General features: G+C 35.9%; 2 protein-coding genes across 7 annotated transcripts; one reads left to right on the top strand and one right to left on the bottom strand.

Moving 5' to 3' along the window:
- The first annotated feature begins 4,860 nt into the window (after nt 1–4,860).
- LOC122012416 (cation-chloride cotransporter 1-like) lies at nt 4,861–36,525 on the top strand. Of its 4 annotated transcripts, none has more exons than XM_042568934.1 (14): nt 4,861–5,135; nt 5,788–5,936; nt 7,041–7,190; nt 7,387–7,468; nt 9,477–9,568; nt 14,405–14,519; nt 16,696–16,796; nt 18,617–18,678; nt 20,134–20,385; nt 20,528–20,642; nt 21,808–22,002; nt 24,567–24,967; nt 25,254–25,415; nt 35,253–36,525. In XM_042568934.1, the coding sequence occupies exons 2-14, from the start codon at nt 5,794–5,796 to the stop codon at nt 36,341–36,343; spliced, it is 2,961 nt and encodes a 986-aa protein (XP_042424868.1). In that variant the 5' UTR covers nt 4,861–5,135; nt 5,788–5,793; the 3' UTR covers nt 36,344–36,525. The 4 variants fall into 4 exon arrangements, with proteins under 4 accessions (XP_042424868.1, XP_042424867.1, XP_042424869.1 ...); XM_042568933.1 differs by having other exon boundaries at nt 5,758–5,936; XM_042568935.1 differs by lacking the exon at nt 25,254–25,415 and having other exon boundaries at nt 5,758–5,936.
- Nucleotides 36,526–37,544: 1,019 nt separating this feature from the next.
- Nucleotides 37,545–42,142, bottom strand: LOC122012414 (RNA-binding protein 24-B-like). 3 transcript variants are annotated; one of them, XM_042568930.1, is made up of 8 exons: nt 41,613–42,142; nt 41,362–41,488; nt 41,015–41,144; nt 39,889–39,925; nt 39,553–39,793; nt 39,069–39,189; nt 38,893–38,993; nt 37,545–37,956 (listed from the first exon to the last, which is right to left on the bottom strand). In XM_042568930.1, exons 1-6 carry the CDS (start codon nt 41,850–41,852, stop codon nt 39,095–39,097), a joined length of 870 nt encoding a protein of 289 aa, XP_042424864.1. In that variant the 5' UTR covers nt 41,853–42,142; the 3' UTR covers nt 37,545–37,956; nt 38,893–38,993; nt 39,069–39,094. The 3 variants fall into 3 exon arrangements, with proteins under 3 accessions (XP_042424864.1, XP_042424865.1, XP_042424866.1); XM_042568931.1 differs by having other exon boundaries at nt 38,893–38,983; XM_042568932.1 differs by having other exon boundaries at nt 38,893–38,977.
- Between the last annotated feature and the right edge of the window lie 14,136 nt (nt 42,143–56,278).

Raw genomic sequence — 56,278 nt, 5'->3', positions numbered from 1 at the left:
AAAAAAGAGAAAAGAGAGTGTGATGGGAGAGATTGAGGAGAGAGAAAGTGTGATGAGGAAAAAAAAGGAAGAGAGTGCGATGGAAGAGATTGAGGAGAGAGAAAGTATGATGAGAGAGAAAGTGTAATGAGAAAAAAAGATGAAAGAGAGTGTGATAGGAGAGATTAAGGAGAGAGAAAGTGTGTGATAAAATGATAAGAGAGAAACTATGAGAGAGAAAATATAATGAGAGAGAATAAGGAGAGATAAGTGATATGAAAGAAAAAATAAATAAATATATTTTGATATTTGATATTAATGGAGAAAATTTTAGTTTTAAGTCAAGGGTATTTTTGGAATAAGGGAATATTTTGATTGATGAAAATAGGGTAATGGCTCATTGAAGGGGAGGTACATGGGAATGAGTTATTACCCAATTTCAAGGATTCATTCCCTTATTTGTATTCCTATTCCTATAATCCAAACATTAACAATGGAAATCAATGATTCTCATTCCCATTCCCCACTTCTATTACCCTAAACCAAACGCCCCCTAAAAAAATTTATGTCGAAGGAGACATATATACTGTCTTTTTGTACAGCTGAAAATTTAAGTACTCATTTTGGTGGAATGAAAGCATCTATGGGTTTTTAATGTCTTTGTGTGGGCTGTTGTTTAAATCATCAGGTTGTTTTACAATTACCTTTCTTTTGTTAAAGGGTAGTATTGTCCCGGATTTAAATTCACGGCGTAATAAGGTTATTATTGTCCAAAAAAAAAGAATTTATGATGACATCAGTATTTTAGTGTGTATTTCCAGCGTCAAAGGGTTATAATGTTACAATGTTACCGGTCAAGGGGCTTTTTTGTTACTTTTGAAACCACGAGGGTCGTTTCGTACTTTAGTCAAACCTCAGGGGGTAAAATGTAATTCACCCTATAACTTATTTACAACTCATGTTAATAATTATTTATCTATATTTGAAAATAAATAAATACTTCTTAAATAAAAATTAATAGTGGAACGTTAAGAAGGAATGCAATTATTCATCATCTTTAACTTCATTTCAAAATAATTACGAATGTCGAAATTAAATGTATTAAAAATTTGTATATAAATATGAAGAATGAACGAAAAGGAGAAAAAAAAAAGGAAAGAAGATTATAATCAACTTCTCTAAACTAAAATATGTGAAATTGTGAATTGTCGTGGGATAATAAAAAAATAAACAAAATATATAAAATGAAGATTGTTATAAAATTTTATTAATTAATTTGATTTTCAACCAGTTGTATTAATATTTTATTAATTAATTCGATTTTGAATCTATTGCATTAATTAATTAATATTTTATTAAAATGAAGATTGCATTATCTCAAAGCTCCAGCATCTTGTTGGATTTTTTTTTAATCTTTTGGTGCTTTGTCTTTTTAGTGCACATTTTTAAAATTAAATTTTAGATTGAGCAATTATTTAAATAAAATCTGATTTAGACGTTTCTTAATCACTCAACGTTAGTAATTGTTCGATATGCTATTTTAACTTTTAAGCTGTGAAAACGGCACGACTAAATCGGGCACGATCTGCCTTAAAATTTAAAATTATATAAAAAGTTGAAAATATTTAAATAAAAAACAGTTTTTTTATAAAAATAATAGCTTTAGTTTTTTTCCTATTTTAAATGAGGCCAACATGTGGACTGTACTGGAACTAGATCCTGGCAATTGATATTAATATTACAAGTCACAAACACAAATAAAGATAATAAAGGAGAATTTTCAACTAATAAATTTGTTAATGAGAATAATATAAAATAAATAATTACTAGTAGTAAATATGACATTTAATAAAAAATATTACTTTTTAATATAATTTATTTTATAACGTTAGTGCAAGGATAAGAACGCATGCCCATGTCAGTTTTAATTTTAATAGTCTCAATTCAAATTTAATTCAAAAGAATTGAATACGGATATCTGATTTATATAATCAAGCACAATGTTCCATGTACAGCGCTCTTTTGATATTAATAAAGTGGTCTAGATTCTTCTAATAATTATTTACTATGCTTAAATGTTTTTTAAAATTATTTTTAAATAAATAAAACCTATATTTGAAAGAGAATAAATACTGAAATTACAATATGATACCAAAATTGGTGAGATACAAAAATCTCACTACAAACAATTATACGTTGTAAGTTAAGGGGACGTTTGATTCTTTCCTAGGAATAGAAATCGGAATGAAAATCATTGTATTGTGGAATGGAAATGGATATGAGTATGGATATCACTCTTAAAAGCAATGTTTGGTTACTTGCATATTTTCTATCGGAATAAATCAAAATTTCCTTTTTTACCCTTAAAGGAAAATAAGATAAAAAATTAGATGTGAGAGAAAGATGAATGTGAAAGAAAAATATGATGAAAGAGAATGATGAGAGAGAATGAAGAGAGAGAAAGTGTGATGAGAGAAAATGAGAGTGTAATAGGAGAGAGCATGATGAAAGAAGATGAGAGAAAAAATATGATGAGAGAGAGAAAATGTAATGAGAAAAAAATAAGGAGAGAGTGTGTGATGAGAGAGAAGGAGAGAGAAAGTATGATGAGGAAAAAAAACAGTAAATGTGATGGGAGAGATTGAGGAGAGAGAAAGTATGATGAAAGATAAAATGTGTTGAGGAAAAAAAGGAGGGAGTGTGACAAGAGACATTGAGGACAAAGAAAGTGTAATGAGAGCGAAAAGTGTGATGAGAAAAAAAGAGAAAAGATAGTGTGATGGAAAAGATTGAGGAGAAATAAAGTATGATGAGAAAAAAAGAAGGCAGAGAGTGCGATGGAAGAGATTGAGGAGAGAGAAAGTATGACGAGAGAGAAAGCGTAATGAGAAAAAAAGAGGAAAGAGAGTGTGATAGGAGAGATTAAAGAAAGAGAAAGTGTGTGATAAAATGATGAGAGAGAAAATATGATGAGAGAGAACAAGGAGAGAGAAGTGATATGAAAGAAAAAATAAATAAATATATTTTGATATTTGATATTAAGGGAGAAAATTTTAATTTTAGGTCAAGGGTATTTGTGGAATAAGGGATTATTTTGATTGATGAAAATAGGATAATGACTCATTGAATGAGAGGTATATGGGAATGAGTTATTACCCAATTTCAAGGATTCATTTTCTTATTTGTATTCCTATTCCTATAATCCAAATATTAACAATGATAATCAATAATTCTCATTCCCCACTCTTATTTCCTTAAACTAAATGCCTCCTAAATTCATTTGTTAGTTGAGTAATGTCTTTCTAAGTGCTTCTTGCTATTGATTTCTTGGTGCCGCTTGGCTGGTCAGGCATTGTATATGTTTTTTGTTTTATATAATTTAAATATTTAATTCTTTAAACTGATTAATTTTAACGAAAGATTTTACTATTATTAACCTAAATTGAGAAGCACAAACAGCTCATAATTTCATAGTGTTCCAGGATAGTTTTCTACTAGAGGAAATTCATTTTAATTTCACAATGCACGGGAATCAACCTATTAAGACCTAATTAATTACAAAAGTACCGTAGCCTATAGACCCGAGCACTAGCTTTGCATTTTTAGAATTTAAGCATCATATTAAAATCTTCATCCAAAATCTAAAATTTAAAATAAAAAAACTACTTTATTAAATTTATATATTTAATTTTCATTACACAATACATCAATTTTCTTATAATTTATGATATATTTATTTATTTATTTATTTTTCCCTTTCCTTTCTATTTTATATTCTTAGACGGAGAGCGAATTTTTTTTTATTACTAAAAATAAGAAAGAGACATATTATTTAATGTTTAGGAAATCGAATGCATTCCTTAAATTTATAAAATTACTATTCATAAAATATATATTTAGGAAATGAGTAAGATGACTGATGTAGATATTTTTTTATATAAATATAAAATTAAAAATAAAAATTTAGGTTAGAATAATTAATATGAATACTCCTATAAGATAGATTCAAATGACAAGAGATATTTACTGTATAATATTTGTATTAGATATTTCAATTTTAGGTTACCAGTTGTGCTTTAGTTTAATTGATTTGTCCCCTCAAAAAAAAAAAAAATCTTAACTACTAGATAACTTCTGTAAAATTTAAGATAACTATTATATAACTAACTAAATTTGATAAATACAAATTTTCATCTTAAATTTCCTTAAAAATTGATACATAAATATATTTTTAAATGATCAAATTATCAGCAATTTTAACTAAAATTATTATATAATTATTTTCTCCTTGAATCTTAATTTCAATAAACATATACACAGCAAAAAAATATTAAATTCCATTTAAATAACTCAATTATATTTATATAAAAATTTATATCACGTACTATTTAACTTAAGAATCTAAATTTTTTAATAAATAATATTGATGAAACCTAAAATTAAATTATATTAATATTTTTTTCATACTAAAATTAATTTTAAAACTTATTAATAAATCTTTTTTATATATAAAAATTATGCATTGTCATTCTTTTGATTCCATATCTTATGATTAATAAGATCGTGAGTGAAACTTTAATATATATCTTGATCCGACAATAATTAAAAATATAATTTTCTTGACCTTTTGATTAAGATAAAATGTAATATGTATTTTGTTAATTTAATATCTGATATTTACGTATATTTATATATTATATAATATTGTATACCGTGATGACTAGTATATCTATTTCTTAAATGTATATATTCAATAATTTTAATCAAAATTACTAGATAAATTTAATAATTTGATGAATTTATAGAAAAATGTGATTGGAGTTTTTTTTCTAATTTACCATTAATTATAATAATTATTCTGAGAATTTGGATTTTAGAAAACGGAAGGTCATTCCTCGTGCAAGGGAAGAAGAACGATGAATATTTATTTATTCACTTGGATTTTAATTTCCCTTCATTTTCGCCGCCGCCTTCAGCTTACGCGTCTCCGAGAACACGGAGGAGGGTTCGGTCCTTCATCGTCGCGGCCGCCGGTCAACCTACTTGTTTAACAGCCAAGGGTTGGTGGCGCTGCCAGATCTTACCCATGTCGAAGAAGTAGCCGCTGTTCGGGGGAATAGATCTGACCAGGAAACAAGGAGCTCCATTGATACCAGGTTCTTCAACTCCCTTCCTTTCTTCGACTTCCCCTCTCTACAAAAATTGGAAGGAAACTAGCTATGAGATGACTACGATTACTTTCCTTGATTAATTTGCGTCGCTGCTGATTCCAATATTAGATTTGTTTTTCTTTTAAATCTGTAATAAAAAACCCCCCAGTCTACTGTTTCTGAAATCCATAAATTCTCTCTCCAAAAGCTACGGCCTAAAGATCTGCTGTTCTTCCACCTGCGGGTTTTGGGCCGACTAGCTTCAACTACTCCTTCCGTCCGTCTGCGTTCCTCTTCCTTTCTTACTCGTTGGATTTTTTTAAGAATGAGATATGCGAGATAGACATATCTCATTTAAGTTGAAGAATCCGACTTAAGGTTAGTGAATGTGGAAGTAGAACATAATCTGTCTCTTGTCTTAGCATTTACTAGTTCCTTTGATCAACATGGCCACAAGCCCACAACAAACAATTATCTGTTTATAAGTGGGCTCCGCAATACAAGTCAATTGGTCTTAGTTTCCATTGACATGCTCTTTAGATCATGCTGTGTTTGGTAGGAAAAAAATTTGCAGTGTTTTGGTTGATAACTCGATCTGCTATCTGATGTTATTTTTGTGTTACTGGAGTTGCTGAACTGTCAAGTGTCAACCAAATAGACAACCATGGACAATGGTGAAATCGAGAGTGCAGATGAGGAAATGCCTTCTCATAGTGGTCAGAAGTACAGGCCAGTATTTGCCCACGAAAAATCAAGTATACAGATGACTTCCATGGAGTCTGGACCTTCTTCAGAGGTACAACTAAAGTGAGTCCACCTTGAATTTTCTGTCATTCTTCTAGTAGCTTGTGTTGTATGGGTATTGCTTGTCTTTGGCTTAATTTTGTTATGCGGTTTCCTTTATTTTTTTTCCCTGGAGAAGCTCATTATGTAAGCTTAATCTGTTTTTTTCCTCTTTATAATTAGTTTACATTGATACAGAATTAGTTCTATATGATACATGGCAAACAAGTACATTTTATTGACATTTGCATATAATCATCATGGATATAGTTGTAGTCAATATGAAATAAGAAATTAATGTTGCTGAAGAGGCATCCTAATTGACGTTTTAAAAATCCCTAGTAGCTAAAATATTTTAATGAATTATGCATTTATGTAACTTAGCAGAGTGATGAAACAACCACCCATTGTGAGTGTATGCACAGGTTTTTTGGGCTTTGATTTAGCAGGGATTGAATTTTGACTTCAGATCGTATACAAATGGTTACTCTTGTCTGATTGACCTTCTATTGGTCCTTTTGCTGCTGAAGGTGCTTGAGATTGATTCCTTTTACCAAGTTAGCTGAATTCCTTGAATAAGACGAGTCCTCATTGAACAAGCGAACCTAATAGGTGCACTTTACATATCCCATTAATGTTGTCAGATAGATATTCTTTGGTTATGCACTTAATCCTACCACATTTATGTTTGAATGAGCAATATATAATTGTCAAGTTCAATATTTGGTTGGCATGCATTCAGTAGGCAATTCTTTCCTTTATCATCTGTAATCCTCAATCCAATTTTGACATTTTCTGGCTGAGGAATATGTAATATGACACACCATTTATATATATACAGTTTGGGTACTAATTGATGACTTCATGGTCACTAAAGTGCTATTTTCATCTTTCTGACGTTTCTGTTTGTTATCTGAACTAGAGCATCGCTTGTCCTATATTTTGCTATGAATAAACTTGTCCTTCCATTATCCACACACCTCTCTTAGATTCTTTCAAGTTTTATGAAACTTGTTATACAATGAGTACCTTTTTTTTTTCTTTCCCTTCAATTTTACTGTTTCCTCCACCCTTTACTTCAATATTTTGCTAGTGGACACTGACATTCTTAGAGGTGCTTTGTTATAGAAAAATTCTGATTGCGTCACCGTCAGAGACTGTTTCCAATGTGATAGAAGGGACTTCTCATGGGCACGATGAGCCTAATGACACTCGGAGGGAATCTAAGTTGGAATTATTCGGTTTTGATTCTCTTGTTAATATACTGGGACTTAAAAGGTATGTGGAAGCATTACCATCTGTGGTTCTTTATCATTTGCTTTCAGTTTATTGTGTATAATTAGTGTCCAAAGATAATTCTAGTTCTTTCTCTTTAAATTTTCATAACAAGTTGTGAATTTTTTCAATGTTGGATAATCCATTAGGTAGATGCATATTTTTCTAGTTCATTTTTTAATTGATTAAGTCATTTCAGTATGACAGGGGAACAAGTTCCGACACCCTCAAGTCCGAGAAATGGTGGCGAGGATATATCCATCACCATTGGACTCCCAAAGGTATATTGGTTTGTGTTTTTGGTCACCCAGTGCAATTCCTTTTGTGTACTTGAAACTCGTTGTTGCTTTCCCTATAATTTTCTTCCTTAATCTAATTAATCGATGCCACTAGATATTGGAAAGAGAGATTTTTTTTTTTTGTAAACCATCATTTTATTTAATTTGTTAAGCTGGAACTCTTCTTCTTGTTGTTATCTGTTTTTCCTATTTTCCTTTTCTTTTGGTGCACGATCAGTTCATGTCATGGGATACTGATAAATACCACTCCTAGCACACAATTCTTGACTTTGAGTTAATCAAATTTAAAACGAATATTTGTGGATGAGGTTCACAAAAGAATCAATGATAGTTGAAATAGACAGGCCTAGACTCCCAATTAGAGTTTTAAGCCTGTTAGATATCTTAAATGTGTTATTCAAGATAAAGAAGATATTGATGTATGTATCATTAATAGGATAAAAATGTCTTATGATAAACAGCGAGTGATTGGAAATTGAAATTGGGAGTTGATTTGAAATCTTGTGTGATTGTCTATGTATCCTAGTCCCTAGGATAAAAAGATATTGTTATAAAAATGGGGTATGATCCATCACATTTTATTAGATGAGAGTGTTGGGATGTCAAGATAGAATACATATTAAAGAGAGATGAGAATGCTAAGATAGATGTCTGTCCTCTTTAGAAAATATTTATAAATATTAGTATCTATGGGAAATTAGTTGTAGCTCAAATAGGAAATGAAATAAGAGAAAATATTGGAGATGGTTTGAATATGTTCAAAGAAGGGCACTAGATTTTGCATTTAGATTTGGATCCTTTTCAAGTTAATATATTTTGTATTTTGATGAGAGTCATTTAGAGTTGAAGGTTTAGGGTGTAGGAGCCTAAAACAAACTCTGGTTAACGCAACAAGAAATTTAATTAATTTGAATATTATTTAGTTTAGTGGAAAGATGAGATTCATGTAGCCCACCTTAAATACTTTGGAATTACACAGCTTGATGATGATGATTCTATCAAAGCTTGACTGTTATTTATAGGGGTAAGTATCAAAGCTTGATTGTTGTTATAGTATCCCCTCGGATGGATCTAGTGGCTAGCGCATGAGGTGTTACCACAATGAGATCTTAGGTTCGAATCTCGGCAAAGTCGAGGTAAATACCTCCCTTATGTGTTAGTCATTATTCCAAAGGCTAGTAGCCGCCCGTGATTTACCTCCTCCGTGTTGGCCTTGGGATGGGTTGGCAGGGGCGCTGGGGGCGAGCGTATTCGCCTTTTTACCACAATTGATTATTGTTATAGTGGTCCAATATACAGTTGTCTTTTATTGTACACTAAGTCAATATCATCTGTAACATATCTGTTAGGAAATGAATTATTCGAATGTGTCCAATTTCCAAACCAACTAATTAACTGAAGTCATTTAACAATGTGCTCACTGTAAATATCTTTCTAGAGGATTATGAATTTGGCTATAAACAACAAAACTACAAAAGTGTTTTTTGATGAGTTGTGGAACAATGTATTCCTTGGAATCTGGACTACTTTTTGTGCCTCAGGACAATTTTCTTTTGTTGGAATCTTAATTTTGTTTCCTGGTGTAGCATTCCTATCTTGTTTTAATTAACCATCCTTGTAAACTGTCATATGATATTGCTTATTTGCTTACATGGAGTTCAACAGTAGAATAATAGCAACCTCAAATGTTTGGGACTATCATGGCTTGTTATTGTTGATTTGTTGTATCCTTGCTTGTTTAAGAAATGCCGCCATAGTTATGTAGATACTTGTATTCTGGATTCAGAAAGATTTTGTTCAAGCGGTAATTTTTTATTTATTCTCCATACACACTCATGGTATGTTTTTTTTTTTGCTGTTTCGCCCTTCTAGTTTTGGATTGCTGTCCTCTAGTCAATATCTTCTTATGCCACTTTGTATAGAGATCATTATAGATCTGAAATTACAAATTACTTATCCATGTGTGGAATTTAACAGTTTGTTTTTGCAGGTTGCTAGTCCCAAGCTAGGGACCATGATGGGTGTATTTGTACCTTGTCTTCAGAATATCTTAGGAATCATATACTATATCCGTTTTTCCTGGTAAGGACATTCAAATCTGACTCATTTCTTGGATGTTTTCTCATATCTGTACCATTACCTATTCTTTTATCTGGTAGATAAATGTCACCTTAATGACATAAATAGAGGGTTCTTTGCTTCTTCCATTAAATTTGTTGAAGTCACTTCAAAAATCATCTGTTATTCTACCTTGTTAATCCCACAACTGCAGATTCACTCGTAATAGCTGCATAAGCTTACCTTTTAAAGTTGTTAAAATTGACTGACTAACAACTTATTCCAAACACTTGAGCTTATTAGGAAAGGGACTAGCTAACCAGTGCTCTCCCAAAACTCAAGCTCATTAGTAAAGGTGTCAATTTATATATTTATATTGTTAGCAGTTGCATATCAATTGCCTGGGTTTTATCATAGCAACAGTGTATAATCACAAGATAGCAGTAATAGCAAATCAAACTTGTATTTGGTGTTCACGACTGTACCTTTTTTCCTTTCATACATGTGGATAATTGTGTCCAATTTTTTTTAAGTATACTATTTAGAAGTGTGATTTTTTTAATTTGAATATTACTAGTGATATTTTCTTAAGAAAGCTGAATGAAGGGTTAAGATTCATGTAGCAGATCCCAAATCGTTAGAATAAATACAGCTTGATGATAATGATGATATAAAAAAAAGGATGTTCACACTTCACAGTGCCACAAATTTATTGATGCCAAAATTTCCCTCTACTATATAGTACCCCAAGTGCAGAAAGAAATACAATTTTCTAGATATATATTGGTCTATTTTGTTTCCTTTTTCATTTGACAGATGCACGGGAAAATCAACTACATTGACATATCCAAGTTTTTTATTAGCTAAGGAGGATTTTATTATCTGTGCCTATTGCTTGCTTTGTTTTCCTTTATACTATTGGTGCTTATCTGTTTTGGCCAAATCCCTTTATTTCTAATAATTATTATTTCCAACAACTAACTGGTCCTTAAGAGGAAACATGATGAGGCTTATGTTTGGTTCATGAAAAGGAGGAATGGTTTCTGCTCTTAGAAAACTGTCCATTTTCTAAACATGATCCATTGTACGCAGCCTTACCCTGCTTTTTGCAAGAGGCTGTTTCCAGGTCATGGGTACGAATCCTGGAAATAGTCTCTTGCAAAAAGCAGGGTAAGGCTGCGTACAATGGATCCTTCCCCGGGACCCCGCATGAAGGGAGCTTTGTGCACCGGACTGTCTTTTTTTTTTATTTAAGATAATATATTTATTTTATTTTATTTATTTATTTTTTTGAGAAGATCAAACCTCCACATGAAAAATAAATTTTACAGTATAGAGAAGCTATGAAAAAATTATGGAATTTTTTTTCTCTATATTTTTTTAAACGTCTGCGATCGTAAAGTACCTCTAAAACTTAAAGGAAAATTCTACAAAATCGCAGTTAGATTTGTTATGTTATATGAAGCTGATGTTGGTTGATACTCGGAATATTGTACCGGTTCCCCTGTACAAAAAATTTGTATAAATCCTGAACCATTCCTAACAACCTATTGTGTTCTTTAGAAATTAAATTAGGAATCGCAAGCGGAACTTAACATTATTGATTCCAAATTTAACTTATCTGTTCTTAGAGGTTTAGACTTGGATTGCAAACGATACTTAACATTATTGATCCAAATCCACCCATGTTACAAATTCAATTAAATAATAATTTCAGAGATTGACTTCCAGGTTAAACATGGCGAGATACTGGGCCTTCCAGGTTAAACAAAGTCTTTCAATGAAATTTAATATTTAATTTCCTTATAGTAACCCTAGGTTTAACCAAAAGGAACAATTGAATCACAAGATCGAAAAAAAAACAAAACAAAAGAACACAAACTCGAATCACAAATTCGAAACCTTGAATCATATGCCTCTTGTGTTTGGTATTTCAAAATCTATACAAAGAAAACTAATATGATGCGGAATAGAATTACTAGTTATACCTTTCTTTGTAAGCAACAACCTCTTGATCTTCTATCGTATTCCTTTTCTTATCTTGGACGTTGTGTGGACGACGATCTACCAAGACGAGAACCACCACCACCTTCCTCCTTGCAAGTTTCGGCCACCAACCTTCAAGCTTTAAGGGATGCTAGAACAAAACCTCCTTTCTCTCCTTCTCCAAGCAAAATCCGGCCACCACAAGAGCTCCAAGAGAGGGTGCCACCGGCCACTAAAGAAGAAGAGAAAATGAGACTAGGGGTCAGCCACACCAAGGAAGAGAAGAGAGAGAATAATAGATGTTAGGTTATGAGGTGAGGCACCTCTACCCTCTCTTTTATATTCCTTGGTCTTGGCATATAAGGAAAGTTTTAATAAAAACTTCCTTATTCTCCTTGCCAACAAAAAGAAAATTTAAACAACAATTTCCTTTTTAAACTTCAATGGACGACCACCACCTTGAACTCCAAACAAGGAAAGTTTTAAATACAAAATTAAAACTTCCTAATTTGTTTCCGAAAATTTTTAAAATAAAATTTCTCTTTAAAAATTCCCTTCATGGTTGGTTATAAAAGGAAACTTTTATAATTAAAATCTCTCTATTAAAACATGTGGATAATTACAAAAAGGAAAGTTTTCTCCAAAATTAAAATCTTTCTTTCAATCTACAAATAAGGAAAGATATCAAATCTTTCTCTTAATCTTTTGTAGAAAACTATAAAAGGAAAGATTTATAATTTTTAAAACTCTCTTTTAAATCATGAGCATGGTTAAAAAGGGAAAGTTTTATCAAAAATTAAAATCTTCCTTTTAACTACAAATAAGGAAAGATATCAAACCTTTCTCTTAATCCTTTATAGAAAACTATAAAAGGAAAGATTTAAATTTTAAACTCTCTTTTAAAACATGCTTCCACATAAGAAAAGATTTTAAAATAAAATCCTTTTATTTTTAATTGTGGCCGGCCACCACCTTAGCTTGGATTCAAGCTAGGGCCGGCCACCTAAGTAAACCAACTCACCTTGGTTTGGCCGGCCCTAGCTTGGGCTCCAAGCTAGACTTGGCCGACCACCTTAAGGTGGGTAAGAAGATGGGTATAGGTGGGTATAATACTTTATAAATAAGATGCTACGATAGGGACCGAGAGGAAGAATTGGTTTTGGTCTTCCGATGAAATTAAGCTTCCCGTGTTCGCCCCGAACACCCAACTTAATTTCATCAATAATAATTCATACCACTAAAGAATTATTATTGAACTACCGCACCAATCCCAAATTACATTTTGGGCTCCTTATCATGAGTGTGTTAGTCTCCTGTGTTTAAGATATAGAATGCCCACTAATTAAATGAGTTACTGACAACTCACTTAATTAATATCTAGCTCCAAGAATAATACCACTTAACTTTATCGTCATGTCGGACTAAGTCCACCTGCAGGGTTTACATGACAATCCTTATGAGCTCCTCTTGGGGACATCATCAACCTAGATTACTAGGACATAGTTTCCTTCTATAATCAACAACACACACTATAAATAATATCATTTCCCAACTTATCGGGCCTCTTGATTTATCGAACTAAATCTCACCTATTGATAAGTCAAAAAATAAATACTAGATATATGTGCTTGTTATTATATAAGGATTAAGAGCACACACTTCCACAATAACAAAGGTCTTGTTCTTTTATTCAGTCAGTATAAAAAGAACTTACCTTAAATGGTCCAACTCAATACACTCTGAGTGTACTAGTATAATTTTATAGTTAAGATAAACTAATACCAAATTACACTACGATTATTCCAATGGTTTGTTCCTATCCATCTTAGTCGAGCAACTGTTTATAATTTATAAATAACTGATAACATTATCTTCTGCGTGTGACACCACACACCATGCTATCTGCAATATAAATTAATTGAACAACTACACTTAGCATATAAATGTAGACATTTGACCAATGTGATTCTTTATTTCAAAAATAAATGTTTACAAAAAGCTAGGCTTTTAGTATACACTCTAACAATTGAATGTTGGACTATGACTCGAGCACATGAACAAAAGATGAGAGTTGCAGAGATAAGGATATTAAGGTGAATGTGTGGACAGAATAAGAAATGAGAGCATCAGAGAGAAAGTCAGAGTTGAAAGAGATACGTTTGAGATGGTATGGGCATGTAAATACTCCAATTAGGAGATGTGAAACTATGATAAACACACATATCAAATGAAGAAGAGGAAGGCCAAAAAAGAATTAGTTAATAATAATAAAATAAGATAAAATTTATCTAAGTATAGATGGTGGCAAAAGGCGAATACGCTCACCCTTGACACCCTGCCAACCCATCCCAGGGCCAACACGGAGGAGGTAAATCACCGGCGGCTACTAGCCTTTGGAATAGTAACTAGTACATAAGGGAGACATTTACCTCGGCTATGCAGGGATTCGAACCATGGTGGTAACACCTCATGCGCTAGCTACTAGACCATCCCGAGGTGACTTTTTATCTAAGTATAGATGATAATATAATAGGTGATAGAACCTTATGGCTTAAAAGAATTCATATAGTCAATCCCACCTAGTAGGATAAGGCTTGGTTGTTGTTGTTCTTTAAATGTCTGTTTCTGAGCATTAAGAACAGTTTTGAATGGATATTCATGTTCTGAGTTTGATCCCTTTGCAGCCAGTTTATTGGTTGTTCTTTTAATCTGAAAGGCCACATATGAATCATGCTCTAGTTTGTGATTTAGAGTACATTCGAATCAAGACACAAAAGAATCTAAAGAAAAAAGGAATTGTATTGATTCTTAGCCTTCTCATTATTATTTCATTGCAAAATTATTGAACTCAGTATCCCTGTTATTTTTGTTTAGGATTGTGGGCATGTCTGGGATAGGTGAGGCACTTTTGTTGGTTGCTTTCTGCGGTTCATGCACCTTTTTGACTGGAATATCATTAAGTGCTATTGCAACAAATGGGGCAATGAAGGTGCGCATTGTATTGATTTTTTCTGAGTTGCTCATTTCTTGCCAGTATGGTTGGTTATTGAAGGCATCCAATTCTATAGTTTCAGATGTAACACTTAGGTGGAGATTAGGTGATAGAATTCAATATGATGGATTCTATAGTTTTACTAATTTAATACATTAGCATTGAAGGTGTAAAAGATAGAGAGTCATGAAACTTTCTGCATTAAATTAATTTAGAATTTGGTTAATTTTCTCACAAAAAATATTATTTGTTTTCTTATGGAAAGCCTATTTTCTTTCTTATGCATCCTAGTTAACAAAATGTGGGTTCTTTTAATGATATCTTAGCCTGGAAAGACTATCTGCAATTCTTATTATACTATATTTTATCATAATATAATAATTTTCTTTATTTTTCAATGGCTTTATATCAACATTAAGCATCTCCACCATGACTAGAGGAGGTATGTTGCTCAAACATGCTCAAGAAGCTAGTAATGTTAGAATTTCCAAAATTTCAGAGCAAATTTGATACCATAATGCCAAAATTTTTGATATCTAAAATAAATTGTTGATAAACTACTTGCTGAATTGGGTGTACATTATTCAATTGATGCATGTAAAAGATGGAGAGTCATGAAACTTTATGCATTACATTAATTTAGCATTTGGTTAGTTTTCTCACAAAATAATTATTTGTTTTCTCATGAAAAGCCTAGTTTTTTCTCATGCATCTTAGTTAACGAAATGTAGGTTCTTTTAATAATTATTTGCAATTACAATGCCAAAAATTTAGATGTCTAAAATAAGTTGTTGATAAACTACTCACTGAATTGGCTGTACATTATTCAATCGATGCCCACACCAATATTATAGGCAACCTGTAAAAAGCATTACTAATCCTTAACATATATCATGATCCATAATTCAACAATCCTATCTTTAGATGAGTTTTAGATTTGTTTCATCAAGACTACAATGCTGAACTGCTGGTAAGGGTTGACATTATAAGCAAGAATATGGAATATGCTCTTTAGTTAAGTAAACAACCACTAACATCCTAGATCAGTTAATACAATTAGTAGATACTAGTATTTGCACCCAATACTAAAACAATAGTAATACAAAATTTATAAAACCTAACCCATATGACAAAACCTATAACATGCAATGCTTTTATTGTTACAATATCCATCACATGACATAAAAATGTGCAATATTGAGTTTTAATGATAGGATATGAGAATGAAGGAGATTATGAATATCTGGAGTCTAAGCTTGTATTGTCTTTTGGCCTTAGGACTAATAAATCTCATGGTCACACTTATGAGGCTTTAAAACAATTATATGAACCTTTGTAGGGAAATTTTTTGTAGTCTGCTTTATCCAAATTTATAGGATGCTTGCTTAGAACCATTTCTTTGACTTGTTTCTGAAGTCCTTGGTATAAAGAAATTGTATGTTAATATCACAAAAGGGTCATTTTTGTAACCCTAGGTCTTCTTTATAAGATTAATGTTGGGAATACAATCAAAGTCCCGTATTGAAAATACATAGAAAAGATCACCGGCAATTAATAGACATTTCACATATCCTGATAAAAGTGCGAGAAAAAGTCAACGTCAACTGAAGTGTCAAAGTCCATTCTTGAGGCTCATTGCTTCTGTGATCTGTTTACTTTCTGTCACCATTTAGTTAGAAAACTTCAGTACATAATGATTTGGTTCATTAATTTTGTTCAGAAATGATATATCTATTGGACTAAGTTTGCCTCTATAACCTTTCAGAAGATGAATAGCTGACTAATTTATCCTTGAGCAGCAGAATATTTTTCTGTACCATTTAAAATGGATTATGATGATTCAGGAGTAAAATGAAGAATTGTGGTATCACTATAAATTGAGAAATTGGTGGTACTGGTTGCTGTCAAATTTTCCTTGCACTTCTCTATAAGACTTTGGTTTCCAAATAAGTGAAGTGCCAAGTATGCTAGGTTGGAAGAGTTGCTAAAAAAAAAAATCGACCAAAATCACAGCAGTGTCTTTGATACTTGGATTTTATTCTGTATGGGGTCTTTGTTCAATTCATAACTAGCTGGATTGTGTTTGATGAACTATTGTATTCTTGTTAGTTCTTCTGCTAATAATTATGGTCATATCATGTTGTTTTTCATATTCATTGATTTCAACATTCAGGGTGGTGGGCCATATTATCTCATCGGTCGAGCATTGGGACCAGAAGTTGGAGTTAGTATTGGATTATGCTTCTTCCTTGGTAATGCAGTTGCTGGTTCTATGTAAGTCTACCCTGTGGCTATCATCATATTTCTTCTGTCTTTCCTTTAGCACATTCAAGTTCATGAGATCTTCGCAATGTTCAAATCTTCTTATTGACTATTAGATTGTTATTGCATGAACTATTAGACGCTTAGCTAATGGTAAGGATAAAGGATCCACATAAGTTCTTATATTTTTGCAAGGTAACCTTACATGAGTATGCTATTTATAAATGGAATAGTGCATTTGTACTTTGTGTTTTTTTTTCCTGTACTCATACATTGTTTAAAATTTCGAGCCGTATCGTAATATACAGTTTCGGTACCGTATCATGTCGTGCCGATATGATTTCGGGATTTTTTTTAAAAATACAAAATATATTAACTAAAAATAAAATATATAAAAAAAATTTTAAAATAGAAAAAATAAGGGATCGCAGAACTCCCATATGGTAAGTAAATAAATAATTTATTATATAGAATTAAAATAATTAATAAGAGTTTAATTAAGTCTATTGAGGTTATAGTACGAGTTGATTGAAATTATTAATATAAGTTTAATAAACTTATTAAATTTAAATACCCCACGCGTCGCGCAACACCTACTGCAGTTGGGCTCACGCGACGTGGATCACAACCTCCCCGGTGTCGTGTAGGTGGATCGCAACCTCCCTCGCTTCGGGCTTCTACGACGCGGATAGCGACTTCCCGCATCACGCAAGCGGATCGCGGTGTCGGTCAGCGGCCGGAACAAAAAGTTTCATATAGTACTGCATGAGATTTCAACCCGTGCTCGTATATGCTTTTTCAGATTAACAATGCTCTTATTCCTTAACAATTATCTGGGACCAGAAGGTGCAACCTTGGTCTAATACCACCTTTTTATGCAATGCTAATAGATGATAATATTGATCCAGCATGAAGAACAACAAACAATCGTAGGGATAGAAAATTTAACTAACAAAAGTACTTAAAATTTATTAATTGGAAGATCTCGTAAATGAAGTAATTAGAGCTTTTTTTCTAAAGACCTCAACATTCACATTTATCCCAAGAAGTTAATCAAGAAATAATCTATCCTCTAATTATTTGGTAAACATGGCTAGTTACTAAAATAGTTTATCCTACTAATATAAATTGTTGTGCTTTGCCTTGACCGCTTTAAAATAAAATTTACAGCTTTATAAAAAACTTACAAAATTTAAAACCTTTTACCTTAGAGATTCCAAATTGAACTTTCTAATTTAAAGTTGCATTGTCTTCCCCCTTCAAGGAGAATTCAGGCAAATTGTAGATGTCATTAAATTAAGGCATTATTTCCAATGAATGATGAATAACTGTACATCCTTTGAGTCTTAACCTTTAAGGAGCATGCTAATTAGGGATTTTATTTTATTTTATTTTCTTGGGCGGGAGCTACAATTTTGTTTGAACACCTATGCAAATGCCTAGAATTGACTTCAACTAAGAAAATTAAACAAACTAATTTTCTGATGAACACATTTATCGAGATGATCTGAGTCTATCTGTTGTTGATGTTACCATGCACAAATCCCGAAATGTCAGGTGAGAAGTCTGCGTTCAAGTATGTATTCTCTGGAGGGTTGGATTGGATCCAAACTTGGAGAACTAACTTGGCTTACATGCTCATTGAGGAGAGATGAAATCAACTTTAGGTGCAATTATGTGATTGGACCAAAGTTCTGTTTCTGCTATCTTGGTGTATTTGCATTTGTTTTTTCTGATCATTAGATTCAAGTGTCATTTTAGTATCAGTTTCCCTTCTTTACTAAATGAAATTTCTTTTCTGAGTAATCATTTGATGCTTCCTTTCTTTTCAGGTATGTCCTGGGTGCTGTGGAAACTTTCTTAGATGCTGTGCCAAATGCTGGATTCTTTAGAGGTAAACTACTCAGATGGTTGTCGTTTTGTATTTTGTGTGCATGTTCACTTTTGTGTGTGCGCGCGCGCGCGCATGTTAGATTTTCAATGTATCATATTTGTGCCCACTAGTTGTGCTTAAGAGATCATTTAAGGGATAAGAAATGCCAAGGGGAAGACTTAAGCTTGTTGTTGAAGCAATGAAGAAAAACATCCTATGCAATACATCAAGCTGATACCGGTGACTAGGTAATTGTAGCAAGTTATTAATGGAATATAAATAATGCAATATAACTAAAAATTCACAGGAAATAATAAGATCTTATACTTTATCAAAAAGATTCTTGACTTCAGTAAACCCCTGTGTATCTGTTAGCCTTTTTGGTTGAATGGCAGAGTGATCGTTCATATCTAAGAATGCACTTTAAAGTCATCTGTTGAACTAATTTGAGTCATCCGAATGTGTAGGACAGAGCTTGATGATAAATGAAATGTTTGAGGCAAACAACTTAATAAGGATAAATTGATTAAGATGATGACAATGATGATTAGGAAAAAAATCTGAGTGACAATAAGCATAACACCCATGGTATCATAGTCATAAGAATTGCCTAGAAGATAACACTGACAGTGAGCTATAAAAGTAGAAGGTTGGATCAGGTAAGGGAATCTGTTGTAAGTGGTCTGATGCATTTCTAATTGTAATTGATTCAGGGTATGCCAATGAGAAGAGGTTGGTGATTGGGAAGAGAATGGAGGAAATAGAGGGAAAATAAGTAACATCTGTAAAAGTGTTGTGAAGAATAATATAGCATATCCAACCAAAAACAAGAAAATTGAATGCAGAAAAGTGAACTGCATAGCATAGATGCATTTAAAGGGAGATATACTGCCATGCATAGCAGAAGATATTTTTGAGCTTCTGGCCAAGATGAAGCACACAATCAAGAAAAAAGATTGATGTAGGGATTTGGTAAAGAAATGAATTGTGTCCAGATTTGTTTTGTTCAAATCAGAGTTAGTGACTAAACAACAGTGTAATGCCTAAGATGCCACATGTATTCCACTAGTAAGGTTTGGGAAATCACTTTGATAATGGGATATGCATATATATATATATATATATATATATATATATATATATATAAGCCTTGAGCATGAAAAACTAATTGATCATCATTTACATACGAGTGTCACCAATGCACTAAAATGTGAAAAGACAAAAACAGCAAGTGAAGAAATAGTAGAAGCTTACAAGGGAGAAGTGTCATAGGGGTGTATGGTTGCATCGTTACAAAATTTGATGCTGAAAATCATGCTCTGCTCCTTTTATCTAATGTTTTCACAAAAAACAAATCTGATTCTTTTTTTCTTATGGTGTTCTATTCAGTCTAGTTGTAAAAGTGTTCATTTCTTCTTAATATTTGCTTATATGCATAATTTGTTAAATTTGTTCCTTGGGGGTTTCTTTTTACAGAGTCAGTAATGGTAGTCAGCAATAGTACAGCAACTAATGGTACAACAACTGAAGTTATAACTACCGTGTCTACTCCTAGTTTGCACGATCTTCAAGTTTACGGAGTAATTGTCACTATACTTCTGTGCTTCATTGTGTTTGGTGGCGTCAAGATCATAAACCGGGTAGCTCCAGCTATCTTAATTCCTGTACTTGTTTCAATTTTCTGCATATTCATTGGAATTTTTTCTGCTCCGAGGAGTAATGCTTCAAGTAAGTTCATTTGCTGTACAATTCTCTTGTCCATATGATTATTAGTGTTGACTTGGACATAGGGTTTCTTGCTGCCATCATTTTTCAAATTCCTTTTTGAACTCTCATCCAGATGATGCTTTCTTTTTGGAGTTTGGCGCAGGTGGCATAACAGGGTTGAGAGCACAAACATTTAGAGACAACTGGAGTCCTGCTTATCAGCGCACTACCAATGCTGGAATACCTGATCCTGAAGGATCTATATATTGGAACTTCAAGTAAGCCTCTATAGATGCACTTCTTTTCTTCTTAGCAGAGGTTTTATCAGGTGAAACAGACGTTATTTACCCCAAGTGTAGATAGACCTTTAGAGAGAGATGCACTTACATCCATGTTATATTTGTGAGCAAGTTCACCACTATTTAGGCTGAATCTCAATCCAATAGCTTACGAGAGCTGGCTACCAATTTTGGTTATCTGTAAGTTATAACTAATACTGAATTGTGTAATGTACGGCCCAATTTCCTCCAGGGATGAAAACAACTACTAAGAAAAACAGAAAAAAAAAATTCATTGGAAAAGGATAAATAAATATTTCCCTAGTTTGTATTTACTTGAAGAGAAAGAAAGTAGAGTTTCCGTTTCTCTTTCCTTAGAGGAAGAAAAGTTTGAGGGAAACTTAATTTTCAAATATTTATTCCGTAAAAACATATTAAAAATATAAATCACATATAGATTTGTAAAAAAAATAATTTTTAATATGTTTAGGTTGAATTTGAGCTCTATTACACACAAATAGTGCTTTTCCACCCAAATCAGAAGCAAATTTGGGTCAAATCGGTGAAAGAATTTTCAGATGTTGCTTCCATCTTTGTCAAAGGAAACAAGAAAAGGGAGGTTGGAGAAATCTTTGAGCCGCCTTATTCTTGTCTGAGTTTCTTTTGGTCACAGGAAACATGATCTTGAAGGCTTATATACAATGGCATTTAACAATTATATGATGGTATGTTGATGGACCAAATCCAATGCAACTTATGATTTTCAATTACACAATATGAACTTGCCTTATGTGGTAATTGCTGTTTTTGATATTATGAATGCTGCAAAACCAAGATAGTGGGACAGGCAGCCTGTCATTTACCCATCCAAATATAAAATGTTGCAGTTCCAATTGATGAAATAAGTTGTGTTATGAACATGTGAAGTAGGGAGTTGAAAAAAATTAATTCAAGTTTCAGATGTTCATTACTCTATTTGGTAGTTTCGGACATTTTCTTAGGGAAATTCACAAGGAACAATATGAGATGGGATCACACTTTAATTTAGCTAACATTCTGCAAGTGGCTCACTAAGCATGTTTACAAATTCAACTTAATTTTCTTTCTGTTTGGTGCAAATATTTCAACTCTTTCCTTATGTATATTTTATTTTTCTGTCCTTCAGTGCATTGGTAGGTCTATTCTTTCCTGCTGTAACAGGAATTATGGCTGGTTCAAATCGCTCTGCGTCATTGAAGGATACACAGCGCTCTATTCCTGTTGGAACATTAGCTGCAACACTTACCACCTCTTTCCTATATTTGATATCAGTACTTCTGTTTGGAGCCTTAGCCACAAGAGATGAGTTGTTGACAAACCGGTACAAGCATTTTCTTCTAAACCTCTGACTACTTCAAACGCTGTAAAAATAAATGCTATAAAATGACTAGTTTGTGAATATTTCCCAAACTTATCTGAAAATTTGAAACCTTAGTGTAGCTTTCAGCACTACTTGCTGTAGAATATGAAATGGATGGATGAATCTACTGATGAAATAATCCCATATCCAAGAAAAAATAAAATTGCAGTTAACATAGATACTCAACTTATATTTTCTCAAAATATTAGTCAGCTTCTTAAATGATTAGCTAGGATGCATATAATTACGGCTCATATAAAGATAACATTGATAAAGTTACTTTGAACTTTATGGAGGTGTTTATAAGATAACCTTGATCTTATGTGACATGTATTAGCTAGGATGCATATGATTACAGCATATAGAAAGATAACTTTGATAAAGTTGATTTATTGTGGTCTTATGGAGGTGTTTATGAGATTGCTGTGGTCTTATGCAACATGGACTCGTGGTTTATTGTAGATTGGAAATGAGATGATATTTAATCTTAGGAGCAATATATAAATTTTTTGTTCCAACGTACTGGTAACATTCCAGTTGGTATAATCTAGTACAGTGACAGATAATTTGATTACACTATCTATCTCATTTTCTAGCTTCATTCCAAACATCATTTTTGATGTTTTAATTGTTAGAAAATGATTTTACCATGTTCAGATTAACTGAAATGGCATTTAAAAATAGAATATAAAAATAAAAATCCACAGTAGAGATAGCCCTTGTTTTCTTGGAGCCACATTGCTTGACAGTAGTCTGAATTTCCCATCCGGAGTACATCTTAAATAAGCTAAATGTCCCAAATTTTGAAATTGTACTCTATTGGCAGGCAGATGCTATTTCGCCTGCAATACTAAACTATCGTGTGAACTTGTAGGATTAACTGGTAATTCTCACTCAATATGTTTGATGAACTCATCATCTTTTGGATATCTAACTTGTCTATTAATATATTATTAGTGCACCACCAATCCATCACCAGATTGTCATTTGTGCGAAGGAGGAATCAATTAGATCTGCTTTGTTCTTATTGGTATTAATGGAATTATTCTTCCTGACATAAAACAAAGTACTTACAAATATAAATCAATAAAGTTCTAAGAGTTAGTTGGTGCCTTACTGCATTGGCTGATCATTGCTAAACTTTTACTAAGGTTACCAAATGCCTGATGGCACGTATGCCCTTCTCTTATGGTGTTTACTGTCACATTAGATGTTTGCTTATTAGTTAAAATGCTAGTGTGTAGTAAGTTCTCACAGGTGGGAAGATTACGGCATTTTGGAAAGTGAGTGAAATACATTGTTGAGCTTTCAATCTTAAGGGGGCGTTTGGTTCTTTCCTAGGAATAGGAATCGGAATGGGAATCATTGTATTGTGGAATGGGAATGGGTATGAGCATGGATATCACTCTTAAAAGTAATGTTTTGTTAGTTGCATATTTTCTATCGGAATCAATCAAAATTTCCTTTTTAACCCTTAAAGGAAAATAAGATAAAAAATTAGATGTGAGAGAAAGATGAATGTGAGAGAAAAATATGATGAAAGAGAATGATGAGAGAGAAAGTATGATAAGAGAGAAAGTGTGATGAGAAAGAATAAAGAGAGAGAAAGTGTGATGAGAGAAAATGAGAAAAGAGAGTGTGATAGGAGAGAGCGTGATGAGAGAAGATGAGAGAAAATATGATGTGAGAGAAAGTATGATGAGAGAGGATGAAGAGAGAAAATGTAATGAGAAAAAATAAAGAGAGAGAGTGTGATGAGAAAGATTGAGGAGAGAGAAGGTATGGTGAGAGAGAAAGTATGATGAGAGAGAAAGTGTGATGGGAAAAAAAAGAACAGTGAGTGTGATGGGAGAGATTGAGAAGAGAGAAAGTATGATGAGGGAGAAAGTATGATGAGAGAGAAAGTGTGTTGAGGAAAAAAGGAGGGAGTGTGACAAGAGAGATTGAGGAGAGAGAAAGTATGATGAGAAAAAAAAGAAAGAGAGTGTGATGGAAGAGATTGAGGAGAGAGAAAGTATGATGAGAGAGAAAGTGTAATGAGAAAAAAGAGGAAAGAGAGTGTGATAGGAGAGATTAAGGAGAGAGGAAGTGTGTGATAAAATGATGAGAGAGAACAAGGAGAGAGAAGTGATATGAAAGAAAAAATAAATATATATATTTTGATATTTGATATTAAGGGAGAAAATTTTAGTTTTAGGTCAAGGATATTTTTGGAATAAAGGAATATTTTGATTGATGAAAATAGGGTAATGACTCATTGAAGGGGAGATACATGGGAATGAGTTATTACCCAATTTCAAGCATTCATTCCCTTATTTGTATTCCTATTCCTATAATCCAAACATTAACAATGGCAATCAATGATTCCCATTCTCATTCCCCACTCCTATTCCCCTAAACCAAACACCCCCTTAGTTCTTAGTAGAATGTTAGTGTATTGCTCCGGTGTATGCTTTTGATGAGAATATATGTGGTCTTCTTTGTTTTATTTCCTTTTTGGAGTTGCTGATTCAGATTCTGTGTAGGCTTCTGACTGCTGAAGTTGCGTGGCCTCTTCCAGCAATTATATATGTGGGGATTATTCTTTCCACTTTGGGTGCAGCACTTCAGAGTTTGACAGGTGCACCACGCTTGCTTGCTGCAATTGCAAACGATGACATTCTTCCTGTTCTCAAGTATTTCAAAGTTACAGAAGGAGGAGAACCTCATCTAGCAACTCTCTTTACAGCCTTAATTTGTATTGGTTGTGTCATAATCGGGAACTTAGATCTAATCACACCTACTATTACTATGTTCTTCCTTCTATGTTATGCTGGTGTTAATCTGTCTTGCTTTCTTCTGGACCTACTTGATGCTCCTAGCTGGCGTCCTAGATGGAAGTTTCATCATTGGAGCCTTTCACTTCTTGGAGCATCGCTTTGTATTGGTATGTTAATATTTTCTGATTTAGGTGCATTCTAGAGTTCAGACCTTTCCTTTTTTGATAAGAAAAGCTATATGATATGAATTAATACCACCTGGTATAAGATTTTCACATTTCTAGTTAGTATATTAACAATTTTTCTGTTGTTGCTGCTTCTATTAATGGAATGCTAACAAAACGCTGATCCCTTGGAGTTGGAGCTTATGGTGTGTTTGATATATAGGACATGCAGGGAATAATATTTTGTTCAATAAATATGTTTCCTCCTAAAAGTTCTTTATTTATCCAGTTATCATGTTCCTTATCTCCTGGTCATTCACGGTGGTGTCTCTGGCACTTGCTGGTCTCATATATTATTATGTGAGCATAAAGGGGAAGGCAGGAGATTGGGGGGATGGGTTCAAGAGTGCCTATTTTCAACTGGCTTTGCGTAGTCTTCGATCTTTAGGAGGTATGTTTGTCTTTGATTCCTCCTTATGATGATTTGAAGACCGTATAAAAACAAGGAAATGACTTCTCATTGCACCAGAAACTGTGAAATATTGTGTATGTATACTAGTATGAGGCTTTTGATATTAAATTAATGCTGCAGATTTGTTGGGTCACCAAATAAATTATAAACTGAAGCATTGTAGGTTTTTTTTTGTGTGACTTTGCTAGTGTTTAACTGGAACTGAACATGTTTAAAGATATAATATATGCTCTAATCTGAGCAAGGCATTTCATGTCGTAACTTGAATGATCCTTCCAGGGTTTTGCATCATTTTACATTTCATCCTTGAATCCTGTGTCAAAATACCAACTTCTCTAGTACCAACTAATCCTCCTGTCCTCTCAAGCATTCCTATTTCAGACTTCCTCACAGGCTCACACCCAGAGAAACCAAAGAAAGGCTCTGCAAGGGATTGAGTTCTTCTTATAGAGGAGAGGAAGGGATGCTGGGTGCTCATTGGCCCCATCATCACATGCTCTTCAGTCCTCTTGATAAGAGAGAATCTTCTTTACAACGCACACCTTTCGCTTTATAGCTAATGGTTGTCCTTCTAATAAAAAGGAATCTACTTTACCGCATATTCTTTCATAGGTTAGGGTTTAGTGAGCTGAGTCATTTGATTCCTTGCGGGTCCACCACTTCCGCAAAGTTATTCTTACAGTCGAAAGGAAGACATCCTATGTATGGCGTCGTGTAGGAGATTAGCAGTAGTTTCCAGTTGTCTGTCTACCTGTTCTGTAGTCCGATACCAATCAGACCATCAGTTGCCAGAGACACTTCTTTTCTGACACTCTTGTCGTTTCAAGGAGTGGAGCAGCCTAAGCTTCTGCAAGGCATTTGCCGCTTGGATTGCCACCTGTTGTTGTATTTCATGGAGTTGTTGGCCAGCCTTGTTGCTTTCTTCCACTTATATAGGGAATTGTCGGTGAAGGAGTTGCGATAGTGTTCAACGAGTTGGAGAGGGTTGCAAGTGCTTGTATCATCTGTACTTGGGCCTCTCTGTTAGGCTTCTCTTGTAGCTCCTGCAGGGCTGGTGCCACCAACTCTAGATCTTCGAGAATTTTCTCCGGCCATTCTGAAATAATAAGACAATTTATTAGTCTAGATAAGGCATCCGCCAATTGATTGTCCTTTCCCTCAATATGCTCAAAAGAGATTGGAATGTCGGTTCCAATTATATAATCTGTGAAAGCCATCCATCTAACCCTTGATGGTTTATTATTGGATGATTTCCCAAAGAAACTGATAATTGTCTGGCAATTAGTTCTAATAATTAATTCTTTTTTGTCTAAATAATAAATCTTTAGGGCCCCTAAGGAGTTCATCACGACATGTATTTCTGCATATATTGTTGATTTTATTGGGGAGAATTTGTCACTCGCATAGGCGCAGACTCTTTCTGTGGTTCTCGAGTCATACCTGCTTTTCTTCCATTTACAGATTCCTCTCCATCCTTCCATACAACCATCTACTTCTAGGATGATGAAGCAATCTTGGGGTGGGATTTCAAAATCTGGTAAATGTTTAACTATGCCCTTAATCTTTTGAACTAGGGCCCAGTCCTGTGAGTTCATCCTCTTATCGCCGGTAGGACTAACCTTTGCATATAGAGGATTTAATAGCTTGCCAAGGTTCGGGATATAATTTCTAGCATAATTGAGAAGTCCCAACCACGAACGCATCCCATGTTTTGTTATGAGCTCCTTTTCTTCAAAGTTAGAAATTATCTTGATGATGTGTGGTTGAAGTTTAAGCTTCTGGTATCCAATAATGGCTCCAAGAAATTCAATTTCTGGGATGGCTATCTTCATTTTAGTTGGATTAAGAATGAGCCCATGTTTTTGAACAATATCAAGCATTATTTGTAGATGTTCTGCATGTTCCTGCTCATTTTGGGAGAATACTAGTATATCATCAATATATATTGGTATGAAATTCGTAGTACCTTTAAAACAAGCATCCATCTTTCTTTGAAAAATTGTCGGGGCATTCTTTAGGCCAAAAGACACTACTAGCCATTCATAAAGGTCATCTGGTACCCAAAAGGCCGTCCATTCAATTGATTCAGGATGCATTACTACTTGCTGAAAGTCACTCTTCAAGTCAAATTTAGAGTATATTTTGCTGGTACTAACCTTTTTAAGAATCGTATTGATTCCTGGGGTCTTTATTGGTGAGGTCATTGAGTCTTCTATAATTGAACACCATCCTTTCTTTGCCCTTGACCTCCTTGCCCGTCTTATGATCAATAGTTGTTGCGGAATTAATTATAATTGCCGTAGTTTGGTGCCTAATTTTACGTGGTCGGATAACTCCTAATTCTAGTAAGGCAGTTACATGTCTAGTAAATGCTTCTTTTTGTTGAGGAGTTAAATGCTTTAGCGGTTGATCTTCGATAATAAAATCAAGATTTTTTATATCAAGATGACATAAGACTTGATTTTTTGACCAGTGGAGAAGGGGCTTATCCCCAATGTAACCTTGATTTTAAAGCTCCTCTAATAAAGGTTTGAATTGTTCTTTGAATCTTTGCGACGTTTGTTTTGAAGAAGAATAATATATCATTTCTTTGATTTGTATGTACTCTTCTTCTCCTAAAGTCAGTTCTTCAATTGCTGCAGTACGGTATTGATAGTGGTTAAGTTTTTATAGAATGTTACTGTAGGATCGTTGGGCCGGCTAGGAGGGGGTTGTTGGATATCCTGCTAACACAAAAAGAAAACAAACCCTCCTCGAACTCTTTAGACTAACACTTGCATAATTAAGTTAAGCAGATAAATCAAAAGCATAAAGAAAAACGAGGCACAAAAGATTTACTTGGTTACAACCGATGTGGTTGTTAATCCAAGGAAGATTAAGCTCAATAAACTCCTTCGGGCGGAGAAGTCTCGTACAGCGTTGAAGTGCAGAAAACAGAAGCTTAGACTAAAAGAGAGTGTGCAAGCACTGGATTTACAATCAGTGAGTTCTATCTAAGCTTTTGGACCAAGGCTATATTTATAGTCTTGGTCCGGGCGCCTGGAAGAGTTCCGGGCGCCCTGGGGGGGATAAATTTTATCCCCCAACGGTCGGATCGAGTCAAAACTCGATCCTGTTGAAAAGTCGATTCCGGGCGCCCGGAAGGGTTCCGGGCGCCCCGATCGGTTCCGGGCGCCCGGAATGGTTCCGGGCGCCCGGAGCCCTAAGGTCAACATAAGTTGACTTTTCGACTCCGGTTCAGCTCGTCTCGATCCAGCTCATCTCGGTCCGGGTCTGTTTGCTCCGGCTCCGTTTGCTTGGGTGATCTCGGCCTTCCGGAATAGGGCTCACCCGAACCCATGTTCCGGCCTTCTCGAGCGTGCTTCCCTCCGGCTTCTCGTCCCTCGGAATTGCCGCGTGTTCCTTCTCGTCCACCAGCGTACTCATCCGCAGTCTTCGTCCCTCAGTCGTACCCCGTGCCGACCTTCGCGCTAGCTGCGTCTCTTGCTCCCCGAGCAATCTTCCGCTTCGGCTTTCGTCCCTCGGAACCACCGCGCGCGCTTCCTTCTCGTCCGCCGGTGTACTCTTCCGCAGCACCTCGTCCCTCGGACGTACCGCATGCCGTCCTTCTCGCTAGCTGCGTCTTCCGCTCGAGTACCTGTGCTCCTAAGCTCCTGCACACTTAGACACAAGGTTAAATACAACGCAGGATCTAACTTGACTTGTTGATCACACCAAAACAACCTTGGGGTTCCAACAGTTACCACATTTCCTTCTATTCAGACGCCTCCATTCATTGCCCTGATAAAGTTGCAGCCTATTATCATCTGGATATTATCTCTAAAACCATAGGGAAACTATACGTATAGGAGATTCTGAAAATATTTTCGCCAATAAGCATTTTTCCTTGCTTTAATTTCAATCTTGCTGACTGTTGAGAATTAATGCCGCTGAAATGAACTATAAATGTATTTCCTCCTGGGCTTATTTTGGAACAGATTTCTAATCTACACAACAAGTTGTTGTCCCTGTGTCTAAAATAGCCTTCAGCGAGAATTTAGGAATTCCTGGAATTTCTATGTCAATGGTTAGGTTATATAACATATTTTTCACCAACATGGGTCCTCTTTCTCCATGGGTTGCTATTATTTTGCTTGTGGATTCTGCAAATAACATATTAGCAGCTTCTGTGATATAGTCTTCTACGGGCTCCTTTCTTTTGCCGAGGGAGTAAAATTCTTCACTAAGTTCCTTTTCTGGCAGTAATTCTTCATACTTGGTTTTATTATAACTAACTTCCTTTTGGAGTCTGTCAATTTCTCCTTTGTACCATGATATATAATACTATTGTTCATGGATTAGATTTTGAGGGAAAAATGGAGCAGGTGCAGCTGTTACCTTTTTATTAAAGTAGTAGGATCCGCATAGATTGCATGAAGTAATTAAGCATTTTGGGCAGTGAAACCTTGCCCTTTGTATGGTACAGTTGGTTAGCTGTGGTGGATAAATATCTTCGTTGTGGTGCCAATCATGAAGACAGTTTTGTTGAAGTTCCATTACCTTTACTTGCGGACGATATCCTCCATCAATCTGCCCAAGCATTAAAACTATTTCATTAGAAAAATGAAGGGTTTGGCTTGACCTGCTCAATTCCTCCTGGTCATCTTCCCCTTCTGAGATGCTAAAAATGACATCGCTTTGGGCTTCTCTTTCTTGGACAGAGAGGATGTCATATTCTTCTGGAATGTCCAATTGTTCAAAGATAGCTACTCTTTTGATGTTTCTTTTCTCATTTGGGCATTCCCTAACAAAGTGTTCTTCTTGCCCACATAAATAACATTTGCACTTTTTGTTCTTTACAAGATGCTTTCTTTTCTCAATTCTAGCATGAGACTCGTGGGGTTTACCTTTATATGTTTTTGATCTTCTGATACCATACTTCTTTTGTTGACTCTTGTAATATCTCTGACTACAAAAAGATAAATTTCTAAGGGAGCATTTGAAGACTGCATCTTTACATTCTTACTCGAGGAACTTATAGGTGGAAATACTCCTATTGTGAGGCCTGGGTATTTTTCATCAAATGCCCTTTTAATTCTATTCTCAAGGTCGCCAGGCATCTTAAGCCAGAATTTTTCAGAAAGTTCTGGCCCAGTAAATAATCTGCCTGTTTTTGTTGCTAGGGGGTCCCATCATAGCCTCCTGTGGTGGATTATAGGGTGAAATTACAGTACTAGTAGAGTATACTTGTTGTTGTTCAAGTGTTGGTTGATTTTCTATTAGTTTCCTCAGACATGGATACTCCATTTCAAAGCCTGTGGCAATTAACTGGGAGGAAAAAGGTGACGATGACGAAGATCCATTCCCACCTCCTTCTGTTGCGAATGGGTTTATCTAGTCGTCATCAGAGTCATAAGAATCCTGGCTTAAGGTGCCTGGCATCAAAAACATGCAGATTTCCATCTACTTCAATATATGAATGATTATATGAGGCTGACATAAAAAACAGACAGATTATTTACTGGGCCAGACGTTTCTGAAAAATTTTAGCTTAAGATGCCTGGTGACCTTGGGAATTGAATTAAAAGGGCATTTGATGGAAAATACCCAGGCCTCACAATAGGAGTATTTCCAAGGGTTCTATTTGCCTATAAGTTCCTAGAGCAAGAATGTAAAGATACAGCCTTCAAACGCTCTCTCAAAAATTTATCTTTTTGTAGTCAGAGATATTACAAGGGTCGACAAAAGAAGTATGGTATCAGAAGATCAAAAACATATAAAGGTAAACCCCACGAGTCTCATGCTAGAATTGAGAAAAGAAAGCATCTTGTAAAGAACAAAAAGTGCAAATGTTATTTATGTGGGCAAGAAGAACACTTTGTTAGGGAATGCCCAAATGAGAAAAAAAACATCAAAAGAGTAGCTATCTTTGAACAATTGGACATTCTAGAAGAATATGACATCCTCTCTGTCCAAGAACGAGAAGCCCAAAGCGATGCCATTTTTAGCATCTCAGAAGGGGAAGATAACCAGGAGGAATTGTGCAGGTCAAGCCAAACCCTTCATTTTTCTAATGAAATAGTTTTAATGCTTGGGCAGATTGATGGAGGATATCGTCCGCAAGTAAAGGTAATGGAACTTCAACAAAACTGTCTTCATGATTGGCACCACAACGAAGATATTTATCCACCACAGCTAACCAACTGTACCATACAAAGGGCAAGGTTTCACTGCCCAAAATGCTTAATTACTTCATGCAATCTATGCGGATCCTACTACTTTAATAAAAAGGTAACAGCTGCACCTGCTCCATTTTTCCCTCAAAATCTAATCCATGAACAATAGTATTATATATCATGGTACAAAGGAGAAATTGACAGACTCCAAAAGGAAGTTAGTTATAATAAAACCAAGTATGAAGAATTACTGCCAGAAAAGGAACTTAGTGAAGAATTTTACTCCCTCGGCAAAAGAAAGGAGCCCGTAGAAGACTATATCACAGAAGCTGCTAATATGTTATTTGCAGAATCCACAAGTAAAATAATAGCAACCCATGGAGAAAGAGTACCCATGTTGGTGAAAAATATGTTATATAACCTAACCGTTGATATAGAAATTCCTGGAATTCCTAAATTCTCGCTGAAGGCTATTTTAGACAAAGGGACAACAACTTATTGTGTAGATCAGAAATCTGTTCCAAAATAAGCCCTGGAGGAAATACATTTATAGTTCATTTCAGCGGCGTTAATTGTCAACAGTCAGCAAGATTGAAATTAAAGCAAGGAAAAATGCTTATTGGTGAAAATATTTTCAGAATCCCCTATACGTATAGTTTTCCTATGGTTTTAGAGATAATATCCAGATGATAATAGGCTGCAACTTTATCAGGGCAATGAATGGAGGTGTTTGAATAGAAGGAAATGTGGTAACATTCTATAAAAACTTAACCACTATCAATACTTTACCCATTGCAATTGCAGCAATTGAAGAACTGGATTTAGGAGAAGAAGAGTACATACAAATCAAAGAAATGATATATTATTCTTCTTCAGAACAAACGTCGCTAAGATTCAAAGAACAATTCAAACCTTTATTAGAGGAGCTTAAAAATCAAGGTTACATTGGGGATAAGCCCCTTCTCCACTGGTCAAAAAATCAAGTCTTATGTCATCTTGATATCAAAAATCTTGATTTTATTATCGAAGATCAACCGCTAAAGCATTTTAACTCCTCAACAAAAGGAAGCATTTACTAGATATGTAACTGCCTTACTAGAATTAGGAGTTATCCAACCAAGTAAAAGCAAGCTCCGAACTACGACAATTATAGTTAATTTCGGAACAACTGTTGATCCTAAGACGGTCAAGGGCAAAGAAAGGATGGTGTTCAATTATAGAAGACTCAATGACCTCACCAATAAAGACCCCAGGAAATCAATACGATTCTTAAAAAGGTTAGTACTTGCAAAATATACTTTAAATTTGATTTGAAGAGTGACTTTCATCAAGTAGCAATGCATCCTGAATCAATTGAATGGACGGGGTACCAGATGACCTTTATGAATGGCTAGTAATGTCTTTTGGCCTAAAGAATGCGCCGACAATTTTTTAAAGAAAGATGGATGCTTGTTTTAAAGGTACTACGAATTTCATACCAGTATATATTGATGATATACTAGTATTCTCCCAAAATGAGCAGGAACATGCAAAACATCTACAAATAATGCTTGATATTGTTCAAAAACATGGGCTCATTCTTAGTCCAACTAAAATGAAGATAGCCGTTCCAGAAATTGAATTTCTTGGAGCCATTATTGGAAACCAGAAGATTAAACTTCAACCACACATCATCAAGATAATTTTTAACTTTGAAGAAAAGGAGCTCATGACAAAACATGAGATGCGTTCGTGGTTGGGACTTCTCAATTATGTTAGAAATTATATCCCGAACCTTGGCAAGCTATTAGGTCCTCTATATGCAAAGATTAGGATGAACTCACAGGACTAGGCCCTAGTTAAAAAGATTAAGGGCTTAGTTAAAAATTTACCAGATTTTGAAATCCCACCCCAAGATTGCTTCATCATCCTAGAAGTAGATGGTTGTATGGAAGGATGGGCAGGAATCTGTAAATGGAAGAAAAGCAGGTATGACTCAAGAACCACAGAAAGAGTCTGCGCCTATGCGAGTGGCAAATTCTCCCCAATAAAATCAACAATAGATGCAGAAATACATGCCGTGATGAACTCCTTAGAGTCCCTAAAGATTTATTATTTAGACAAAAAAGAGTTAATTATTACAACTGATTGCTAGACAATTATCAGTTTCTTCGAGAAATCTTCCAATAATAAACCATCAAGGGTTAGATGGATGACTTTCACATATTATATAACTAGAACCGGCATTCTAATCTCTTTTGAGCATATTGAGGGAAAAGACAATCAATTGGCAGATGTCTTATCTAGACTAATAAATTGTCTTATTATTTCAGAATGGCCGGAGAAAATTCTCAAAGATCTAGAGTTGGTGGCACCAACCCTGCAGGAGCTACAAGAGAAGCCCGACAGAGAGGCCCAAGTTCAGATGATACAAGCCCTTGCAACCCTCTCCAACTCGTTAAACACTCTCAGCAACTCCTTCACCCGATAATTCCCTATATCAGTGGAAGAAAGCAACAAGGCTGACCAACGACTCCATGAAATACAACAACAGATGCCAATCCAAGTGGCAAATGCCCTGCAGCAGCTAGTTGCTCCACTCCTTGAAATGACAGGAGTGTCAGAAAAGAAGTGCCTCTGGCAACTGGTGGTCCGATTGGTATCCAGCTACAGAATAGGTAGACAGCCAGCCTAATCTCCTACACGACACCATACAGAGGATGTCTTCCTTTCGACTGTAAGAATAACTTTGCGGAAGTGGTGGACCCACAAGGAATCAAATGACTCAGCTCACTAAACCCTAACCTATGAAAGAATATGCGGTAAAGTAGATTCCTTCTTATCAGAAGGACAACCACTAGCTGTAAAGCGAAAGGTGTGCGTTGTAAAGAAGATTCTGTCTTATCAAGAGGACTGAAAAGTATGTAATGATGGGGCCCAATGAGCTCCCAGCATCTCTTCCTCTCCTGAAAAACATGCTGAAAGTCATCCAAAAAAATACTAAAATAGGACTTATTTTGTACTTGGACTCTAGCCAGGATTATTCTGTCCAATATGTTATTGAGCCCAACATGAAGTACACAGAAAAACTACGCCTACAAAAAAATTTAAGAGTTTGTTGGACAAGGAGCCAGTCTAGAGCCCTTTTAATGAAAATCACCCCAAATTCACAGTTATTTAAGTTGTGCGGTTATCTCTGTCAAGTACAACATCTGTACCCAAGTGCTCAAATTACCATTACACATGTATAATTATCAATAGATTTTAAATACTGGGTTCCAAATTAAATTCCAAGTGTAAACCATTATCTGGGACTCGGGGAGCAAAGTGGGATTTGACATCTGATTAGGATACCCATGTCAACGGAGTTAATGAAGGGTATAATTGTGAACTCAATTCAATTTCTAATTGTAGTGCACGTGTAAAGTTTTAATAGAACATAGGACTGATGTAATAATTGTTTGCCAAGTAGGCAGGCCATCTCAGATAATTAAGTGAGCTTTGACAATTGGTTCTATAGATTTTAAAATTGAAAGTCCAGGGCACATAAACACCTGTAGGTTTAGGTTATTGCATAAGATATAACTTTATATCCTCTGAAATGCCTATACTATGGGTGATTTTAATTATAAATTAACTTATAAAAGATCTCTTATTGTGTTTGTTATTTTGCTCCCTCCAGCAAACCAGGTACACCCTAAAAACTGGTACCCTATTCCTCTCATCTTCTGCCGGCCATGGGGAAAGCTTCCAGAAAATGTTCCCTGTCATCCCAAGCTTGCAGATTTTGCTAATTGCATGAAGAAGAAGGGTCGTGGGATGTCAATCTTTCTGTCAATTATTGATGGTGACTATCATGAACTGGCTGAGGATGCCAAGACTGCTTGCCGTGAGCTGAGCACTTACATAGACTACAAGCGCTGCGAAGGAGTAGCTGAGATAATAGTTGCTCCAACTATGTCTGATGGTTTCCGTGGTGTTATTCAGACTATGGGACTTGGCAACCTTAAGCCTAATATTGTGGTTATGCGGTATCCTGAGATTTGGCGTCGGGAAAATCTCACAGAGATTCCATCTACATTTGTCAGCATTATCAATGACTGCATCATTGCCAACAAGGCAGTCGTGATTGTCAAAGGCCTTGATGAATGGCCTGGTGAGTATCAGAAACAATATGGGACAATTGATCTCTACTGGATCGTGAAGGATGGGGGTCTTATGCTTCTGTTATCTCAGCTGCTTCTTACAAAAGAGAGCTTTGAGAGCTGCAAGATTCAGGTCTTCTGTATTGCAGAAGAGGACACAGAGGCCGAGGAGCTGAAGGCTGATGTTAAAAAGTTCCTTTATGACCTCCGCTTGCAGGCTGAGGTGATTGTGATAACAATGAAGTCATGGGAGGCCCAAATTGAAGGAGGGGTTCAGCAGGATGATTCAATGGAAGCATTCACTAGTGCACAACGCCGAATTGCTGCCTACCTAGCTGAAATGAAGGAAACAGCCAGAAAACAAGGAACGCCATTGATGGCCAGTGGAAAGCAGGTGGTGGTAAACGAGCAACAGGTGGACAAGTTCCTTTACACCACCTTGAAGTTGAATTCAACCATACTGAGGTACTCAAGGATGGCAGCAGTTGTGCTTGTCAGCCTCCCACCACCACCGTTGAACCACCCGTCCTACTTCTATATGGAGTACATGGATCTCTTAGTTGAGAATGTGCCAAGGATGCTGATAGTTAGGGGATACAGGAGAGATGTTGTTACCCTCTTTACATAGATTTACTTAATTTACACTTCACACTTCGTTACTGGTCACATGACCTTGCAACTAAAAATATCAGTTCTTGCAAGGTTGTCCTTGTGTTTCAGAAATTCATAGTCATTCTGTTATTCCTTCATTGAACCTGATGTAAACTGCAGTGTGTTTTCAGTAAATCATTCAGTCATGTACAACTGCCAGCTTGATTTTGCACATTCTGGTAGAAAAAGAATGTTTGCAATTTTGCAAACTCTGAAACGTTATGATATTTTCATAGCTTTGGAAAAATAATCGCCCGGTGGACTGCGAGCAGATCACCCAGTCTCGGCTGAGGCGAGGGCCACGTTGACTGTGGACGGAAGGAAAGTCATCTCCTGGTTGACAGCCCAAATAAAATTTGGAAACGGTGACATTCTTTTAAAAAACACTTCTAAAATTAGTTATTTTTAATCGAACATAAAAGGCAGCTGCAGATGAGCAGAAGTAATCGATGGCTTCTCAAGCAGATACTAAACTTATCGAACATCAGCAAAGACAACTCCCAATGTCAACAAAACAGCCAAGTAAAACAAAGATCCAAATTCCTTGTAAGCTTTCGGTGAAAACAATTTGTTATCAGACAACGAAATATCCAACGTGCTAAAAGTATTTGTAGTTTTGATTTTCTCTCGATCTATACTTCAAAATGAACATATTTGGGATTTAGATTTTTTAAATAATAATAATAATTTGTTCTTTGCCAATTAAAACATAATAATTTAGTTTTTTTTTTGCTTGATTTGTTTTTAAAGTACAATTGAAATTTAATGCCGTTTGGATCATTCAATAGGAATCAAAACCTCGATATATCTTTTGGAACAATATATATATACACACACGTGCCTCCCCATGTGAGAAGTGTCCACGCTTGTCGCCGAAGATATCAATCCTCTCTCTATAAATATAGTCGCTCGGACCTGTGTAGATTGTACAAAGATGTACCGATATAAAAAAAGGTAAGGATGTACCAAAATATATATATATTCCCGGCTTACACATATGCAATCACGCAATCAGTTTTGAGTTGTAAGTGGCCAGCCAATTTTAACCTATAATTCATAATATTTACTGATTATCTTTATCTATTCTTTTTATCATCAACCACGAATCCCTATATCACATTGAATTAAAAAAAACAAATTATACACCTAATGATATCATTCAAAGCTGAATAAAGAGCTGGTCCCCAAGCCTTCAAGACCCATTTTCTTTAAAAAAAATTCTATACATACACTGTTTAAGACTACTAAGACTACATGATGACGACTACATAATGTTGCTATTTACATTCCCACAATTTGCTACAAGAAATAGATTACTGTCTATGAAAGTACAATTTGACTACGCTTCATTCAGATTCCTACTGAGAATCATTTAAGTTACCTTCTTGGATCGGACTCCAACTCCAGTATCCAATATCTACCATACAGATGGATGGATACAATTCGGGTATCCATCGACTTTGCTCCAAGCCAACACTTATTCAAGATTGGCGAGAAGACAAGAAACTTTACAGACATCGCAATAAAGAGCAAGTCATGCTCTTTCGCTAAAGCTTCCTCCATTGAAGCAACTTAGAGACTTACAACAACCTGCACTCAAAACCCATCAGTCATTTTATGGTTCTAACATCAGAAAGATCACTGTAGCAGTGGAAGACAAGTAGTAGCTCGACACAAAGAGGAAGCTTCCATTCAGAGTAGATATTGACCATGATATATGGAAAACAAGAAATATCCATCAATATATTCTAGATTTTCTAACATTGAAAGTCATCAGATATCCAAGTAGAAAATGATATTGATGCTCTCATTTGGTGCCAAAAATGTCAGCCTAAACCAATTGGCAATTATTTGGAGTCAACTACAAGAATCATATACAACGCTTCGCTTGTATGAAATACTTTATCATTAGCAACATTAGATTTTGTAAATCAGTTTTAAATTATGTAGAGTAAGACAATGGTAAAGTTGTTGCCATGTGACTAAAAGGTCACGGGTTCGAATCCTAAAAATAACCTCTTGCAAAAAGCAGAGTAAGACTGCGTACAATGGATCCTTCCCCGGAACTCTGTATGACGGGAGCTTCGTGCACCGAGCTGCCCTTTTTAGAGTAAGATTTTTTTTTTGGATCCGCCTTTTACACTTTTTAACTTCAATTGATTTAATTTATCTGTGCAGAGTAATTAAGCACCTTTAAAGTGCCATAATATTAGAGCCAAACTCCAAAATAAAACCAAGAATCCACCACGGTTTCTTTTGTAACATATGCCTTGGAAGCTTAATTTATCAATTCTAGATGCATGGATCCCGGACTCCAAAGTTAAACAGGTATAAATCTGAAGGGGATTAGAAGCACCGTTCAATTTTTTTCTCTAGTAATTCAACCATGGGCTGGAAAAAGGACTAAAAACAAAACAATTATATGAAAGTAAAAGAATGAGTGACTTGGACATCCATGAAATAAACTGCTCTCCAAGAGAAAAACCGATAAGAGACTTCTCAACATATAATATTAGGTGGAATTACCTCTAGAATGCAAAGATGATAGCTTGCAAGGCAAGAATGCATGCCAATAGTATGGCAGTACTGCTGTTCTTAGTCCTGCTGCAATCTGAGACTGAGGGTATCTTTCAGATATATGTAATTAGCTTGGTCAGTCCAAAATAGCAACAATAGCCTTAAGGTAGATGTGTAATGTATACCTCAAGATGTTATGAAGAAACTCAATTCAAACTGTCGTTTGATCAGGACTGCTACCTCGAACAAACTGTGGTGACCGGGCAGGAACTGCAATGTGCGGTGGAGGGACTTGTACTGTCAGTCCTGAAAAATCCAACAAATGTATGGTGCAAATAATGAGAAAAGGAATGCAACAAAAACAAAAATCAGTGATATTTTATTCTCACCTTTAAGTTTGATATAAACTTGTTAACAAGCTCAGAAAAATTTAAAAAGGAAAGTCCATGTATGATTACAACTCCCAGATCTCAGATATTTTAAGTCTAAGACATGCAACAAAGTGTATTCAGGTCTCAGATGCTTCAGTGGCTCATGCATTGAGATAAAATAAAAGCCAATCCATTAATATCATGTTGCTGTCTTTCTGTTTTTTAGGACAATAGTCTTGTTGCCTGACGAAAAAAAGAGGATACAAAAAGGGAAAAAAATCTTTGGGAGAAAATATACCAGCTGGATAGGGTGATTGAATCATAGATCTTGGTCCACCCAGCATTCCATTGACATGTTGTCCACCGCCCAATTGCCCAACTGGATGAGCTGGTAGTGCATACCCTTGAACTGCTGTGTAACCATGCCCAGCAGGGATGGGCTGTCCAAATTGATCAAGAGGGTAGACAGCTGTGTTTACAGCTCCAGGATAACCATAAACTTGAACGTAATGTTGCCCTGTATAAGAATTGTATAAATTCTGCAAAGAAAGATATCAGAACTCACAAAGATGGTTGCAGAATTCCCCAAACAGAACCTAATCTACAAACAATTGAGATGATTTGGGATCAGAACCTGTGGATAGGTGTACTCCGGTCCATACAGATTGTAACTGTCAAAGAAAACCAACAAATCCTTTGAATGTTCAACCTATGAAAATTATTTTAATATGGATAAAACTTATTCTGGGTCATCACGAATCATAAGATATCTTTGGAGTTTCAAGAAACATTAATTTTATGTTGAGTTTATGAAGAGCAAAAACAAAAATTAATTTTTAACTAGTCCATCATAGAAGGTGCAAATCGCAAACAGCATTTACTTTAATGCCATAAATTAAATCTTATATTAGAGGATATCCATAATCCCATAAACTCACCTGTATGCGAGTCAAAGGCTAATCATTTATAATTCCTGTCAACACCTAAGTTTTATAACAAATTATAATACTAGGAATTAAATCATAGCAATTATTCTGCATCACTTACCTAGACTAGAACCAGCAGGATATACTTTAGGGGATTTGATATGTTTGCTAAAACATATAATGATATTTGCAGCTCCAATTTATATAGAACTGCACACGCAGAATTTTAGAAACATTTTCCAATGTTGGAATGGAAACCTACAACATCAATGATCTTGTCACCAGTTAACCACAAAAGGATCTCAAAGACACAATCAGGAACCCTGTAGATTGATTGAATATCACGAATTACCACTCATGAAACACAGGAAACACACTCTCTAGTCTCTAATGCTGAGTCTGATAACATACATATGGATATTGTTAACACAGTAAAAAGTGTTTCTATTTTTTTCCACTGAATCATTGGTGTTTGATTTCAACTGAACTACCTCAACCATCACCAAACAGATTCTAACAGCCAACAATATATGCATTTACATTCCTGATTTCTATTAAGGCTACTCATAAGTAGGAGAAGTAAAGTTAGGATATCAAACAAATAATGATTCAAACAAACAGAGAGTATTAACTTTTTTTTTCAGCTCCGCTAAAAATATTAGTTCAGTGATCATGGTGCTTATCCATCAACGAAATCAGGCTATAGAAAGTAGCCTAGTAGCACAGGAAATCAACTTAAGCATAAGATATCAAGTTATCAAGCCACATATAAGTATTTTGTTTCTTAATAAAAACATGGTCACTGTTCTGAAATGATCCATAAGATCTACTAACCTATATGGTGGGTATGATAATCCTTCTTGGTAGCTGAATGGTACTGATTGTTGTTGATGAGCAGGGCTTCCAACATATGGCCCTCGCTGAACTGGCGCAACTCCATAGTAGATGCCTGACCTTGGGTACACTATAAAGTAATCAAACAAATAAATCAACATTCAAGTGTAGCATTCCATGCATAGAATGGCTATAGAAGAATAGGAGGAAATGTAAAGAATGAATGATAAACTTTACATTCGATAAGTCATGAGACACCAGATTGAGAAGGAAAATCTTTTTCCTCCAGAGAAGACAATGAAAACTTTCAAAATGCGAGAATAATAACAAAATTATAGGGAATTTACCACCAAGGGATGGGAAAGGTCGTGGCCGACCAAGTGAAGCCAAGTTACAGTTCGCCCGTCTGCCATCGATGACTGGGGTAGGGTCTGCACAGGCTCCTCTCGCAGATTCAGGGTCTCGGAAAGTCACCTATACCTCCATAAAAATCAGAAACACCGAACATAATTTTGCACTTGCCCTAACAGAAATCACAATTCACGTAGCAAAATTTGTTCTTCCGACAAACTGAAGTGCAAGGATTGGCAATACTCACGAAACCATAACCCTTCGACCTCCCGGTGTTCTTGTCAGTGATGACGACGGCCTCGAGGATCTCGCCGAATTGCTGAAAATGGCGGCGCAACCCCTCGCTCCTCGTCTCCCATGCGAGACCCCCGACGAAGACCTTCGTGTACGTGGTATCCCCGAAAGGGGAGTTGAAGAAGTGGAACCCGGAGCTGGAGCTCGATGCCGATCCGGAGGCCGAGCCAGGGCCCGGATGATGGAAAGACATCTCGTGATCCCCCTCCCCTAAAACAAAAAGGCAAAATTCACAAGAAAAATCAAGCAAATAGACGGAACAACCGGATCAGCCGCCCAACCCTAGCTAGGGCTTGTAAAAACCCTAGCTTTATGGGTTCGGGGCGGAGACCGGGCTTGGGCGCGACTGAGGAGTCTTGTTCTCAAAGATTTCGAGGAAACAAACAGAGAGATCGAATGGACGAATCGAAGACGAAGGATCGGTCCATCGAAATCGGATCAAGGTGTAGAAAAAAACCAAAAGGATCGTGAACAGCATGATAACAAATTAGCCCATAGAAGTTTGTCAAAATGATTACTTGGACTTTGAGTTTTAAAAGATAATTAATTAAATCTTCAGCATTATCCATAAACAATTCCTCTGTATTGATTGTGGATGACGAATCCAGTAGAAAGAGGGAACTATAAAAAAAATTATAATTTGATAGCTTTAAAAAAAATCAATAAAAACAAACTATTTAATAACGCTCTTGTTATTAATTATTATCTTACTATATCACTAAAAATCTAAATCTTTATTAACTAACTGACTAACTTTCTATCTTTACTAAGTAACTAAGTGACCATCTCTCAATGAATGACTGAAGTATAAAATTAGATTATATTCATATCATTTTTTAACATTGAAAATAATTTCAAATTTTATTAATAATTTTCACGTACACATTAATAATTGGGTGTAATGTAATCAAATTTGTCATGTAATATAATGTAATCTTGATTACATCAATACATTTGATACTGTAATATATATAATCTTTAATTATAAGGATGATTACATTATTTTATTTGGTGTTTATTATTTTTTATAAGGAATGTAATTTGTATTATTATAAAATAATAAAAATATCTTGCGATTTCTACCGGCGGCCATTGCACCTCTGTCGGAGCTTGCGGTAGCCACCGGTAACCGCCGGCCGTCGCCGTAGGCAACCAAGGCAACCGTCGGTCGTTGCCGCAGGCAACCGCCGGTCGTCGCCGCAGGCAACCATCGACCGTTGCCAGGGGTGACGACGGCGGTCGGCGGGCCGCGGCGAACTAGGGGTATATTCGGTATTCAAATTTTGGTTAAACAATGACCTCATAATGTAATCGAATTACATAGTATTTACTTTTTAATCCGGATTACAAAACTTCACTACTTTTGTAATCAAAATTACATTATATTACAAGTTTAAAAGTAAATCAAATAAAATAATCAACCTTGTAATGTAATCCTGATTACATTACAAGACACATTACACCCTATCAAACGCTAAGAGATTTAGAATTCAAGACTTAACTGTGGTATATTATTGAGAATTTTTCTCATTAATCAATGAGGAAATCTAAACTTTGAGACTATGCTCTGGCGTATTATTGAAATTTTTTTATTAATCAATCAAGAATCTAGAGTTTGAAACTCAACTGCGGCATATTATTAAGAATTTTTCTCATCAATAATTTTTTTTTATTTTGTTTAGTCTCATATCTTAGGATTGACAGTACTACGAGCGAAGAAGCTTCTATATAAATACCTTATGAGCGGAGCTGTCCGGGGTGCCTAGAGTCGTCCGGGGTGCCCGGAACCCTTTTGAGCTCCTGGAGTTGACTTTTTGACCGGATCTAGTTTTGACTCAATCTGAACGTTGGGGGATAAAGTTTATCCCCCCAGGGTGCCCGAAACCTTCAGGGCGCCCCGACCAAGGCTATAAATATAGCCTTAGTCCAGAAGCTTAAAAACAACTCAAGAATTGTAATTCCAATGCTTGTGTGCTTTAAGTTTAGAGTTGAGCTTCTGTTTCTGTGTTTAAACGTTGTAAGAGACTTCTTTGCCTGAAGGAGATATTCTAGTGTGCTTCATCTTCCTTGGATTAACAACCTCCCCGGTTGTAACCAAGTAAATCTCTTTTGTTTCTTACTTTTAGTTTATTTGTTTAATTTATTTATGCAAGTGTTGTGTTGAGAGTTCGAGAAGGGTTGATTTTTGTTTTTATTTTTTCAGGCTATCAACCCCCCTTCAAGTCGGCCGCCAATGGTCCTACAATTAAGACTTCTAAGAAGTTAAAGAAAGTCACCAAGAAGGTCACAAGAGAAGCAATCCCTAGAATTGAGTTAGAGAAAGTGACCAAGGCTTCTATAAAGCCTAGAAAGGTTATTAGGAAGGTATCTAGGGAAGTTATCCCTAGTGAGTACCTAGAGCATCCAGGAGCATCAATAGGTTTTGGGTTCTGAGGAGCATATTCTCTACACCTTAGATGAGTTTAGAGAGTGTCAACTCTAAATGGGTAGGGTGGTTAACCCAACCTTAATAAAGTTGATACTCGGAGGTGTTTTCAAGGATTCTGTTAACCTTTGAAAATAAAAAGGATAAATTGATTACTCTTTGGAAGAGTAAAATGTGTCAAAAATTGAGGAAGTGGACTTAATTTTAATTGGCACAAGTAAGAAAAAAAATTGCTAAGTTGAGTTTTGACATTTTCTTGAGAAAATGAGGGCAATCTAGGATCAATTTTAGTTTAGCTAAGGATCTAAAATATTTAGATAGATTATCTAAGTATATTTTATTTATGCTAATTACTATGATTGTTTGTCCATCATATGCCATGACATCATATTTTGCATTCATGCTTATTATGAAAAATAAATAAAAATACCATGTCATGTCATACATACATTATGTAGCAATAGTATATTTTCCTTTGAAAATTGTTTCTTTTTGATGTATGTCACAACTCATCATGCATTGTTTTAATTTCCTTATAATTAAGGACAATGACATTTACTAATAAGTGACATCCTAGGTGGATGTACATGAATTAAAATGCCTAGATAGATATGCATGATCTCTAGTTTAGGGCAAAACCAAATCTACATCTAGAGCTGTCAGACGGGCCAACTCATGGTGGGGCGGGTCAGCCCGTGGCGGGCCAACCATTTGGTGGGGTGGGGCGGAGTGGGCCGTCAACTTGGCGGGTTGGGAAATTTCCAACCCAACCCAATCCAAGGTGGGTCGCGGGTTTGGCGGGCCAACCCGCGGGCCTATCAAATTTTTTTTAAAAAAAAGTTCATATCTTCAATGTTTTCCTTCGGAAATATTTTATCAATCAAATGTATTCATAAACAAGTATTTTAAATATAAATGGACATAAACAAGTACTTATGTTGGGTCAAAAGTACTATTTTATTTTAAAATTATAACAAAGAAAGATAATAAAATGACATAAAATTGTGCAACAAAGAGGAATAGTAATTAGGACTCTTGGTTGTGCGTCGAGCAGTTTAGATCAGTAGTACTCTGGCTGTGCGTGTGTAAACGAATCAAATAAGAAGGTTATCTACTTTTAAGAAGGTCATCTAGTTTGAGTACACACACCAAGCTCTTCATTGTGCATAATGTATGTTTCAGATTTATCCCATAAACGAATCAAATAAGAAGGCCATCTACTTTTAAGATTAATCGACTTTGTATGCATATATATTTCTGTAACTTTTGTCTATCATACTCAACTTCACAAGTATGGACTTTTCCTAATTAGTATTCCTCTCAACGAAGAAGATAATAAAATGCTACAATTTAACCCCTGGTACTCTCGCAGTTGCAGTATTGACTACTGATATAGACTGCTTACATGTGTTTCTCAACCCGCGGGCCAACCCAAGCCCATCGCGGGCCGACCCGCGCGGGTCGCGGGCCTAGCGGGGTAGCCCACGACGGACCTGGGTTGATAAAATTTCAACCCAACCCGCTTAATTGGTTTGGCGGGGCGGGCCAACCCGACGGGCCTAACCCAAATTGACGGCTCTATCTACATCTCACAAAGACTATAAGTTGACTTGTATGTGCTTTAGTACGCATTAGATACAAGTGAGATGTTAGGATAATGAACAAAACTCAAGATGTTAATTTAGTACATCGTATTGGGTTTTGATTTTATCAAAACACATAGTTATGTGACCTCCAATCATTGGGAAAACTAATGTATAAGTCATGTGCATTGAGCCTTAAGAATATGGTTGGAAATTAGTTTTGAAAATAATTTTAAAATACTTTTAGAAAACCTTGGTGAATACTATCTTTTGATAGTAATCATCATTTAAAAGTTAGACAAAAACTAGAAGAAAACATTGAAATTTTTAAGAGTTTTTAAATTTATGTCAATCTTTGAAAATAAGGTGTAGTTTCTTATAAAACTATTTTTCCATGATAGTATATACCCTAAATAATGTCTACAAAAATTTTCATGATTTTTAGAATTTTGTAGAATTTCTAGGACATTTCTGAATTTCGATAAAATTGAAATTCAGGAAATCAGAGTTCCAATCAATCGGGCGATCGATTAAGTGCCTTAATTAATCGAGTGATAGATTGAGAAAGAGTTTCTCACGAGCAAAGACTCACAGAATCGATCAGTCGATCGATTCAACGTTGCTGGATCGATCAGTCGATCGATTCAAGTAGTTTTTCCGCGAATAGAAGCTCGCAGAATCGATTAGTGGATCAATTGAAATGGTGTTAATTGATTGAGTCCTAACCCCAATCAATTGAGAAGTCTAATTTTGGTTGGGAAAGTCTAATTTCAGCAACTTAAGTCATTTCTAGTCTCTTTAACCATTCCTAACCCCTTAGAATATATTTATATGCATTTAAGGGTAGTCTTCATGATAAAAACAAGGAGAATTGTTTATGGAACACTAGGTTGAAGTTTAGGTTGAGGTTTGTATTCAAATATTGATACTTGAATCTCAAAACTTTAAGTTTGGATTTCCTAAAGATTTAGGGATTCCAAGTCATTGTTGTTGGTGCAATATTACCTAGGTCTAGGTTGACCTGGTTGACTGAGCTTGAATTGGTTCAAGCTCGAGTCTTGATGTTTGGGTTTCGATATTTGACAATACATGTAGACAACACATGGAGATTGCAGGTGCGATTGTTCATGTGGGGAGATTGTGAAGGAGAGTCAAGTTGGTCAAGGTTGACTGGATACTTGACTGGAAAATCTTGGTGAGTGAAGCTAAGTGAAAGTCCTAACTGGAAGGTTAGGTAGATTGGAAAGTCCTGGTGAGTGAAGCCAGACAGATGAAAGTCCTGGTGAGTGAAGCCAGGCAGATGAGAAATCCTAGTGAGTGAAGCTAGGTGAAAGTCCTGGTGAGTGAAGTCAGGCAGATGAGAAGTCCTAGTGAGTGAAGCTAGGCAGAAAGAAAGTCCTGGTGAGTGAAACCAAGCACGAGTAAATCCAGATGGATCAAAGTTGATCGGACATCTGGTGTTGAAAAGTCCAAGTAGGTCAAAAGGTTGACCGGATACTTGGCACGGGGAAATCTAGGTGGATCAAGGTTGATCGGACACCTGGAGGAGAAAAGTCCAAGTGGGTCAAAGGGATTGACCAGACACTTGTTGAAGGAGTCCTAGCAGGTCAAGGGTGACCGAATGCTAGGCATGATGTATCAACAGGTCATGGTTGACCGGATGTTGGTTTAGAAGACTTTTGGACTTAATTGGGCAAGTCCACATGGGCTGGATCGATCAACCGATCGATTGGCTCATGCCCAATCAATCAATCGATCGATTGGGAGAGTAGCGATCGCACAGAACAGCTCTGGATCGATCGGTCGATCGATTCAGAGCCTCCAATCGATCGGCCGATCGATTGGGAGTCGCGATTCTGCGCGATAAGCCCTAGATCGATCAGCCAATCAATCCAGGCAATTCTTGAGAGCACATAAGCACTCTGGATCGATCGGTTGATCGATCCAAAGCCTTCCCGATCGATTGGGAGCAATCCAATCGATCGGGATCCGACCGTTGGTGCAGAATATAGTCGTTGTCGAGCTCTTTCTTAGCCAACACTTGCACTGTTCATCTCTGATCTTCACAGCAGCTTCTCCACAGCGTTCTTCCACTCTCAACGCCAGTTCTTGAAGGATCTTAGAGAGACATCCAAGTCAAGAGGCGTGACTACAACGAGAAGAAGAAGCTAGAGTTATGATTTTCATTACATATCTTGTAAGATATTTCTTATATTTGTCTTCCCTTACTTCCTTCTTGTATTGAGAGTATTGTAGGACTTCTCCGCCTTCGGTAGTTACCGAAAAGGAATGTTTACATAGTGGAGGGTGCGTGAGTGTGTGGATCCTTGGATTAATCACTTCTTCTTGAGGTGAATATTAAGTAAATCCTTTGTGTTAGCATTGTGTGTGTTGTTTCTTGTATTTCCGCTGCATATCCTTGAAGAAACAAGCAACGACGAGCATGAGATCGCGCCGAGCTATTCACCCCCCCTCTAGATACATTTCGGTCCCAACAATTGTTAGTACAATGACAGAAGTTTGGAGCATGTCTTTAGGGGGAGCTATTCTTTAAGGACATGAATTATTTTTCAAACCCATGGAAGGTGGTTTACCTTCTTTAGAGAAAATGCTCTAGGATGAGCATTGTGAAATGGTTTCATGCTCAAGGGTGAGCATGAGATATAATGAAGGGTATGAGACCTTCATTGTAGTGTTGTGACCAACATGTGAGGTTGTAAACAATGTATGAGTAACTCTTAAGAGGAAGAATTTTTGATGTATGCCAAAGGAGGAGAATGTTGGGTTTAAGTTAGACCTTTATTACCTAAAGAGGGAGTTTGCCCTCTAGGAAAGGAAGAGAATGAAGGAAACCCTCATTCATGCTTTGGCATGAAAAGGAGTTAAGGCTATGGGATTAGCCTAACTTAAAGTTATTGTCAAATATCAAAAAGGGGGAGATGGTTGGTGCAATATCCTCTAGGTCAAGGTTGACCAGGTTGACTAAGCTTGAGTTGACTCAAGCTTAAGTCTTGATATTTGGATTTCGATGTTTGACAATATATGAAGATTGCAGATGCAATCATTTGATTGGAGAGATTGTTGGTGTTGTTTCCCTCTGGTCAAGGGATGACCAGTTTAATGTGAAGAAGAGTCAAGTAAGTCAAGGTTGACTGGATACTTGACTGGGAAAGTCCTAACTAGAGGTTAGGCAGTTTGGACAATCCTAGTGAGTGAAGGTAGGTGAAAGTCCTGGTGAGTGAAGCTAGGCAGACGAAAAATCTTAGTGAGTAAAGGTAGGTGAAAGTCTTGATGAATGAAGCCAGACAGGTGAAAATCTTGGTAAGTGAAGACAGGTAAAAGACCTAATGAGTCAAGCTAGGCAGTTGTGAAAGTCCTGTTGAGTGTAGCCAGGCAGATAGAAAGTCCTAGTGAGTGAAACTAGACAGATGAAAAGTACTAATGAGTGAAGTTAGGCATGTGGAAATCCAGGTCGGTCAAGGTTGATCGGACACCTGGTGTTGGGAGTTCAAGTAGGTCAAAGGAGTGACCAGATACTTGGCACAAGGAAATCCAGATGGGTCAAGGGTGACCGGACATCTGGTGAAACGAAGTCCAAGTAGGTCATGGAGGACCAGACACTTGGTACGAGACGATATGTCCAAGTGGGTCAAGGTTGACCGGACACTTGACACGAGGAGAAAAGTCCAAGTGGGTCAAAGGATTGACCGGATACTTGGCGAAGAAGTCCCAGCGGATCAAAATTGACCGGATGCTAGGCATGAAGAAGCCCCAACAGGTCACGGTTGACCGGATGTTGGGTTTGGGAACCTTGGGCTTGAGTTAAGAAAGTCAAAGGGAGGTCAATCAATCAACCGATCGATTAAACCATGTAGCAATCAATCAACTGATCAATTGAAGGTATGCTACGAGTGAAGGTTGGCCTAATCGATCATCCAATCGATTGGGCATCGCCAATCGATTAGTCTATCGATTGGGCACCACCAATCGATCGGTCGATCGATTGGGGGCTAGTTTTTTCGCGCAGACGCGAGGAAGACTGAATCAATCGATCAATTTAGGCTGTTTCCAGCAGAACACAGAGGCACTCTGAATTGATCGGTTGATCGATCTAAACCTCCCCAATCGATTGGTCAATTTATTGAGAAATGATATTTGCATAGGATGCAAGTTTTGGATGGCTGAGATCACTGGGATCTGACGTGGCAATCGATTGAGAGAGTGCCCAATCGATTGGGAGCCCTAGAAGTACAGATATAAAGGCGACGACGAGTTCAAACGCTGTAACGCTTCTCTCGATTCTTCTCCACCAAGCTCACGACTTTTCCACCAGTTCTTGGAAGATCTTGGGGACAAGTATTGTTGCACTTCCAAGATTCAAGAGGCGTTCTTCAACGGCAAGGTCAAACAAGAAGAGGTTTTTCATTTGCATTCTTGTATTTTCTTCTTGTGTGTGTTGTATCTTGTTGTATGAGTTTGAACAAGGCTTCTCCGTCTTCGATAGTTATCAAGGAGTATTTTTCATAGTGGAGAGTATGTTGTGTGTGGATCCTTGGATTAGTCACCTCTTCTTGAGGTAGATACCAAGTAAATTCTTCGTGTTAGCGTTGTAAGTGTGTTTCGTGTTTTATTCTGCTGCATATCATCATCACGAAGCAAAACAACGAGTGTGACGAACTATTCACCCCCCCTCTAGTTACAAATCGACGTCAATACAAACAAAGGAATCTAAAAGCAATATGGAGTGAATTATCATATGAAGAGTTTGAGAACGAAGAGTACACTGGACTCGCACTAACTATTGACTACCAAGAGGTGAGCATTGATGAAGGAGGAGTTACTTCAGTGGAAAATAGTGATAAAGGGGAAGCATCAAATTACGTGTCCGACACGGTAAGTGAAGACGTTATCTACCCCCGATCAATTATATAATGACATTAAAATAATATCTAGGTTTTTATATAAATTAAGGTCAAAGTATTTAAGTTTAAAAAGAATGTGTAATGATATTAAAATTAAGTTAGCAACAACATGTCATACAGACCAATTTGATAAATTTTAAATTAAAAATGAAAAATTAAAAGATCAAATAGAATTGCTAAAAAAGAATTGTACGTACTAAATTTAAATTTTATATAGATTTCAAATTTTAAAAATTTTGGAGGACTTAATTGGTGTTAAAAAAAATCACAGAGGCAAAATTTCAAAAATATCAAAAAATGATATTCCATGGAAATACTATATAAATCTAGTAGGTAAAAATTTATTTTGGATATCTAAATTTATTTTGATTCATTATTTTTTAAAAAAAAATTGCTAAAATAAATTTTATATGTATGTTTGAATTTTTTTTTTTTAGAAAAATTAACTTGAATAAATATTATTTATTCAATTTTTTCTATTAAATATTTTTTCAGTGATAGATAAAAAATGTTATCTGCTAGCATAAATATTTTTTAAAAAAATTCATTTGATATATAATTCTTTATAAATTCTTTGCCAAAAATTTTTAATATTAAATTTTTTTAATATTAAATTTTTTTAAGATTAATTTTTGAAAAACTCAATCTTTTGGTAGATAATCATTATATTTTCTATATTAAAAAAAAATAGCTATATTTTTACAAGTCCAAATCTATTTTTAAGTATTTAAATTTAAAAATTATAAAAATATTTACTATGGTTAAAAGAAAAATATGCTTTTTGTGAAAAAATTTATTCTGATCTAATTGCTTATGTTTGACCTTGATAAAAAATTTCAGGATTTTACAAAAATTAAAAGTAATTTTTAAATTATTGTTGGAAAAATGAGGATTAATTGTTTAAAAAAAATTTCTTTGCAAAATAATTGCAATAAAAAGACATATTCCTGAATAATATGATTAAAAAATTTTATACTATTTTTCTATATTTTTTTTCTTTTTTTTTTAATGATCAAAAGGAAGAAATTAAAGGAATTAAGTTAAGGGGAAGTTTAAAATATTTAATGTTTTCTATTGTAATTTTCTATATTTTCTGTCTTGTACTTCATTTCATAAATTTAAATTATGATCATTTTAAATTTAAATTTATTATTTGCTTACCCTACCTCTAGTCGGGTTGATACACATCAAAAAGGAGAAGATTGTAAGTACCTTTGGTTATTTTTGATTTGATCAACTGAGTTATGTTGAGCTATGTATGCTTGATATCTTGTATTTGAGTGTGTAGAGACTAGGAACACAAGAAGTCGAGCGGAAGGTGTGGCAAGCGAGAAAAATGTCACGGGAAGTAAGTTGATGGCTCAGTGCATACAAGAGACAAAGAGCTGTGGAAGAGTACATGTAAGATCCGACAATCAAATAATAAGTGTTATTAGAGAAATAACCTTATTAGATTTTTAGAAATTTTTTTTAAAAAAATTAGAATTTAAACGAAGTTTATATGACACATTTAAGAGGATGAATCAATTAAATTTATGGAAAACCGGTTTGGAATATCCCTTAAATGGGAGTCGATTGATTTCATTAAGCTTAATGTTGGAATTAATTGACCTAGCTAAATATAAAAGCTTAACTTAGGTTTAATCCCCAATCATTACATGACCTCTTCTCCTCTCCAACATCGTGACTCCCATGTCTGCCCCGATGCCACAAGCAACGTCATCACCCAATTGCACCGACACCACCGATCCACCACTGCCTTGCTCCTCACGAGCATCGCCGCCGCCCCGACGCCACTGCTCGATCTCAATTTCCTAGTCGCTGACCGGGTAGGAGCTTCTATAGCCCAATCCACCGCCGCCTCTCCCCTTTCAGCCATGCCATAGATTTGGATCCACCCCATCGCTCTCTATCTGAGCCCAACTTAGTCGTCAGTCGCCACTCATCTGGCCACAAGAAGGTACGATGTGCCCTCTTTACTTCTGCTCTTCCTTTGGTTCAACCACCCACCACTATTGACATCTGAGTGGCACATGGGATTAGAGATCGGCGACCATAAACTCTACTGAATCCTAGCCACCACAGTAGTCGGCAATCCCTGAGGCGTTGAGTGTTGTTGGGTCAAATTCATAATTGCCGAAGAGGGAGCCAAGTTACGTGTTGTAGAGGTAAGGGAATTTGTAGGTTAAGTGTTAAAAACATGTAAGTTACAGATTGTGTAGGGCTGATTTCTACTGGTGATTCTAATTCATATAGAAATTTGAAATGTGGAAGAAATGGTGGAGGTTAACTGGGTTGGTTATTATCAGGAGGTTGAGGGGATAATTTCTTACAAAGAGATCATTGTAAAACAACTTGAAACCATTCCATTATTATTTTATGGGAAAATTCACGTTTGGTAAACTCTAATTTAGTCAATAGATTGGTTGAATTGAAGGTAATCATTAATAAGGGTTGAAGTGTTATATGGATCTATGATTAATCTGATTAAGAATTAATTAAGAAGTTAATTAATTAATTAATAGATTGATTAATTAATTAATTAATAGGTTGATACATTGATTATAGATCCTTAGTTTTGTCTCGTATCTAGTATTGGTAGGATTTGAGCTGGATGTGATCTCTCGGACTTGAAGATGGTTGGAATGATCTATAGATAAAGACAGATACTTCTTGACTTGTTTCTGTAATACTTTAACCTTAGTGCATGAGCTATGTTTAGATAGGTTGTTATATTTACCTTGACTCTACTCATATTATTTCATAAGCTTGATACTATTGGACCCAGATAAGCCGACAGGAGGGGAGATGAACTGCCTGTTAAGAAATAATGAAAAGCCTTCCTCGACTTGTAACTCAGATTAGTAGTGCAGTTAAAAACAAAATAAATGAACAACTTAAAAGACGAGGCCAAAAGATTTACTTGATTACAACCGGAGAGATTGTTAATCCAAGGCAAGTAAACACACTAAAGATCTCCTTCTTTGAAGGCAGAGAAGTCTCTTACACTCGTTGAAAGCTCAAAAAGTAGCTAGGAAATAAATACAGGAGTTGTTGTTAATTTCTTAGGTCCAGGGGTCTTTTTATAGCCCTTCAAAAATCTTATCCTACGCTTGAAGGCGCCTTCAAGAGGCTTTAAAGGTGCCTACAGCGTGGAGAAATTATCCATGCGAGGATAGAACTCTATCTTCACTGACGGCTGAATTTTGCTTAGTTGAAGGCGTCTTCCATGGTGGGTTCCTGTTGAAGGTGCCTTCTCACTGAAAGGAGCGGAGGCACCTTTAACTCCATTGAGGGCACCGCCAGCAGCTCCGCAGCTCCCTTTTGGCTCTCTTGCTGCTCCGATCGTCTGGGTGATTTTGTCCATCCGGAATAGGGCTCACCCGAACCCAATTTCTAGTCTTTTCCTCGAGCAGACTTCCTCCCCGGCTTCTCGTCCCTCGGATCACCACGCACGTCCTTCTTGTCCGCCGGTGTACTCTTCCACAGCACCTTGTTCCTCGGATGCACCGAGCACGTCGACTCTCTTCTCGTGTCATCCTTCTCGCTAGCTGTATCTTCCGTCGACTTCCTGCACTCCTAAGCTCCTGTACACTTAAACACAGAGATCAAATACTAACATGACCTAACCTGACTTGGTTAATCACATCAAAACTACAACGAGTTCCAACAGATACTTGGTTGCTTAATCTTTGAGATGATTGATTCTATATCTATACAGTCTCTCATTGGTCATCTATGATATTTAGTAAATATTGGATATTTTATTAGTTGCATTTATTATTGTATATAATGTACTGGACATGCTGGTTATACTGTGGTATAGTTGTTTGCTATATCTGTGGTAATGATTATTTGCATATTACTCATCATAGCATTTCATACATGTTGGCGACTATGGCTCCCTTGTGGTCGAGAGAGTCGTCGGTCGCTACTGCTCACTCCACCACTCAGGGTAGTGTGCTTGGAGTGAGTGCAGCTTGTCTTGACGTGTCCAACTCACTTCACTCAGGGGTAGTGTTAACTGGAATTACGAGCAGTAGAGACCCCGTTGCTATGTAGCTAGATAGCTACTCAGCAAACTGTCCACTCGCACCACTCATGAGTAGTGGTTGTTGGCAGTATGTATAGTTGTTATTGTCCCGATCTCTCGACCATATAGGGGTGGTGGTAGTTGAGGTGTGGGTGGGAGTGACCATGCTATGCATATGATATGTGATTGCGTATGCTGTTATTGTATTATATATTTGTGACTGTGATATGTTTACATATACTTGAGATATATATGTTGCATGCTTATCGACATTGGATTACTTATTGATAGTATGTATACGTCATACATGCTGCTTTTGTAGTTATGAGCAATACAGTTGTAGATCTTCACTTATTCCTTACTTTCTATTATTTGCTTAGTATATGGGTTAAGGTATAAATATTTATTATAATATTACTGTAGTTCAAGTTATTTGTAAGGTCCCACTAACATCGAATGATTAAAGTAGGAAATTAGAATTTTTTTTTTGTTTAGCTAGATGACAAAGGTAATCCGATAATAATAATAATAATAATAATAATAATAATAATAATAATAATAATAATAATAATAATAATAATAATAATCGCCATTTATTAAGAAATTATTTTATAATTTTTTTTTATAAATTTTTAGAGGTTAAACAGGCGATATATTGATTGGGATAAATCTAACTTTGAGGAGGAGGGGGGCCTATTTAGAAATTAAGTAGAAGTTAATAGATACAATTAATCTAAGATTGAGATTTAATTACCCAATGTATATAACCTAAATCTGATTCCCACTTCATTCCCTCACCCCTCGCATAACGATCCTCCTCCTCCTCTTCGCCGCCACAACCCAAACCCACCCATGCCCTAAGCCTCGGCCGACCGACGTCTCCATGCCGACGATCTCCTCAGTGGACGACACCACAAGTAGCATACTTTCGCGACCAACGGGGTTTTGAATTTGATGATGTACTCGTTCTTCCGCAAGCTAGCAGCAAATTTAATAGTTGACAAATTGATTTCGAGGTTGTAATATTTCTGCATAAGGGAATTTGGTTTTATTTGCAGCAGATTTGGTATAGTGCAAAACCATTTTGATGTTGTATTGTTTCTTCTTATTGGTTCCGGTTTTCTTGCAGCAGATTTTGTGAGTGTATGATTGAGTTTATTTGATGTTGTGTTTTTTTTTCCTGATAACACTTGTTTTGGGACAGCACTAGTAGAAAATTGTGTGGAATGGTTTTAGTTTGCTGGATCGAACAAGATTGATGCTTGGGTTGTGATCCCGTCCGAAAGCTGAGTCGGACGGAGGCTGGCTGCGGTGGCCTGGTTGCTGGCGGAAAGTCTTAGGTGATCCGGCTCCCACGGGTGGCTGACGCTGCTGCAGGACCCTGCGCACACTCAGACAATCCCCCCTCTCACGTTAGAGACCAGAACCCACGGAAAAAGTCCCCGGATCAGGCCCTCCGACGCTCAAGTCATGTCCTTTTTCCCTAGAAGAAAACAGAGAGAGCCCAAAAATGAAAAGTTGTGAAAGGAAAAAAAATGACGAGAGTGCGTGTACCCGCATACGAGGAATCTCCTCCTTTTTATGCACCCGCCTTGCTTCCAGAACCTGCCATCCTGTCAGAAAACGTTAGACGCTAGACTTTGTCGTATATCCCCG

This window comes from Zingiber officinale, chromosome 8A (genome assembly GCF_018446385.1).
Source record: "Zingiber officinale cultivar Zhangliang chromosome 8A, Zo_v1.1, whole genome shotgun sequence".
Taxonomy (NCBI): Eukaryota; Viridiplantae; Streptophyta; class Magnoliopsida; order Zingiberales; family Zingiberaceae; genus Zingiber; species Zingiber officinale.
The sequence above is the reverse complement of the archived record's forward strand: the minus strand, read 5'-3'. Positions and strand labels throughout refer to the sequence as shown.

Coding starts and splice junctions, on each gene's coding strand:
- LOC122012416 (XM_042568934.1), top strand. CDS start 5,794: ATGGACAATGGTGAAATCGAGAGTGCAGATGAGGAAATGCCTTCTCAT. Junction 5,937..7,040: donor TCTTCAGAGGTACAACTAAA/GTGAGTCCACCT, acceptor GCTTTGTTATAG/AAAAATTCTGATTGCGTCAC. Junction 7,469..9,476: donor TCACCATTGGACTCCCAAAG/GTATATTGGTTT, acceptor TTGTTTTTGCAG/GTTGCTAGTCCCAAGCTAGG.
- LOC122012414 (XM_042568930.1), bottom strand. CDS start 41,852: ATGTCTTTCCATCATCCGGGCCCTGGCTCGGCCTCCGGATCGGCATCG. Junction 41,489..41,612: donor GGTCGAAGGGTTATGGTTTC/GTGAGTATTGCC, acceptor ATGGAGGTATAG/GTGACTTTCCGAGACCCTGA. Junction 39,190..39,552: donor TCAATCACCCTATCCAGCTG/GTATATTTTCTC, acceptor TGGATTTTTCAG/GACTGACAGTACAAGTCCCT.